The sequence below is a fragment of the Sinohyriopsis cumingii genome, chromosome 7 (genome assembly GCF_028554795.1).
Source record: "Sinohyriopsis cumingii isolate HCF-2022 chromosome 7, ASM2855479v2, whole genome shotgun sequence".
NCBI lineage: Eukaryota > Metazoa > Mollusca > Bivalvia > Unionida > Unionidae > Sinohyriopsis > Sinohyriopsis cumingii.
The window spans coordinates 21,419,679-21,491,767 of NC_142967.1; the positions used below are offsets into that span (position 1 = coordinate 21,419,679).

The 72,089-nt window shown below is 36.8% G+C and overlaps 1 protein-coding gene across 1 annotated transcript; it reads left to right on the plus strand.

Moving 5' to 3' along the window:
• The first annotated feature begins 13,972 nt into the window (after nucleotides 1–13,972).
• On the plus strand, nucleotides 13,973–43,187 carry LOC149794851 (uncharacterized). Its single transcript, XM_089964509.1, has 9 exons — nucleotides 13,973–14,131; nucleotides 16,247–16,443; nucleotides 19,404–19,595; nucleotides 25,355–25,427; nucleotides 30,431–30,592; nucleotides 34,253–34,326; nucleotides 34,610–34,658; nucleotides 40,908–41,003; nucleotides 41,636–43,187. The coding sequence occupies exons 1-9, from the start codon at nucleotides 14,077–14,079 to the stop codon at nucleotides 41,881–41,883; spliced, it is 1,146 nt and encodes a 381-aa protein (XP_089820635.1). The 5' UTR covers nucleotides 13,973–14,076; the 3' UTR covers nucleotides 41,884–43,187.
• The last annotated feature ends 28,902 nt before the right edge of the window (nucleotides 43,188–72,089 follow it).

A 72,089-nucleotide genomic window follows, 5' to 3' on the forward strand; every position in this document is an offset into this window, starting at 1 on the left:
AGTAATATTTCTGCATATTAAAGTTGCTTTATTGGAATGATAGTGTTACTATAATACCAAGGATACACTGCACTGTATTGGTCCAGAACTCTTAAAGCTACTAGAATACGAAGGTTACACTGCACTGTATTGGTCCAGAACTCTTAAAGCTACTAGAATACGAAGGTTACACTGCACTGTATTGGTCCAGAACTCTTAAAGCTACTAGAATACGAAGGTTACACTGCACTGTATTGGTCCAGAACTCTTAAAGCTACTAGAATACGAAGGTTACATTGAACCGTATTGGTCCAGAACACTTAAAGCTACTGTAATATCAAGGTTACACTGCACTGTATTGGTCCAGAACACTTAAAGCTACTGTAATATCAAGGTTACACTGCACTGTATTGGTCCAGAACTCTTAAAGCTACTAGAATACGAAGGTTACACTGCACTGTATTGGTCCAGAACTCTTAAAGCTACTAGAATACGAAGGTTACACTGCACTGTATTGGTCCAGAACTCTTAAAGCTACTAGAATACGAAGGTTACACTGCACTGTATTGGTCCAGAACTCTTAAAGCTACTAGAATACGAAGGTTACATTGAACCGTATTGGTCCAGAACACTTAAAGCTACTGTAATATCAAGGTTACACTGCACTGTATTGGTCCAGAACACTTAAAGCTACTGTAATATCAAGGTTACACTGCACTGTATTGGTCCAGAACACTTAAAGCTACTGTAATATCAAGGTTACACTGCACTGTATTGGTCCAGAACACTTAAAGCTACTGTAATATCAAGGTTACACTGCACTGTATTGGTCCAGAACACTTAAAGCTACTATAATACCAAGGTTACACTGCACTGTATTGGTCCAGAACACTTAAAGCTACTGTAATATCAAGGTTACACTGCACTGTATTGGTCCAGAACACTTAAAGCTACTATAATACCAAGGTTACACTGCACTGTATTGGTCCAGAACACTTAAAGCTACTGTAATATCAAGGTTACACTGCATTGTATTGGTCCAGAACACTTAAAGCTACTATAATACCAAGGTTACACTGCACTGTATTGGTCCAGAACACTTAAAGCTACTGTAATACCAAGGTTACACTGCACTGTATTGGTCCAGAACACTTAAAGCTACTGTAATACCAAGGTTACACTGCACTGTATTGGTCCAGAACACTTAAAGCTACTATAATACCAAGGTTACACTGCACTGTATTGGTCCAGAACACTTAAAGCTACTGTAATACCAAGGTTACACTGCATTGTATTGGTCCAGAACACTTAAAGCTACTGTAATATCAAGGTTACACTGCACTGTATTGGTCCAGAACACTTAAAGCTACTGTAATATCAAGGTTACACTGCACTGTATTGGTCCAGAACACTTAAAGCTACTGTAATACCAAGGTTACACTGCACTGTATTGGTCCAGAACACTTAAAGCTACTGTAATACCAAGGTTACACTGCACTGTATTGGTCCAGAACTCTTAAAGCTACTAGAATACGAAGGTTACACTGCACCGTATTGGTCCAGAACACTTAAAGCTACTGTAATACCAAGGTTACACTGCACTGTATTGGTCCAGAACACTTAAAGCTACTGTAATGCCAAGGTTACACTGCACCGTATTGGTCCAGAACACTTAAAGCTACTAGAATACGAAGGTTACACTGCACCGTATTGGTCCAGAAGACATAAAGCTACTATAATACCAAGGTTACACTGCACTGTATTGGTCCAGAAGACTTAAAGCTACTGCACTACCAAGGTTACACTGCACTGTATTGGTCCAGAAGACATAAAGCTACTGCAATACCAAGGTTACACTGCACCGTATTAGTCCAGAACACTTAAAGCTACTGTAATGCCAAGGTTACAGTGCACCGTATTGGTCCAGAACTCTTAAAGCTACTAGAATACGAAGGTTACACTGCACCGTATTAGTCCAGAAGACTTAAAGCTACTGCAATACCAAGGTTACACTGCACTGTATTGGTCCAGAAGACATAAAGCTACTGCAATACCAAGGTTACACTGCACTGTATTGGTCCAGAAGACTTAAAGCTACTGCAATACCAAGGTTACACTGCACTGTATTGGTCCAGAAGACATAAAGCTACTGCAATACCAAGGTTACACTGCACCGTATTAGTCCAGAACACTTAAAGCTACTATAATACGAAGGTTACACTGCACTGTATTGGTCCAGAACACTTAAAGCTACTGTAATACCAAAATACTCAAACGCCACAATTTCGTTACATTGTACGAGTCCGAACATATACGGCTCTAATTATGTGTATCTTAGGTAAACACGTCGGTAAATATCGGTTGCGACGCATCCGCCTCTTTGTAATAAGCATATACATGTTTCTTATGTCAACAGAATGCAAGGCTAGAACAGGAAAACTGTTGAATTAGACGATTACATAGTACGTACCTTTTATACATCTCCTCTCACCCACATTTTCATGCTGTTCGTCACTCTGCTGTCAGGTACCCATGCATTTCAATATTCTGTAGCTGCAAAATAATTAACACTCAAACACGTAATCACAGAATCCTTAATGTTAGAACACCTTCAAGCTCAACTTTTTAATGATAAACTTGCAAAAAGGTGAAAACTAAAAAAATATGCTTGTTTGGCAGATGGATGTATAGTTGAATGGAAGTTCAAGATGCATGATAGTTACAAGAGAAAAACATTATTTTCATCTGAAAACAAGCTTTCTCTAAGACACGATGTGGGGTAGGGAGTGTGGGATATTTGTAAATGCTGGTATATGTTCACCTTTCACCTATGGACTACATTTCATGAAACCTAGTGGTACATGATGAACTGTTTCAATACATCCAGGTACACACTTCGATCCTAATGCAACGGATAAGTATATTACGATAGGATTGGTTATTCTGAGCTAATTATCTGACTAAATTTAATCAGCGAAGGGGTGAGAGAGAATATTATTTACAGGAGTTAGATATATCGGTCTATATTATTCTGACTAGGAGAGAGAGAGAGAGAGAGAGAGAGAGAGAGAGAGAGAGAGAATAAGTTGGCAAATTCTGAAGATTATGTTTGGTAATTTAGCGTCTGTTCATGTGACGACCATTATATCCCACAACTGTCCATTCCCTCTTGAATATTCTCATGTATCGGCATGAAGTTGGTTATCTGTTTTTTGTTATAGTCGACTAATTGCAGATGTATTCTGAATCCTTATGTCGGGCCCTGTTTACAATGTTGAAAAATTAGTGTTTTCCAGATTATGCTGTGTTTAAAAGGGGGATGTCCTATCCAGGTCAAAAGATAACTCAATTAATAATTCCTTCATTTCATCATGCACCGAAGCTGTTACATAGGTGGCTATTTAAAATAAACTTAACAATTGACTCAAAACCCCACATGTCGAATGTGTGGGGTCTATGGCTGCAATGTTTACTCGTGTAAACGGCTTAGTTTAGTATAAACATTTACAAGATCGGTAGTCATGTAGTAAACGAACTTTCAAGTGACTGTCGGTAACGCTACCGTTGTTTCTTAAAGTATCGATGTTTTTTCTCATATCATCAATACTTATATTTACTGTTTACTATTTATTAGTTTGCACAAAACTCGCACAAAGTTCACTGTAATTAAGTTCGATGTTTGTAATTTTGGTATGGTGTTAGTAGAGATTCTGCAAAAAGCAAGAACCATGTTTAAGATAATCGCAAACATTTCTTTGTGCCACTTTCGTTTGTCTGATCGAAAAGGCTTTCTACAAAACAGAAGTTACTTGAAAAATATGACTTTTTAGTTTTGTCTGAAAAATGGACAAACATTAAATATAAATTACTTGACTTACTATAGTTTTCTCGAGAATCTGTTTGCAAAAATAAAATCTGAAATCGGGAGAAAAACAAAAGGCAGATACAATATATTAGAAAAAATTAATCACTATGTAAAATCATGATACTAAACTGAGATTTATGTAATTTTTTTGCAATTTCATTAGACTTTCTTGTTTATTGAAAATGATGTTCCTTTTCGTTTTCCAAATATAACCCAGTGGGATCAACTATTTTTTAAAAACAAAGATATTGGCTAATTACATAGAAAGATGTGGATATTGATATGTTTCAAAATTCAAGAATGTCACAAGATACGATGATGCTGCAATAGGGTAACTTTTTATGACATCCTGTCACGAGTAGACATGACCGATTGAGAAAAAACAACTTTTCACATGACACACATTTCGTATTCCCGAGGTAGCGCACGACGCGTTATTTTTTTTTGATGACCGAGATATATGTAATGTGCTTAGCTCGTGCCATCGTTGCGGCTCGAATGTTATACCGAGGAAAACGATACACGTGAGTGGACACGAAGATTGTGCGAAGATCCGACAATAGGGCAGAGCCAAACACTTGAAAGAAACCAATTATTTTTAAGCAAGCAGACAATTCTAAAGAGACCATGTGTGTAATTATTGAGGTACAAAATCTTCAGGACCGGTTGGCACTTAGCAATACGTTGACAGCATACCCTGAAGTCGTTCAAATATTTCTCGTGTTTCGACGACCTGATATCTCAAACGGTAAACATATCACCAAATCTTGGACTTCATTTATCAACTTTTTTAATAAAAATATGACAATGAACTCTTAAAAAAGAACGATCATACAAAAAATCCAAAGAAAGTCATGAATTTTTGCCATTTGTACTTCAAATGATCAACAACAACCATGAACGACGCCAAAGTCTAGAAAATGGAAAATGTTTAATTTAAAGATTCAATAAGTTATTTCACCATGCCAATGAACATATGCCTACAACGTTTGGAATGATAAAAGGTTTGGAATGATAAAAATGGCTAAAAGCTATTATCCAGACTTTGTCAATACCAAAGCTATTCAACGTTGTGCTCCCGAACTTGGTTTGCGTTTGAATCTACGACCCCGACGATATGCATACAGAATAAGGAAAACATCATATACTCGCTACCAGTTACACTCTATAGACCGGTTTGACTTTCAAGTGGAAATGTTGACATATTGCCGATATGATGTGAACATTTACACCCGTGTTGTGGACACTTTCGATAATTATATCTGGATCATAGAGGTAATGGTCCATTGAAGGAAACTTCTATCATCGCTACAGCGTGTGGGTTAGTCTGTCGAAAGGTTCATGCCCGAAGACAAACTATATATCATTGCTATTCCGCCAAAGGTTTGCTTGGACTCCGTTCCTTGCGTGGAACTGACGACAAGTGGATACAATATTAGAAGCTGTGCAGAAAAGAAAATTGGAAACATTTCTGGGGAAGGTTGGGATTTAGAAAACCCACAGATGGTCTATGTATTTCAAGGCTGTTTATTTTTTGGATGCATATATTCTTTTTTTCCTCAACAAGACCTGAAAAGTCCTTTCTCACAGTTTACTATGGAAGATTCTTGCGAACAAATATACCAGAACGATTGACTTTAGAAAATCCAAAAATTACTACGTGATACATATAATATTTTTAACTGCACGCTACAGTTTGTTTAGAGGACGAATCAATGAGACGCTTGCTGAACGAAGTGCGCACGAATCTTAAGGAGAGCAATCAAATACATTGCTGTGACGTGCTTGTACATGGACATGTAACGAAGGTTCAATCAAATGCAAAGTGGTACCGCCGTCGAATTTGTACCATTATGTTAACCAGATCTTTGCCAAGGAAAAGTAATGTTTCCTTTATACCGTAAAGTCTAAACAACACCAGCTTTGTAGCCACAATAACCGAGAAAGAATCGTGTTAGGTCTTACTGGATAGTTTCGAATTTTGACCCCTCCTTAATTTTTAAGGTAGAAGGAATGAACCTAATTATGATAAGGCTAGCATTTTTAAATTCACACAGAAGCTAAATCTGCAATGTGGTTATAATTTACTTTGAGTTAGGCTTGAAAATGGTTTGGCTTGTTTGGTGACTGCCTGTCACAGTTAGACTAGCACTGGAGATCAAATGCGTAACTTGTGCTGCAAATGAACAGCCGACTTGGCCTACGTATTTACGTATGTCTGCTACAGAGGTAAATATCTAAAAATCGAGATGGTTGAGGGGTGATAAAATGTATGCATATTTGTTATAGTACAAATGAACTTTATTCATGCATAATGCACATACTGATTCTTTTAGCTGCCTTTCACAGGAAAATATTCAACAAAGCTCTTTGCTGTTAAAAATGAATGTAAAAAAGAGGGGTTGGTGGCAGTGTTTGTTCAGTATAAAAGCCACCAGTTGTATAAGGAATAACCCTAGTTGCTGCACTTAAAATCTCACATACGTGCGTTCTACAAAAATCATTAGTTTGTTTTTATTTGTATCTTCAGCGTAAAATTATTCTCATTTTTGTGCAATAGGTCATTGTCGGATGAAAATTCACCAGATAAACTGTCTAGTGAGACCTTAGGAAGGTTGTTCAGTGTCAAATTGTTTTATGCGCTTGATTGTTGATATCAGCTATTAAATATAGACGAAGTTTGGCACTTTCCTACCACAAGATAATAATGACAGGAGAAGGTAGACGACTCCAATTTCCACAGGCTATGTTGACGAATTCCTAAAACTGAAGCAAGAATCTAGTGGCTGTCCTTCATGGTCCTGCACAACAGAAGACAAAGAGATATTTAAAGCAAGGCACCTATCCTTAGAAGGCATCACTACTGAGCACGTGGAAACGAACGAAGGATGAAGATCCTTTGAAATCGTAATGCTGAACTGATTTTGGGGAAGTAGCGCATAGTCTGATACTGCCAAAAATGTAATACTTGACTGATTCAAGTCGATACTTTCAACTCGTGGACGATAAAGATACGTTTATAGAACAAATAGACGTTCTAGGTGCAGATTTGATCTTGGTGAGTTACGAAAAAGTCGCCGAGTTTTGCACACACACACACACACACCGACGAAAATGTTATCATTTCGGCTAACATGACAGCCAATGCTCGTTTAAAGTTAGTTATATTCTGTCTCAAAACATTTAGGAGATCGATTCCTTGCCTTTGACACCAATATTTTTATGGATATCGATCGCACTAGAAGATATTGCTAGGGCGTTGAAGCCAAACGTTTATGAGCATGGACAGAAAAGACATTGCGTCACGACATGTGATGTGTGGTACGTTAGTGACATTTCAATTTCTTCAATATTTTCGCGGCAAATTCATTTTGTCTAGAGTATAACTATTTCCTCAAAGAAAAAGAAAGGCATTACTGTGAATGACTACTATGGAAGCTACAATCCACGTCATTTTAGTGCTGCATCGAATTCCATGGGAGTCAATAGTAGAGTTCAAACATTGTGGACTATCAGATGCTGTTCAAAGAACTGATTCCCGAAGATGACAAGATTTCATTGATAGCATGATTTAGGAAATATGTTAAAATCATGCATCTAAAAACCGACGGTGATGCGATGGTTGCATGCTTTAAAACAGACCAATAGTGCGAAGTCAGAACTCGATATACTTGCCATCCCTACGACGATGATGACGATACTAGAACCCTAATGAGTAGAATTTCATCCCGTGTCGTCACTGGCTACCTCAGTAGTTATTGAATTTGGAATCAAAGGAGAAACCAAACATTACTGCGATCTGAATAATATTTAATTGTAAGCCAACGTTCTCAAAGTGGACAACATCAATTCAAGCTCACAAGCCAGAGTAGTTCACGTCAATGATTTCTTGTTTTCATTGTTCAGTAAAGTGGACTTGTTTTTAATTAACAAACTAGTCAGCAGCATCATATATATTAACTTCTACTAAGCTTACCTGAAAAATCTCTTGACGCATGGAAAAGAAAGCGAAAAATACATCTGGATGCCTTCGTGGTAATGGAAACCTGACACCCTGACTGCGAATAACAATCCTCACGATGTTTGATTTAACGATCGCGGAAAGAAAATCAAGGAAGTACATAGGTTAGAAATGATGGCTAGTATACATTTTTAAATGTAGTTGCATTTGTTGTATGGGGTGGAGACTGAATCGAAGTAGAACCGTGTTCTTTTTGATGACTAATGTTAATGAGTACAAAACGAACATCGAGAAAGCTAGTTGATAGGTATAAAATTGGAAATGACATCAGTCAACCTTTGAGCAGAACGACAACCAAGTATCCGATATGATGAGAGGAAGTAGAAACCTTCACTATATCCCTTGAACTCCGATGCAGAATCGTAGATCATATTTTCTAAGGCCAGTAACCAAAATGTTTACTCACTTGCATCGTGAGCGATGCGCTCTAAGCAGGGTTCGAGTTCCAACATTTCATCGTGTCCAAGTCAGAAGTCACCGGAGATGGCCAAACGGTTTGTACCAAACCCTTTCGATTTAACATTGCCCAGAACAATTATCTGGAATCTTACCGTACGGTTTATGTAGCGACAATACAGTTAAATACCAACAGCAGCCACCGTAACTTGTACGACGATTATGCAGAAACTTCAGTTTTCAGCAGCTCTGACGAACACTGTCAGCGTGATATTGTATACAGAATTTGACAATATTCTTAATCAGCAGTTTGAGATATATGACCCTAAATATATATATATATATATATATATATATATATATATATATATATATATATATATATATATATATATATATATATATATATATATATATATATATATATATATAAATCTATGGAGAAAAAGAAAAGGACGTTTCCTATGCAGAAGAACAGCAACAATAGTCACAGGCTACAACCGAAGAAGTAAACAAGAATAAATTCATGATATCAAGATGGCGAGAATAGGAAGAACATTTAGTCTCCTGCTTTGCTTATGACTTTCTTGAAATAAATCCTATGTATAGCCATATAACGTTATTGTCAGCTCAATCGTCCTTGTAAGAAACAACACGACATATGTTTGATGACGGGAACAGAAAACAATTTTGAAGAGTATGTCAAAGAAGCATGCCCACACATCTGAAAACAAGATTTTTAAACGGTGGTATAAACCCATGCGTGGCTAATTCTTACCTCCACCGACTTCTCTAAAGACGAAACGTATCGATGCCCTCTTGCAAGAGAATGGTGATTACTCCTTCGTCGACTTAGCTGAGATACATTTTGAAGGAAAAAGCCATATGTGAAATTATGAACCACCCGCCTCACAGTTCATACACAGTTTCTTGGAATCCAGTGGTAAGAGCGAGAAACGAACTTTAGCATGCCCACTCCCAGCTGCAAACTTATATCATCAAAATAGACAGCAGTTATTACCCACGGACCCACTGGGTGGCCCTTTACATTCCCACCCACCACATTGTTGAATAATGGGATTATATTGGATCACTGGAATACGACATCATTGGCTTTATGACAGGAAATGTTGTATTCACTGAATACAATAATGAGGTGTGTGTCTGTGTCTAGAATATGACATCATTGGCATTATGACAGGAAATGCTGTATTCACTGAGTACAATAATGGTGTGTGTGTGTGTGTGTGTCAAGGAACATATTCCAATGTAAGTGGGTAATACTGTGTGCGCTTTCATCATCAACGCAGCTTTGAATATACTTTTGAACATTTAGTTAAATTGTTTTAATCAAACCCGGGTTGTTTTCCTTCACGTCAATGCTTTTACTATATATTGTATTGAGTTAACCAGTCGTACCACCCATCAACAAGAAAACATGAATATACATTGTACATAACGACATATTAAGGCAACAGTTTATCGAGAGGAAAATGGAAAAGGCAACAAACAAAAAAATAAAAATCAAAGAAGTACTTAGGTTAGAAATGATGGATCGTTAACAGTTCAAAATGTTGTTGCATTAGTTTCATTATGACACAATACCTAGTGGAAAGAGTTCAGCAAGAGGAAATGAGAAAATTAAAGATCAAATGAGAACAGAAACAGAGACCGAAAGAGGAGCTTGAAGAGTTTTTGATGTAGACAGACGAATTCTCCGTCTTCTACGGAAAAAGAAAACATGTGCTGGAGTCAAACCCATAGAGAGACAAAGTCGACCTGGATATCATCTTGGATATCGTCGTCCTTAAAATCTTAGCCGTGCAGGACGACAACCGAACCTTCCTTTCCAATGCCATCAATATCCTTAAGAAAACAGATTCTGTTCAATCATTGGCACTTTTTCATTTTTTGCATATTTGTGAGTGGCATTGTCTTTGACGAAAGCAAAAAAAATAAATTAAAAAAAAATAAATACAATAAAAAGCAATAACACAAAACAAAACGAAAAAGCGTAAACTTTAAACTTCTTTCTACCCTAGTGTAACACTGTATCTGTGAGTTTAATGTGTATGTATATAACCTTTGTCTAATGCTAAGCATGTGTGCAATCATAAGATTAATGGAAATTCCTCTTTACGTGCGTTATGTACTACATCTAAGGATGTTTATCTTCATGCCCGCGCCTCTACTTTGGGACCGCTCCGTTGGCCTAGTGGTTAGAGCGTCCGCCTCGGATGCGGGAGGTCGTGGGTTCCATCCCCGGCTGAGTCATACCAAAAACTTACAAAAATGGTACTAACAGCTTCCTCGCTTGGCACTCAGCATTACGAGGTTAGTGTTAGGACTGGTCGGCCTGGTGTCAGGATAATGTGACGGGGTGGAACATCACGCTACATGTCTGCGACATGATGCCCCAGTGCTAGACATCACTAAAAACTGCCACATTGCAGACATCGTAGCGATATGACTGAAAATTGTTAAAGCTACGTTAAAAATAAAAATCACACACACACACACACACACTTATTTTCCTTCCCCTCCATGCTGAAAGCATGTAATGTGGTGATTTCGTCAGTCCTGCCATAATAATGTATTAGATACGGTCAAGACAGCAACATTTATATTCGGCAAATAAAACCACAAATTCAATCCTGAACCACTTAGAGTCCCCAGATACGTCGAGGCGCACTCTTCCTGCACCTTTTCCTTCTTTGCCTATTCCGGACATGGATAATTAGGAAGTGTGCTGTGTACGCATTACACCTTCGAATGGAAGAGAAATTAAATAGCACACCGTGTGTACATGAAGCTAACGTAAATAGCCAGATGGCCGCACATGTAAAAATTCAAGTGAAGTCAATCATGCGATTCATCGCCGATCGTGTGCGTAATAAAGAAGAAAAAAAGTAAGAAGAATTGCGAACATTGTCAAGTAGGAAAATTATTGAAAGTCATCAATATGATGGAGAGAGTTAAGCACCTCCTGCGTCGCATCAGGAAATGGTGTGTTCATCTCACCGCTATCACCTAAAGAAGGAGACGACTTCTTTGAGAATATTGAAGGAGTTCGTAAGAGAAGTACTGGAACAGCCCCTGGCTCTTGAAAAGGGTGATTGAAGATGAAGGCAAAATAATCAGATTTTAAAATGAACCATTCCGCCAACGAACAATAAAATTCTTAAATAAGCTAAATAAATAATTTATTTCGCTAAGTTACAAAGTAAACATTTAATAAGAATTTCAATATTATAACTCCTAAATAATAGTAAAAGTTATATCACAAGTTAAAAAAATAGAATGTTCCGAATATATTACAATACTGAATATGTCATTTTGCCAATAGTTTATGATGAGCTGATGTGTCAACAGTCTTCATGTATCACACAAATATAATTCAGAATGTCTGTGAATGAATTCACAATAATCCCAACATAGTAATTTAGTCCAAAATGCCAATGAGTACATTGTAATTCCAGTGAATAATTTTTAAATAAAGAATTCCCCTTACACTATATCTAAACACAACAGTAAATAAATTCAGAAACTGAACTTAGAGGAGGATGAATTATTTACGTTTTATAAGAATTTTACATCAACGTCTAAGACACACGTTGTAGGTAACAATGCACCAGGACCAGATCCAGAATCATGGACAAAAGTCAAGCTCTTATTGTCATAGCTCTAGTACCTGCACAAAGAGGAAATAAGCGTGGCATTTCATTCTCAACAGGATCAACTTTTTGATTAAAACAAAACTTTCAGTTAGAAGTTTATTAGTCACGACCTTATCTTCAGCTAGGTCATTACCTAGTAATAAATACGTTTGCTACATTATTGGAGTCAGTACACTTTTCATAAAGAGTATATCTGAAAAAAATCAAACAATTCTGGACTTACTCATTAAAAATAAGTCGTGCATCAGAGTTTCTAAAATATTTGATAAGCATAGGAATCCTGATTCGTTAAATCTGAAACAACTTTATATCTAGCTCTGGTATTTTCGAAAGCCATAAATAATATCCATTCTAATTTTGATTTGAGCTGTCACATCTACAACACATAAAACACGTGTCCAACTGATACTATGCCTGTGTAGTATTATTACAAATCAATGTGAAATTCAGTTTGCCTATACTGAGTTTCCTTCAAAATCATGGCACTATCATTCGTCAGAAAACAAACGTTTACATTATTATCTTTTCTAATATTATCTTTTCTAATACCCATGATTATATCTAAAGTACAAAACTTTGTCACTAAAACCAATACTAATAACACCCTGTTTTATATTTTTTTGAGGATTGGAAAAATAACTGAGATCCAAGTCCATTGCTGGTCCTACGAAATACCTCAGTGACACGCAAATCACGGCTAAGACGCACAAAGACACGCAAAGACGGACAAAACAGTGCAAACACGTTTCAAACTAACAATACTGGAACATATTTACTGTTGATGCAAAATTTATTAAAATAAATATAGAAGAATTAGACATGTTTACTTTTTCTATGTGTTGATTGTTCCTTTTTCAGATCTTTATTTTTTGCACTCTACCTATGAATGAATCATGTTAAAAATTCGACAATGCATTTTGTCAAAACAATGGAATCTTCTCATCATTCTTTGTATTATATTTTTTTTTTTAAATCTCATTTAATCCTGATATAGAATGTTTATTGAGAGTCTATATTTTTATGTACATATAGTAAGTACTGGAAAAAGAGAGGCTTACAAAAACAAGCGAAGACTTGTTAGAACTTTTCCTAACTGGAAATTTCGTTCAATGGATGCACGTTCTATCTTTTTCCTTTCTGGTATAAATTTTAAATAAAGATTAAATAAATAATAAAAAATATTAAAAAAATATTAAAAAAAGACTTTTTAAAACCCAAGAAAAAATGTAATATTGATTGTGTACAAATATATAAATTCTATATTTCAGCTTTCAATAAACATTTACAGGGAATAAAACGAATTAAACAATTAACTTACTGTCGCCATTCACTTATATATGTGTACACGCATTTTGGCATATGAACTGTCATTGTGTCTCTTTTAAATGGCTATGTTTAGATTTGCATTGAAATATTTATTATGTGGTTTTTTTTTCTCACTTCACTTTAATGATCGTTTTGAGATTTGCATTCGTATAATAATTATGCCGCATTCATCCTCTCGTAATACTTACACATATTAATATGCGAATACTTTTATTAATCTTTAAAATAGTATGTATTGTGTCATATATTGTCTCTTTTTAGAATACTTACCATATGAAAATAAGAAATATATTCCAAGTGAATTTTATGCTTTATTAAAATAGATAAAATATTTTATATATAATGATTAGAAGATTCCTTTTTTTGATACAAAAAAAATACATTTTGAAATATATCCCATAATTCACTACGACTCTGGGTGTAAATAGACAGTCGGCAGCAGTAGCACTAACAACAGCAACAACCCCAACCCATGACCAACCTATAGACAATACAAAAATTTCTAATTCTTTTATATATTTTGTAAATGAAATTGGAATCAACATTTAGTATTTTTCAGTATTGCCATTATTAAACGTGTCTGTACTATCTTTGCCCTGTCTTTTCGTGTTTTTGCCTGTCTTTATTTGTCCGAGTCGGTCTATGTTATATTTAGTAGGAGACTTCATGTGATCACGTACCAATGTATTCTCGGCACAACCTTGAACCTTGAACTCGAACCAGGGAAGCAACTGTGCGGTGTATATACACGTTAGGTATTTGTCGGCAGGTACGAGAAAGTTTAGTTTGCTAATCTGTGCATAAAACTCAGGATGGCTGCAAGAAATGGGTTTAAAGTCTTCCAGAACCTTCGCTCTCGCATTGTTGGTAAGAAAAATTGAATGTCAATCCATAATTTGTACAGATAATGATGTTGCGTATGTCGGCTAAATTCTGTTCCGTTTTATGGCCTTTTGTCTGAGGAAAATATTTTATAGGTCATGCATACAATTGTCATATATTGTCTGTCCCGTTTTATAGCCTTTTACTCGAGCTGGATAGAGTGTGTAGGTTCCAGAGAGATCGGGTGCCGTAGGACAGAGCGCGTGAGCTACTAAAGTGACGTCCAAAATAGAAGAAATTATCTTTTCATACATGCCTTTATAACATTACTGGAAATTCAAATATAATTCAGTAATTTTTTATTTATTTATTTAAAGCATTTAATTTACATATAAACCAAAATTAGTAGTTCAACTTAGCATTGTACAATGTCACAACACACGTGTACATTCTTATAACACAACCACTCATTGACTCAAACATTAAATAATATTCCAACACTAATACCAAATTTCTGTCTTGAAAATCCTTTGGGCATGTAAATATTTTCTTAATTAGATGCAGTCTTTGCAGCTGGGGGTGGGGGTAATTGAAGGTTTTATAAAAGTCATTTGTGTTCATTTTGGCACTTGTTTACAAAAACCTTCTTGAATTTTTCTCAGCATAGAGAAAGATCTTTCTGCGTATAGATTGCTGTGAGCAGGTGGATGGTTTGGCTTTGTCAGCGGATCTTGTCCACTCCAGAATGACATGTCAAAAATGGTGCATGCATTGCAGGTGAAAAATTTACTGCTTCTACTTGCTGCTGCGCTTCAGTCAGACTCCTGATTGATGCATTCAGAAATTTGGTTTTGTTGGACTGCTCTTTTTTCAGATAGTTCATCATTTCCTGAATCAAAGTTGCATTTTGATATTTTGCCTTAACTAACTTGTACACTATTATGACCACCAAAGTAATTGTGTTTTGCTTATTATATATGGAATAAAATATGACTTTAAAAAATGTTGCGCTGTTTACAGATGTACCTATAATCTTTACTAAGGATGGCTTAAACACTGTTATTCAGAGCATTGATGCATAAGAGCTTGCTTTTCTTCACAAATGTCTATCGTTGTTGGTTTCACATAGGTAGTGCACTTTACCTACACAAATTAGCCCCATGGTTGTCGCATAACGGGCCTTATGACATAAAATACTTTTTTTTTGCATTTTCTGAAAGGGTAATGTTTTTTTAATCCATATAAATATAAATTTTAGAACCATATTTTGTCAGTGTTTTTATCCCAGGGCTTTGAGGGACTGTATATCTTTGTCAGAGTCCATCGTCATGACCTTAAGGCATCATTGCACAAACTGTAACGTAATAGTTGAATTGGTTACATAAATAGAGCCTTCTTCAGTTTCTCATTAATACTTCTTTCATGATGTCAAATGATGTTTAGTTAATAAATAATACAATTTTAGTTTAACTGGGTTCAGTCTTTATGATGCAGCCATTATTATCGATATGTTTATATTTTAACTGTTAATGTGTTATGGATAGAATATTTGTCTGCAGCATGATGCCCCTGTGCTAGGCATTACTATAAACTGCAGACATCGTAATGATGATTTAATTTTGTTGTCCTACATTCCTTTTTTACTCACTTTACACTATTTCAAAGAACTTTTCATATGGTGTTTTTTTCCTTTTTCTTTCAAAGGTCATAGAAAGTATGAGTGATAAGAAATGTTTCTTAATTTTATTATTTTTAAATTACACATAGGCCATTATATATATATATATATTTATATAAGTATTTAGACTCATTTGTCAATCATCAAAGATCAATCACAGTTGATCAGTTGTGGTAAATATATGGATAATTATATACAATTTTTCATTTTGTTTTAAAATATTTATTTCATTATAGAGATTGACATACTCTAAATGCATTTTCTCCAGAAGCCATGAATAATTTCTCTTTATTCCAGTATCTGGCACTCTTAAAATTTGAAAAACCACCTCATATAATGATGGTGTAAATATTTTTGTAATGCATTGAGTTTTTTTTTCTTTCTCTCTCTCTCTCTATATATATATATATAATATACACACACACAAACACAATTGCAGTGAGCAGTTATATTTACCTTCATCAAATCTGATTGTATTTCAGGCCAATCCAGAGGCTTAGGTACCAAACCTGTTTCAGGGCCATATCGTTCAGTCCGACCTGCCATTTTGGGGACAGTTGCTGTGGGAGTGGTTAGCTTTGGGGCTTACAAATACTTAAACAAGGAGACCCTGAAGGAATTGAATCTGGTCAAGGTGCAATCTGTCTCAGCAGCTGGCATCCCCCAGGCCCAGCCCTCGGTAATATATTTCTGTATTTCAGGAGCATATATAAAGGGTGCCAAGCATGCTAATAGGCCATAATGAACTCTGTGATGCAAAAATGGTGTAATTTTAAATTTAAATAACTGTTTATGACAAAGTGAACATTATTGGTGACCAGATTATTAGGGCATGGTGACCTAATATTTGAAATGGCCACTAAGAACGTTATCTTGACCACCCTATAGCAGCTGAAGTTTGTTAGGTACTTGAAGTTTTGGAGAAAACAAATTTCAGACACTTTACCCATCCATAGTATGTTAAGGCTATGTCCATTACCTTGCAAATCCATCCCTCTAATTAGGACTATGTCTGCTTCCTTGCAATTCCAGCCCTTCAGTTAGGCTATGTTCATTACGTTGCAATTCCTTTCCTTCTAATTAGGGCTGTGTCTACTGCCTTGCAAATACATCACTCTAATTAGGGCTATGTGCACTGCCTTGCAGTTCCAGCCCTCAGTTAGGGCTAAGTCAGTTACCTTGTAATTCCTTTTTCCCTGTTTGGCTGTGTCCATTACCTTGCAATTCCAGAATTACAGCCCTCCAGTTAGGGTTGTATCCACTGTCTTGCAAATCAAGCCCTCCCATTCGGGCTGTATCCACTGCCATGAAGCGGAAGGTCATGGGTTCGAACCCTGGCCAAGTCATACCAAAGACTTACAAAAATGGTACTAACAGCTGCCTCGCTAGGCTTTCAGCATTAAGAGGTTAGTGTTAGGACTGGTCGGCTTGGTGTTTGGATAATGTGATTAGGTGGGATATCATGCTACATGTCTGTGGCATGATGCCCCAGTGCTAGACATCACTACAAACTGCCACATATCATATATTTTTGACTGAAAAATTGTTAAAGCTATGTTAAAAATCCTAATCACACACACACACTTTGTTTTCACCCCACCCCCATAATCAGCTGTACATCTCAAGCCACATAGCTGATGCATGTCCAGTTTGAAATACAGATTTGTTGATGCACGTCCAGTGTGCAGTGCAGTTTTCATTCTCAATAAAAAGATGATTGATGATGCAAGGTCTTTAATTTCATATGATCACTAATGGGAATTTGTTGGCAGCTCTTGTTTTGTTTGGCAAACTAAAATGAGCTATCTCCCATGAGGGGGTGAGAGAGTGTTTTGAGATAACAGAGAGGTGGAAACTGTTGTAATATGTGTTCAGTCATGAGCAGTTTTAAAGGCAACATTGCATTATTTCCATCCACTCCCAGTCACTTTACCCATTTTGCGTTATTCCCACTCATCATACCCATATTGCATTATATCCACCCACTGCCACTCATCATACCAACATTGCATTATTTCCACCCACTCCCACTAATCATACCCATATTGCAGTATTTCCACCCACTCCCACTCTTCACACCCACAATGCATTATTTCCACCCACTCCCACTCACCATACCCATATTGCATTATTTCCACCCACTCCCACTCACCATACCCACAATGCATTACTTCCACCCACTCCCACTTATCATATTCATATTGCATTATTCCCACACTCATGTCTGCTTCAGATGTGGGTGGTTGCAGGTTCAAGCCCCAGTCAAGTCGTAACAAAGACTTGTAAGAATATAATTAACAGCTGCCTCGCTTGGCGCTCAGCATTAAGAGGTTTGTGTTAGGACTGGTTGGCCTGGTGTCAGAATAATATGACCTACCTGTTATCCCAATGCTGGACATCACTATGAGCTACCACACTGCAGACATAGTGATATGACTGGAAAATTGTTAAAGTTTTGTTAAAAATCAAAACACACACACATGCACACTGCTTTGTTCTCACCCACTCCCATTCATTGTACTCAATGCATTATTCTCACACAGTCCCATGCCCACATAGCATTATTCCCACCCACTCCCGCTCATCATACCCATATTGCATTATTCACACCCACTCCCAGTCACCATGCCTACATTGCATTATTCCCACCTACTCCCAATTGTCATAATATGAAAAATTAACTTCAGTATGCTTCAACAATTGGTCATTTATTTAAGGTCAGAAGTCTTTCTATGGATTTATTATTACCAATTTAAAATCACACAATCCTTGTATTTAGTTTCTTAAACCGTATTGAGTAATGCTGGTGTCATCTTTGTGTGACTTAAATGTATAAGGGCCACTTGCTTTTGTCTTTTGAAGTAGGCTATGTTATTGTAGTTGGACAAAACAATGTAAGTTTTAAGATTGAGGATTTTGTTTATATCAGAATTGCTACTCTCAGTACATTTGATCAAAGTCCCTGGGATTGTTCATTTTGAAAAAAAGCTGTTTGTTGGGTAAAGAACCAAGGAAATTAAAACCTCTACCTGGTCAAAGCAGGGAACTACAGGACAGGAATGTTCCCTGATAGAGGTCACATTAGACTGTTTACAGCCCCCCCCAACTTGCTTATAAGATTAGGTCAGATACTGATGTTAAAGTTAAAACAATTTGATCAAGTCTGTACAATTTTCTTAGCAGAAACATCCAATGTCCAGTTTTGGCAGTTTAATGTTGGTCAAAACATCAGTTGTGTATGAGACTTCTCCAGTGTGTAGGACAAATTCCTGATGGCCTGAGAGATGGGCTTGTAGGACAAATTCCCGATGGCCTGAGAGATGGGTGTGTAGGACAAATTCCCGATGGCCTGAGAGATGGGTGTGTAGGACAAATTCCTGATGGCCTGAGAGATGGGCTTCATCTGTGATGGGATAAGCTGCATTGATATAATTGATATAATTACTGAGAAAAAAAAGTCTTATGGCATCTAGGCCTTAAAATGTCTCTTATTTTGTTGCCAGTCCTGACTTGCATTGTAAAACATTAAAGAAAGAAAAATTGAAAATACACAAATCACGGCATTCTCCTTATAAAAATGTTTCCCTTCCAAAATTGTACAAGGTCAGATATTGAATGACATGACTTTATATTTGTTAGGTGTGGTCTCAGGGCAAGGATCATGCTCTCTACCTTTGGATTGAGATTTCCCATGATGCAAATGCAAAGGAAGTGGCCAAAGTTGCTGCCCGTCTTCAGAAATTGGTGGACATGGTAACTGACCCAAGTATGCGAGATGAAAGTGATGAGATTTGGGCTGGAGTAGGATTTGGCCCCAACTTCTACAAGCAGGTATAATGAAACATGATTTGAGTACCCTCTGCTATGAGTGATCACCAGACATGTAAACACTTCTGACCTTTATTCCTTTTTAATCACAGTCGCTGTGGAAGGTCTGCAGGGTGGCTAAAAAAAAGGAATTAAGTCTGGCTTCTTGTTTTCTTTAAACCTGCAGGCTGCATTTTATGCTACTGACTGTAAGTTAGATAAAAGTATATGTCTTGTAAATTCCAAGTAGGATTATCCATTCCTTCTTGAAAAAAGCCATCACAGTCATAAAAGACATTCATAGATTTGAATTGTTGGTCTGTCTCTTGGGAAAACCCATCGCAAGGCTGATAATTTTATATTGGAGTTTATATATAATGCCTGCAGTCCGAAGTATGTTATAGCATTTGCCAGATGAGTTAATTTGGTAGTCATTGTAAAGGATTATAAGTGATGCCTCACAAGAATTTTCCCAAACAATTTAATTTGGTAGCCATTGTAAAGGTTTGCATGTAAAGTTGCCTTCTCAAGGATTTACTAGCAATTGCCAGACAAGTTAATTCAGTAGCCATTGTAAAGGTTTATATATGATGCCCCAAGTGGATGAGGTCATATCTTTAAATGATATACAGGCATTTTCCAGGCAAGTTAATTTGGTAGTCATTGTAAACGTTTATATATGATGCCCCGAGTGAATGAGGTCATATTTCTAAATGATATACAGGCATTTGCCAGACAAGTTAATTTGGTAGTCATTGTAAAGGTTTATATATAATGCCCCGAGTGAATGAGGTCATATTTCTAAATGATATACAGGCATTTGCCAGACAAGTTAATTTGGTAGTCATTGTAAAGGTTTATATATAATGCCCCGAGTGAATGAGGTCATATTTCTAAATGATATACAGGCATTTTCCAGGCAAGTTAATTTGGTAGTCATTGTAAAGGTTTATATATGATGCCCCAAGTGAATGAGGTCATATCAATGATATACAGGCATTTTCCAGAGGATTTATTTTGGTAATGGTTCTTTATATTTCCAGCTTTATTGATGTTACAATTCTGAAAAGAAATACCAAGCAAAATGTGCACCGTGAAATATCTCATCATTGCTAAAATGATATCACATGGGTAAAGTCAAATGTTTATTGAGTTAATCCGTTTGCGTAATTGTTGAATTAAACAGTTCTGTTTTGTCTCTTGATAGATGTATTCATTTCTGAATGAGTTAATTTTGTCATTTGATTTAGTTGGTGCATGGATAGTCTGTATGTTCTCAAGACCTAATCAGTCTGGCCATTATTGTTACTGACCATGGATATGTTAATAACCTGCTGTTGTTATTTGGGGTGTAAGACCATTTTCCAGTGCATGATAGGCTATTTATTGCGAGTTCACGTCTTCATAAACATAAATTTGTATGTTGTATGATAGGTACATATCCTAATGCTATATAAAATTATTTTGAGGTGAATGTATATGATACATTAACAAGAACTATGAATAAGAATAAAGTATATTTATAGTTATTCTGGGTATTTTTTCCTTTTAAACTGACTGATTTTCAACCTTTTAATGGAGCTTTATAATTGATACATTGAAATTTACGTGTACTTACTTAGTAGGTATTAATGTATCCGATGTAGAAGTTAATTTGGGCAAGTACATGTGTTTGATTATTTCTAGTGTTATTCACTTGTCTTAAGGATAAAAGAAAAGAAAATGTTGTGACAGCATATGTTATAAACAAGCATGATATATAAATCTATTTAATAATACACACAGACCCCAAAGATGGCATATTCTACCCTAATACAGGCACATATTCTACATATATATTATAAACAAGTGATCAAAAGCTGGCAAATTCTACCTTAGTACACATGAAACCCAAAGGTGATCTGTTCTTAGTATACGCATACAGCTCAAATGTGGCAACTTCTACCTTAGTACACACATGAAACCCAAAGATGATATGTTATTAGTATACGCATACAGCTCAAAGGTGGCAAATTCTACCTTAGTACACATGAAACCCAAAGGTGATCTGTTCTTAGTATACGCATACAGCTCAAATGTGGCAACTTCTACCTTAGTACACACATGAAACCCAAAGATGATATGTTATTAGTATACGCATACAGCTCAAAGGTGGCAAATTCTACCTTAGTACACATGAAACCCAAAGGTGATCTGTTCTTAGTATACGCATACAGCTCAAAGGTGGCAAATGCTACCTTAGTACACACATGAAACCCAAAGATGATATGTTATTAGTATACGCATACAGCTCAAATGTGGCAAATGCTACCTTAGTACACACATGAAACCCAAAGATGATATGTTATTAGTATACGCATACAGCTCAAAGGTGGCAAATTCTACCTTAGTACACATGAAACCCAAAGATGATATGTTCTTAGTATACACATACAGCCCAAAGGTGGCAAATTCTACCTTAGTACTCACATGAAACCCAAAGATGATATGTTCTTAGTATACACATACAGCCCAAAGGTGGCAAATTCTACCTTAGTACTCACATGAAACCCAAAGATGATATGTTCTTAGTATACACATACAGCTCAAATGTGGCAAATTCTACCTTAGTACACATGAAACCCAAAGATGATATGTTCTTAGTATACACATACAGCTCAAATGTGGCAAATTCTACCTTAGTACACACATGAAACCCAAAGATGATATGTTATTAGTATACGCATACAGCTCAAAGGTGGCAAATTCTACCTTAGTACTCACATGAAACCCAAAGATGATATGTTCTTAGTATACACATACAGCCCAAAGGTGGCAAATTCTACCTTAGTACTCACATGAAACCCAAAGATGATATGTTCTTAGTATACACATACAGCTCAAATGTGGCAAATTCTACCTTAGTACACACATGAAACCCAAAGATGATCTGTTCTTAGTATACGCATACAGCTCAAAGGTGGCAAATTCTACCTTAGTACTCACATGAAACCCAAAGATGATCTGTTCTTAGTATACACATACAGCTCAAAGGTGGCAAATTCTACCTTAGTACACATGAAACCCAAAGATGATCTGTTCTTAGTATACACATACAGCTCAAATGTGGCAAATTCTACCTTAGTACACACATGAAACCCAAAGATGATATGTTATTAGTATACGCATACAGCTCAAAGGTGGCAAATTCTACCTTAGTACTCACATGAAACCCAAAGATGATATGTTCTTAGTATACACATACAGCTCAAATGTGGCAAATTCTACCTTAGTACACATGAAACCCAAAGATGATATGTTCTTAGTATACACATACAGCTCAAATGTGGCAAATTCTACCTTAGTACACACATGAAACCCAAAGATGATATGTTATTAGTATACGCATACAGCTCAAAGGTGGCAAATTCTACCTTAGTACACATGAAACCCAAAGGTGATCTGTTCTTAGTATACACATACAGCTCAAAGGTGGCAAATTCTACCTTAGTACACATGAAACCCAAAGATGATCTGTTCTTAGTATACACATACAGCTCAAAGGTGGCAAATTCTACCTTAGTACACATGAAACCCAAAGATGATCTGTTCTTAGTATACACATACAGCTCAAATGTGGCAAATTCTACCTTAGTACACACATGAAACCCAAAGATGATCTGTTCTTAGTATACACATACAGCTCAAATGTGGCAAATTCTACCTTAGTACACACATGAAACCCAAAGATGATATGTTATTAGTATACGCATACAGCTCAAAGGTGGCAAATTCTACCTTAGTACTCACATGAAACCCAAAGATGATCTGTTCTTAGTATACACATACAGCCCAAAGGTGGCAAATTCGTTCTTAGTATACACATGAAACCCAAAGATGATATGTTCTTAGTATACACATACAGCTCAAATGTGGCAAATTCTACCTTAGTACACATGAAACCCAAAGATGATATGTTCTTAGTATACACATACAGCTCAAATGTGGCAAATTCTACCTTAGTACACATGAAACCCAAAGATGATATGTTATTAGTATACGCATACAGCTCAAATGTGGCAAATTCTACCTTAGTACACACATGAAACCCAAAGATGATATGTTCTTAGTATACACATACAGCTCAAATGTGGCAAATTCTACCTTAGTACACACATGAAACCCAAAGATGATATGTTATTAGTATACGCATACAGCTCAAAGGTGGCATTGTCTTAGTGCAGACATGCAACCAGAAGATGGCATATTCTACTTTGTATTCTCAATATTTCCATGACTTCTTCATCTCTGATGTACCATTATATATACAATTGATGAGAAGAATCAAATGTTTTCTAAGAACTTTTTGAAAAGGTGCAAACAAGCTGACTAACTGCTACATAGCAAAACCAATAAAGGAGGTCTTCTTTCTTTTTTTTCTTCTTTTCCATGTAATGATGGGGCAGTGATTATATTACTGCAAGTATTTCAGCATTGTCAGTTATCATTTTAGGGGGGCCCAAAGTGGCTGAGTGGTCTAAAGTACTCACTGTTATGGATCATTGCTATCTCACCTCTGTCTGCATGGGTGCGAGTCTCATGTTTGGCCAATTTGTGTATGTAAGAAAGCTTCCCAGTAGATTCTTGTGGGTCAGTGGTTCTTGCCAAGGTTTTCCTGGGTTCTTCCTCCACCATTTATACTGGCTGCCATGTATAAGCCTATCTTGTGCTGAAAAATGGCATTAAACCCCACAACAACAACAACATTTTAATTACTCTTCTACATCGACCTTTCTAATGTGTCAAACAACATTGTCAAGTAACATTTTAGGACTGTTCTACATAGACCTTTCTAACGCATCAAACAGCACTGTCAATTAACATTTTAATTACTGTTCTACATAGACCTTTCTAATGCATCAAACAGCATTGTCAAGTAACATTTTAGGACTGTTCTACATATATATTTCTAACAAGTTGAACTGCATTGTCAGTTAACATTTTAATTACTGTTCTGCATAGACCTTTCTTACATGTCAAACAGCATTGTCAGTTGACATTTTAGGACTGTTCTGCATAGACCTTTCTAACATGTCAAACAGCATTGTCAGTTGACATTTTAGGACTGTTCTAAATAGACCTTTCTAACATGTCAAACAGCATTGTCAGTTAACATTTTAGGACTGTTCTAAATAGACCTTTCTAACATGTCAAACAGCATTGTCAGTTAACATTTTAGGACTGTTCTAAATAGACCTTTCTAACATGTTAAACAGCATATTCAGTTAACATTTTAGGACTGTTCTAAATAGACCTTTCTAACATGTCAAAGAGCATTGTCAGTTGACATTTTAGGACTATTTCTAACATGTCAAAGAGCATTTGCTCAACACCTGTTTATCTAATTACCTGTAGTAATTTGAAGGGTCACAAGCACGGGCCTGTTGGTCGTTGATATGTGACATGTCATCAACAGCCTGGACTAAATTACACATGTAGGAAGTACATAATATATTTTAAAGAATTGGACACTGTTGTTTCTCTCACATGAAAATTCAACAATGTTGCTGATTGTTCTCATCTTCCAAATATTTGTCTATCTCATAAGCTTAGCATTGACTTATTCCATCCTTCTTTTTTAAAGTGTAGACAGGAAGCAATATGAAATATTATGTTCTAGATAAAATGCAGGAGCTTGCAAAATTCTTAATATTTCTTTTTTTTAGTTTATCATGTGAAATTCTGATAATAAAAATGACTTATTTTGCAGAGATTTTTCAAACATGTTCAAAAATAATTTTCAGATTGGGGGAAAAGTTAAGGAGAATTACACCTATTCTCACAGGAAGGGTGTTCTCGGAGAAATGCCAAGTTCAGGTTCGTCGCTGATGTTTCTAATTTTGTTGCTCGCCTGGTCATAAGGCCAAGTGAGTTTATGGTATGGTCCAGCCTTCACTGTACATCCTACATTATCCAGTATCCAGCAACAATCTTGTTACCATTATTGAGCCTATAGTTCTGATTCAGTTTTAAAAAAAACCAAAGTAGAATATGGGCTTATATGATATACCAAATTAGTGTATGGGCTTGTATGGTAGACCAAACTAATATATGGGCTTGTATTGTAAACCAAACTAGTTAGTGGATGGGTTTGTATGGTAAACCAAACTAGTATATGGGTTTGTATGGTAAAGCAAATTAGTATATGGTCTTTTATGGTTAAACAAACTAGTATTTGGGCTATTTGGACTTGTATGGCAGGAAGGAACATAATTACGTTTATTGGACTTCACATGTCCATTTGAGCATGTCACTAGGCAGGAGATATAATTGCCATCATCATGTGAAATGGAAAAAAATTCCAAGAATTTTGTCAAGTTGAGAGACAGCACAAGCCATTGAGCTGCATAGGGTTTGGAACTGAAGTTTGTGCAACCGTACTTAAGGTCTATGTATATTTACAAACCTTTTAGATGAACGTGATGTTTAATGTCTGTGCATCAGTTTGGAGTCTTTGAACCATTCAAATACACATTTTCCAACTTGACATATTTAGTTACACTTTACTGAAAACTTGTCAAACTTACGGAAAGCAAATCAACTGTCTTCCTGAGACAATCTTTTTCTGGCTGGCAGTTCTGTAAATATTGTACACATTGTATATCAGTTTTTTTTTTGTATGCCAATAGATTTATATCATCAAGTAAACTGGTGCAACAGAAAAATGAGATGAACCTGAAGCATATCTATATCATTGACTGTTTTTAGTTAAGTCTCTCACTCATAAAGTACAGAATCCATTTCACTACTGCATATTACAAACATATTTTTTCATAAATACTTCAGTAACAGTTGAAGTATTCCCTGATCGCATTAGCAATGTCATCCATCAGACCACACTGAAAAGATGATCCTGCCATTAAAGTTTTTTAGAGGTTCTGCTTATGTTTTTAAGAATTTTCAGAAATAATGCTAAAATGCTTGTTAACATTAATCACAGTTTACTTTTTTGATGCTGGTCATGTCAGCAAATTTGCACAGTCTTCAGAATTAAAATATTAAAAATTGACAGATCATAAAATCGGTACATACATGAACTGAAATCTGGAATTGACAGATCATAAAATCGGTACATACATTAACTGAAATCTGGAATTGACAGATCATAAAATCGGTACATACATGAACTGAAATCTGGAATTGACAGATCATAAAATCGGTACATACATTAACTGAAATCTGGAATTGACAGATCATAAAATCTGTACATGAACTGAAATCTGGAATTGACAGATCATAAAATCTGTACATACATGAACTGAAATCTGGAATTGGCATCATAAAATCTATACATACATGAACTGAAATCTGGAATTGACAGATCATAAAATCTATACATACATGAACTGAAATCTGGAATTGACAGATCATAAAATCTGTACATACATGAACTGAAATCTGGAATTGACAGATCATAAAATCTGTACATACATGAACTGAAATCTGATATTGACATCATAAAATCTATACATACATGAACTGAAATCTGGAATTGACAGATCATAAAATCTGTACATACATGAACTGAAATCTGGAATTGACAGATCATAAAATCTGTACATACATGAACTGAAATCTGGAATTGGCATCATAAAATCTATACATACATGAACTGAAATCTGGAATTGACAGATCATAAAATCTTTACATACATGAACTGAAATTTGGAATTGACATAATAAAAACTATGCATGCATGAACTGAAATCTGGAATTTCTTAAGTGATAAGAAAGTAAAATGGTAGTGCACATTATATGAAGGAAAGTGAAATAAAGAAATTTTCACACCAGTAGACATGAACTCATGACCTTCTGCTCCAAAGTCAAATGTGTGTGTGTGTGACATACTTTATCCACTTGGGCACAGTACGTGTAGATGTAACATAATTTATACTAGTTTTTTGGGATTCTCAATAACCAAACACTCCAACATTTCACACACAGAGGAAACAGCATACTTTAATATCTGTATCAAAATAATCATACAAAAGAGACCAATATTACAATTAGGTTATTGAGACATCATTTCCATGATTTACAGTTTAATATATACATGCATCACCTTAAATATTTTGGAAATTAAAATCCCTGATCATGCGAGATTTGACAATTTTCCACATTACTATTCATTTCAGCAATAAGATCAGTTCAGATTAATCACGAGCAGTTATCAAATTGTCATTATTAATGGCAGGATCATAATTTTGGCATTACAAAATACATTGTGCTAAGTCAGAGGGTTTCATTTGTTGGAAAAACAATTTTCCCATAGCTAAAATTGACATCATCTTTAATGCTAACCTTTGTCAGTATTTTATAACGGTCCTGATAATGGTTACTGCCTTGATATTTGTACAACATCTATTTAAGTCAAGTGTTTATTAAGGAGAGGTCATTTAATTTTGTAAGGAGGGTGAATGCTCGAAAACCAATTACCTCACTCTGATTTGTACTATGAAAGATGTTACATATGCAGTCAGAACTGGACTAGTTGAAGGTTCTCTATATTCGGCCTCGTCTCTGTGCCATTACTACTTAAGGAGTATGCACATGGTTTGCATTTCAGTGTAAATTCAGTTTTTTCTGTTTGGTTTCATTTTTAAGCAGAAGCACTTGTCATTAAATTTATACATTTAAATTTCTTTGAATAAAGTAAAAGTTAAATTATTGCAAAAGAAGTAGATCAGCCTTTTTCTAAATATACATTTACTGAATAAACAAGAGTTATTTCTTTATTGTCCAAAATATATGAGCAAAATAAAGATGACTAATTCTTAAGATACAATCTGCTTGTATATTTCTTTTGATGTCTTTCATCTTTCCATGGGTGGTTTTCACTGGCTGTTGAGATGTCAATCAGTAATGTCAACCGGCTCTTCGACATTGGAGTTGAGATAGGCATGCCTGCCTAGGCACAGTGGTGATCTATAGTTATTATCGTGGAAAAAAGGGAAGGGTATTAAGTCTCATTGTGCAGCATGGGGAATAAAAAAATCATGTGAGTTGTACTGCATATCCAATTGAATGACCTTGTTAATACTCAGGAAGTAATATTTTATCCAGTTTCTATACACTTGAAATTTTGATGGGTTTGTATGATCAAGGCTTCTGTTAGGCATAAAGTAGCCATTGTTGCTACAAATAGCAAAACATTTAAATGACTGCTTGAAAACTTATGACTAGAATTTGATAAAGCTTTATTGAAAGCATCTTGGCACAAAGACCGTTCAAGGTTGTACATATATGGCTGCTATTACTAAAAATAGATAAACCTTTAAAGGACTTTTTGAACCTGCTCCTCAGAAACTGACCATACTAGATACAGCATCTGGACATAAAAGGGCTTCAGATGTATACAACATGTTCTGATCTGTCATCGCATAAGGAATACTCTTATTAAAAAATGAAATATACTTTAGACTCACTCTTTTCATAACTGCTGAACAGAATAGAAATAATGCTGACCTTCCTTAAAATAAGGACATCGTGATAAAAAAAACATAGAAAAACATGATGTCAAAAGAAAAACTCTTCAGAATTCGATCCAACTTGAAAGAAAGCTTCCTGGCACAGAGGATTTTAAAGTTTGTACAGTTGATGCAACAGTTATGGCCGTAGCCTTAGTAGTGAAACACAAATAATTTATGGGAAATCCTCAACATATTGAGTGCAGCTGTAGTAAGCTTGAAAGTTGTACTTCAGTGCATTCTATTTAAATGGGTACATACATAACTAAATGGGTACTCTTGTATTCTAAGGTCTCACTGGACAGTTTATCTGGTGAATTTTTGTCTGACAGTGACCTATTGCAGAAATATGAGAATAATTTGACATGGAAGATACAAATAAAAACTAACTAATGATTTTTGTAGAAAGCATACATGTGAGATTTTGACTGAGGCACTCTGGTTAATTCCTTGTACAATTGGTGGCTTTTATTCTGAATAAACACTGCCACGAACCCCTCTTTTTTACATTCATTTTTGACAGCAAAGACCTATTTTGAATATTTTCCTGTGACAATGCAGCTAATAGAATCAGTATGTGCCTTATGCAAGAATAAAGTTCACTAGTACTATAACAAATTAGTATACTTTTCATCACCCCTCAACCATCTCAATTTTTAGATATTTATCTCTGTAGCAGGCATATGTAAATATGTAAGCCAAGTCATCTGTTCATTTGCAGCCCAAGTTACATATTTAATCTCCAATACTAGTCTAACTGTGACGGGCAGTCACCAACAAGCCAACCCATTTCCAGGCCTATATCAAAGTAAATCTAAACCACATTACAGATTTAGCTTATGTGTGAATTTTTAAATGCTAGGCTTATGATAATAAGGTTCATGTCTTCTACCTAAAAAAATATGGGAGGGGTCAAAATATATGAAACTATCCAGTGAGACTTATTGGTTCCTATCTCATCTAATTATATGTGAACTTGGGGGTCCTATCTGAATTTCTTAAGTGCTGACTTGGGGTGCTATTTCACTAGTTTAAGTTGAAATCTTTCATATAAACTGCTTACAATCAGGACACTGCAATCCACAGAACTCTTGTTTTAAAATCAGCGTAGACTTATGGACAATATGATGTTTGAGGTCAAATGTTTTCAGACTTTAATTATTGTTTCTGAATTCTGTTGTTGTTGATTTTGTCTGTTTTACTGCTGTGGTAAAGACCTTACTGTTTGTATTATGCAGCAGAAAGTGCAAGAAAAATTAACCATTAGCTTTTAGGTTTGTTTATCTTGCCACTTTGGGTTCACATAACAAAATGAAGATTTTACCATGTATAATAAGTGACATTTTCATTGCAGCTGGTGATGTCTTCATCCATGCCAAGTGCAACACAGTCAGCAAGCTGTTTGAGCTGGCCCATCTGTTTATAAAGAGTCTACCCCCAGGCAGTATTAAAAATGCAGAGGACATTTATAGTTTTGTCTATAAGAATGGCAGAGACTTGTCTGGCTTTATTGATGGTATGAAATTATATCCCACCTTTTATTGCATAGCAGCTCATTATTCCTTAAGTAATTAAAAATATATAGTGAAATCAACTTTAAGATGATTGTGTATAAATAATGCATTGAAATCAACTTAAAGACACTTGTGTCTAAATAATACAGTGAAATCAACTTGAAGACACTTGTGTGTAAATAATGCAGTGAAATCAACTTAAAGACACTTGTGGTTAAATAATACCGTGAAATCACCTTAAAGACACTTGTGCATAAATAATACAGTGAAACCAACAGGACACTTGTATATAAATAATACATTGAAATCAGCTTAAAGACACTTGCTGTTAAATAAAACAATGAAATCACCTTAAAGACACTTGTGCATAAATAATACAGTAATAATCAACTTGAAGACATTTGTTTATAAATAATACAATGAAATCAGTGTGACTCATTAACCCTTGAGCTAAACAGCTAGGCCTTTCCAAACAACCCCTGAGCCAAACAGCTAGGCATTCCCCCACAACATACTTGCAGAGATCACCTAGAGCAGTGTTAGCCTTACCAGTACCTGTATCCCTGAGCCAAACAGCGAGGCATTCCCCCACAGCATACTCGCAGAGAGATCACCTAGAGCAGTGTTAGCCTTACTAATGTACTAAATCCAAGTTAACTGTTGCACTAAATTCAAGTAACTAATGCACTAAATCCATGTTAACTAATGCACTAAATTCAAGTAACTAATGTACAAAATCCATGTTAACTAATGTACAAAATCCATGTTAACTAATGTACAAAATCCAAGTTAACTATTGCACTAAATTCAAGTAACTATTGCACTAAATTCAAGTAACTAATGCCCATCTGTTTATAAAGAGTCTACCCCCAGGCAGTATTAAAAATGCAGAGGACATTTATAGTTTTGTCTATAAGAATGGCAGAGACTTGTCTGGCTTTATTGATGGTATGAAATTATATCCCACCTTTTATTGCATAGCAGCTCATTATTCCTTAAGTAATTAAAAATATATAGTGAAATCAACTTTAAGATGATTGTGTATAAATAATGCATTGAAATCAACTTAAAGACACTTGTGTCTAAATAATACAGTGAAATCAACTTGAAGACACTTGTGTGTAAATAATGCAGTGAAATCAACTTAAAGACACTTGTGGTTAAATAATACCGTGAAATCACCTTAAAGACACTTGTGCATAAATAATACAGTGAAACCAACAGGACACTTGTATATAAATAATACATTGAAATCAGCTTAAAGACACTTGCTGTTAAATAAAACAATGAAATCACCTTAAAGACACTTGTGCATAAATAATACAGTAATAATCAACTTGAAGACATTTGTTTATAAATAATACAATGAAATCAGCATGACTCATTAACCCTTGAGCTAAACAGCTAGGCCTTTCCAAACAACCCCTGAGCCAAACAGCTAGGCATTCCCCCACAACATACTTGCAGAGATCACCTAGAGCAGTGTTAGCCTTACCAGTACCTGTATCCCTGAGCCAAACAGCGAGGCATTCCCCCACAGCATACTCGCAGAGAGATCACCTAGAGCAGTGTTAGCCTTACTAATGTACTAAATCCAAGTTAACTGTTGCACTAAATTCAAGTAACTAATGCACTAAATCCATGTTAACTAATGCACTAAATTCAAGTAACTAATGTACAAAATCCATGTTAACTAATGTACAAAATCCATGTTAACTAATGTACAAAATCCATGTTAACTAATGTACAAAATCCAAGTTAACTATTGCACTAAATTCAAGTAACTATTGCACTAAATTCAAGTAACTAATGCACTAAATTCAAGTAACTAATGCATTAAATCTGTGTTAACTAATGTACAAAATCCATGTTAACTATTGCACTAAATTCAAGTAACTATTGCACTAAATTCAAGTAACTAATGCACTAAATTCAAGTAACTAATGCATTAAATCTGTGTTAACTAATGTACAAAATCCATGTTAACTAATGTACTAAATCCAAGTTAACTATTGCACTAAATTCAAGTAACTATTGCACTAAATTCAAGTAACTAATGCATTAAATCTGTGTTAACTAATGTACAAAATCCATGTTAACTAATGCACTAAATTCAAGTAACTAATGCACTGAATTCAAGTAGATGTTGTTGTTGTAGGGTTTTAGCGCCATTTTTCAGCACACGATAGGCTATACATTGCGACCAGTATTAATGGTGGAGGAAGAACCCGGGAAATCCCCGGAAAGAACCACCAACCCTCAAGAAGCTACATGCAGACTTTCTCACATACCCACATTGGCCGAATCCGAGACTTGAACCTACGCAGACAGAGGTGAGATGGCAGTGATCCATAACGGAGAGTGCTTTAGACCACTCGGCCACTCGGGGCCCCTCTAAATTCAAGTAACTAATGCACTAAATTCAAGTAACTAATGCACTAAATTCAAGTAACTAATGCACCAAATTCAAGTAACTAGTGTACAAAATCCAAGTTAACTATTGCACTAAATTCAAGTAACTAATGCACTAAATTCATGTTAACTAATGTACAAAATCCATGTTAACTATTGTACAAAATCCATGTTAACTAATGCACTAAATTCAAGTAACTAATGCACTAAATTCAAGTAACTAATGCACCTAATTCAAGTAACTAATGTACAAAATCCATGTTAACTAATGCACCAAATTCAAGTAACTAATGTACAAAATCAAAGTTAACTATTGCACTAAATTCAAGTAACTAACGCACTAAATTCAAGTAACTAATGCACTAAATTCAAGTAACTAATGCACTAAATCCATGTTAACTAATGTGCAAAATCCATGTTAACTAATGCACTAAATTCAAGTAATTAATGCACTAAATTCAAGTAACTAATGCACTAAATCCATGTTAACTAATGTACAAAATCCATGTTAACTAATGCACTAAATTCAAGTAATTAATGCACTAAATTCAAGTAACTAATGCACTAAATTCAAGTAACTAATGCACTAAATTCAAGTAACTAATGCACTAAATCCATGTTAACTAATGTGCAAAATCCATGTTAACTGATGCACTAAATTCAAGTAATTAATGCACTAAATTCAAGTAACTAATGCACTAAATCCATGTTAACTAATGTGCAAAATCCATGTTAACTAATGCACTAAATTCAAGTAATTAATGCACTAAATTCAAGTAACTAATGCACTAAATCCATGTTAACTAATGTACAAAATCCATGTTAACTAATGCACTAAATTCAAGTAATTAATGCACTAAATTCAAGTAACTAATGTACAGAATCCATTTTAACTAATGTACATAATTCAAATTAACTAATGTACAAAATCCATGTTAACTAATGCACCAAATTCAAGTAACTAATGTACAAAATCCATGTTAACTAATATACAAAATCCTTGTTTACTAATGTACTAAATTCAAGTAACTAATGCGCTGAAATTAATAGTGGTCCTTGTCTCACGAAACAGTATTTAAAACTGATAAATTTTGAATTTTGTCTGTTTACTCCCCAGAAATATTCTATTAAATATTTAGGTCTGTGTTTTCAGTACTCCATAATTGATAGGTTATGGCATTGTTCCTGATCACGCTTGTAAAACCTTGTGGATATTATATAGAATAAAAAGATTTCTTTCTTGTTCATAGGGACAGAGAACCCTGCTGATGATGACAGTCGCCAGAAAGTGGCAGTGAATAAAGACACAGGTGGTAGTTATGTGGTAAGCTGTTTGTGTTTGTAATTTTATCTTAATTGGTGCTGTGTGGATGTAAAATCCATATGCATACAAGTAGAAAACATGCTTGGCTTTCAAACACTTCTATGAGGTATTAAAGACAACCTGTGAATTTATAAAATGTTTTGTAATAAATGAAATTTGGATGCACTTTAACATAAATATACATATGCTAAATCAGTGCTTTTCTTTCACTTGATTGTGCAGTTTTATATTTTATTCATGTTCTCAGGTTTGAAAAGTTTATCTTTTCTTGTTTCTGTTTTAGATCACACAGAAATGGATACACGACTTGAAAGTTATTAACGGTCAGCAAGGTAACTATCATCATCAATAATCCACGTGTGATTGTTTCCATTCAGCATTCCATTCATAAGTTGAGATGTAATGGGATTGATTGCATGAATATGACCAACTTCATTTTGTCTTAATTTTTCACATTTGCAATAGAGGGTCACACAGTTTGTGTTAGTCAAGGCATTGACAAGAAAGCCTCACTGTATCAGTGGTCTTTATTATCCTGTACCTTTAGAAAATATGACTGCTGATAATCATGAAATGATATAATTCTTTGGATACTAAACCCATGGATGTTAGAGTTTGAACTTAGTTTTATTTAGAAGACTGCACATTTCCAAGGAAAGGTATAGTAGCTTATTTCATAATTTTTGGTAAATTTTTAAAGATATGTTTTGTTTCATTTATTTCATATTGCTTTACATATTAGTAGCTGTATTTACTAAACAGTAGATGCTCCACTTTCTGAAAGGTGATGACTTAATCCGAGGCAAACCTAGATATAACAGATAGCCATGTCAACCTGGGGTTGTCAGTAAAAGATTTTATATTATGTCCAAATGGTCCTAAATAAAGATGGTTCCTATTAGACATCCTCTATGGCCAGCATTGCTATTATTATTAGATGTTCATATCTACATTGAGTTTTCACTAAAAGAATCCTAATGGTGTCTAGTTCGTTCTAAATGTAAATGGTGCCACTGTGACATCCAGTATGGCCACTATGGCATACATCTTGAAACACTTGCGGTTGCTACTAACCCAACCTGGTTGTATCAACAGGAACTTTTCACTAAAAGACTTTATTATGACTAGTTTGGTAAAAGGTTTGAAATCCAATATAGCGATTATGATGGTAGCCTTCTTAATAACTTTGTATGCATCAGAAAGGATATTAGTGATGTGAGCTTTTACTTCTTATATTAGGCTGGTCCTAAATAAAAGTAATTCTGATCAATCGTCCAATAAAGTGGCTATTGTGATAATCTTAAAAAGCCTGTTCTTACTAATAATCGTTAAGGGGCTGTCATATTAGCGTGAGGTTTTAGTCATTGCTCTAACACTGATTTTAAGGTCAACATTCTTGACTTGAGCATTAGGTGTACTAACTTCTAAGTTGATGGATACAAACATGTAGATTGATGAATAGATTTTATCATTTTACCCAATCTCCCTTTTTTTTTGTTAATGCCTTGATTAATGTTACTTCAGTAACCTATGTTCTTTTTCCAAAAAATATTGCCTATAGATAAAAAAAATACTTAGCATGTTTTAATTTCTCCATCAGGTAAATTACCTGATCATTCTAACTTTGGAAGTGACTCTTCTGCTACCTTTTGAAGTCATCCCTCCTATTGATTTAAAGAAAATTCTATCTCCGTCTCATATATATAGACAAAGGGAGGCAACTCCTACAGATTAGGTCCCTTGATCCCACTAGGTGGTAACCCAAAGTTTAAACTTTTGCTTATGTCTGTCAACATGCTTTTGTGAACATCCACTGAAATGTACACACTGTCAACCAGCCATGATTATTTTTTGGTGGTAAAGTAAGTCTAATTGTAATTATTTACTACATTATTTTGTGTGTGCTGAATTTACTTGTTTTATATGTACAACTTCTTGTTGCCTTTCCTAATTATCCTTATGATTTGTTCCAGGTCCTATATAGAGGAAAATGCATTATCTGTTTCAACAGCTTTATACAGTGTATATATGTTGGTCCTATATAGAGCCAGTCCATCTGCACCTGTAACATCGAAGCCAGAATTGTGCATAGAGCTGATCATACAGCCATCCATGCTGAACCAGCTAACCATGCAAGACCAGCATTGTACAAACTGTACTACATTCAGTTAAGGATGCTTTAAGACTGTCTGTGTTAGCATTCCTGACTAGGAGAGCCCTACCATCATTGCCCTATGACCTACTAAACCTTTCAGATCTCATCTTCAGGGGACAAATTGAGGAAGTAAGACAACAGGCAGTTCAATAGTTACTCTTTCAGCTTTCCATTCCAAACATTTAGAGCCCAGGCAATCAATAGGCAGTTATCCATACTTTTGTATTGTAGGCAGGCCATGAGGGTGTTGAGAAAACAAATTTTTAAACCATCCTAAAGCCTCACACAAATCAGCACTGACTTGCACATGCTGCTACTAGCTGACATTTTTCCAGTGTATGCCAGACTCCATTTGTTTTGTGACATTTTGATGAAGATATTTAAAAAAAATGATTTATTGACCCAAGTAGTTTTGGATCTCTTTCACTCAGTACCTACCACTTTAGACCTTCCTAATTCATTACAAAGACTTGAGGGGCCCAGAGTGGTCTAAAGTACTCACCATTATGGATCATTGCCACCTCACCTCTGTCTGTGTGTGTTTGAGTCTTGTGTTCTGCCAATGTTGGTATGTGGGAAGGGTTGCCAGTAGTTTCTTGTGGGTCAGTGGTTCATTCCGGTGTTTTCCCGGGTTCTTCCTCCACCATTTATACTGGCTGCCATGTATAGCCTTTCTTGTGCTGAAAAATGGCGCTAAACCCTACAACAACAACAACAACAAAGACCACTAGAAGCACCACAACCAGAGATCAATTGCCTGTTTTTCAGGTTTTGTGGTCGACTTGCTACCCAAGTTTGTGATGGTCAGCAGCAAGTGGACACAACAAAAAAGGGATCTTCATTTGAACCTTTCGGAGATGAAGGCTGTTGATGCCTTCCATGTCTGCTGGATCACATTCAAACAAGCTGTTTTGATAATGCTATAAAACTTGTTTGTGATATCTTACCTACTAAATCAATGAAGAAATGAAGTTACTGGACATTTGTGTTATGGGAATAGCTTCATTGGCATTTCTTATATCAGATTAAAGCCTGACACATTCTGGACAGGCTTAATGTCTTCCACCTCCCCATCTGTCTTCCAGAGTTTGCAGGCTAAGGGGTCTACCAGTGGTAGATTTATTCTCAACAAGATGGAATAACAAATTGCCCAACTTTGTCTCCCCGTTCCCAAACCCATTTCCCATGAAATCAGCTAGGAGGGAAACTGGGCATGCACCAGATCATTCTGACTACCTCATTATGATAGGCCACATCCTGGATCAGCTCAATCAGGTGACAGACATGCCCTGGAAAATCAATGCAAACCTGATGCTGCTTTAGCAGCAGAGAACACTGGTATGTCATCCATATTAGGAACTTGTTCACAAATGATTCTTGTCTGGGATGCCTTGAGCAGAAGAAGTTTATTGCTTCTTTTGTGGAGAGGATCACAATATCCTGAGACCTCCAGTCTAAAAGCATACGAGGGGAAATGGCAAATTTTCAGTAACTGGTGATGTTTCATCAAAATGATGTCACACCATTTTCAGCTTCCATTCCCTAAAGGCTAACTTCTTAAGAAGCTAACATTCAAGGGATACAGTTTAATGATTTCTGATATCTTTTGATGGAAGAAACAACATTGGTCACATCAATGACCTTTCCAACATGTTGATTAGTTTCGACATATCCAGACCATGATTGCTTATCTTGTTCTCAAAGTGGAACTTTGCCAGGAGTTCTAAGTTCAGACCCCTGTCTGCCACCCCACAGAGGCAGTTATACAAGACCTGCTTCCAGATAGCCTAAAAATCTTCAAATAGCAGCTAGCTGCATGCCTTGTCCTTGAGTCTGAAGTATCAAATGTTCCATTTCACCAGTTATTCTAGTGATGCATGCTGGTTTGGTTGCAAAGAACGGACTGGCATCCATGAGCAAGCAGAAAATAACAATACAGCCTTTCTCTTTGATTCATTTCTTGAGAAAGGTGCTGTTGCAGGACTCAGTACATGATTGCAGATTTTTCCTGCCATGCGTAGAGAACAACCAAGCCATATGCCAGAGGCTTCTACCACACAAGGCAGGAAAATTAGATATAACCACACAACTACAGACAGCTTGGTTAATGGGAGTTATCAAGTACTCTGATCTCTCACAGTACCATATTTTCCCTTGGAAGATTTCAGCTATTGAAGTAGGAACAATTGATACCAGTCTGACTTTTGAAATCAGTGACTCAGTTACAGACATAGTGGAGTCATTTGACAGGCATGTCCAGTCTGCTTTCTCCCATTTCTACTTGTGTGAGATAGCCTCACAAAGAACAGAGCTGAATCTTGTTGGACCTCTGCTTGCAGCCCAGACAGCCACTAGTCCCTGCAGACTTTTGCTGGATGTGCCCAAGAAACTTTTAATTATAAAATAATTGCGATGTGTGGGAACCCTCAGATCCTTCTTTGTACATGCATAATCACATGATTTCGGTTATGTTAACAACATTGAGATAATTGTCACCCTTCTTGTAGACCATTCATTATGATCCTACAGGATGGTCGGAGTTTGAATGCTAAGCGTTTCTTTCTCCTCTTACCCATGTTATTGCATAATGGATTTGACAGAAAAAAGGCAATTTTGGTAGTAAATGAAGTTTCTATGAAAATACTCATATTACTGTTAATCCCTTATGCACTTCCCATAATGTGAGCATCCTGCCTCATGGATCACTCAGGTTTAAACTGGCTACATCTGGTATCTGGATCACCACATTGTGGAATAAGTGGAGCTGAACTGTAAGAGTTATTCCCCTTTGTCTATATTAGCTACAGATAGAAAAATATTTTTGTCTATAGGAGGGCAGGCTTATAGAGGTAGAAGAAAGTCCTTCTCAGTATTATTGTAATTGGGAAATTATATTAGGAGAAAGCATAATATAATGCAAAATTGCCTGTCTTGTCATGGTATAAGACAAGTATATTGGTCTTATGTCCATAATATCAGGTTCAAGGACAAACGTGATGATAACAAATTTTGAACGAGATATACTTGCACATCATCATGTAAAGGGATGTCAAGGTCAACACTAAAGATTCTGTCTTTAAGGTCATGGCTTAATTAAATTTTTCCATCACTCTTTCCTATTACCTTTACAGCCATATGAAATATATATTAAGTTGAAACTTTTGGTGAGCTCTACATAAATAGGATTTTCCTGAAATACCATTAAATCACTACATACACACACACACACACACACACATGCACACACATTAGAACTTGGAGCTGTTTGATATTAAGAAATCAGGTGTGTTGCAATACATTGTCCTTTTAAGGCGTGTTGCATTACATTGTCCCTTGAAGGCATGTTGAAGTGCATTGTCCCTTGAAGGCGTGTTGAAGTACATTGTCCCTTGAAGGCGTGTTGAAGTGCATTGTCCCTTGAAGGCGTGTTGAAGTACATTGTCCCTTGAAGCCATGGTGCATTACATTGTCCCTTGAAGGTGTATTGCATTACATTGTCCCTTGAAGGCGTGTTGAAGTGCATTGTCCCTTGAAGGCGTGTTGAAGTGCATTGTCCCTTGAAGGCGTGTTGAAGTACATTGTCCCTTGAAGCCATGGTGCATTACATTGTCCCTTGAAGGTGTATTGCATTACATTGTCCCTTGAAGGCGTGTTGAAGTGCATTGTCCCTTGAAGGCGTGTTTAAGTACATTGTCCCTTGAAGGCGTGTTGAAGTACATTGTCCCTTGAAGCCATGGTGCATTACATTGTCCCTTGAAGGCATGGTGCATTACACTGTCCCTTGAAGGTGTATTGCATTACATTGTCCCTTGAAGGCATGTTGAAGTGCATTGTCCCTTGAAGGCATGTTGAAGTACATTGTCCCTTGAAGGCGTGTTGAAGTGCATTGTCCCTTGAAGGCGTGTTGAAGTGCATTGTCCCTTGAAGCCATGGTGCATTACATTGTCCCTTGAAGGTGTGTTGCATTTCATTGTCCCTTGAAGGCGTGTTGCATTACATTTATCTTTGAAGGCATGTTACATTTCACTGTCCCTTGAAGGTGTGTTGCATTACATTGTCCCTTGAAGTTAAGTTGGAATGTGCCCTCTGTAATATTTACGAATAATTTAAATAAATAATTCCTTTAGAATGATAGCTCTACCACATTCATAACCTCTGATCACAGATTCCCAAAGACTGTTATTAAAATGGTAATAAATAGTCCTTTATATACAGACTGTCACATGACCTATGACAACAAAATGCTGTGGATGTGGGTAATTTCTGATGGTAATATTCACTGATTCATAAACTAGGTCAGGCTTTGAAATTGTATTTTGTAAACATCTTCTTTATGTATACTCAACAAATAATGATTAGGATTCATATGTGAACATAATAAAATGTGTGCAGCAACATTGATTTAATTATGCAATACATTTTGTAGACAAAACCCTGGAGTCCTGGGTTGGCAGGTTGAAGTCCGACAGCACAGAAATTGCCAAGAAAAGCACCACTTCCCATGTTGCCAGGATGACAGGAGGTATGGATTTTTTGTAGTACATCTTGACCAGACAATTCCAGTTACGGTAAAACTTAACTCTTTTGATCCTTTGTGGAATTTCAGAAATTACTTCACCTCATCAAGTGCTGGTATTTATTAGATTCCAATCAGAAAGTGGATGTTAAACTTTTTGATGAATGCATATTCTCATTCTAATGATCATGACTTATACATCCTATAGTCGTACACTTCAACAGTGGGCACAGCTTGCAAGCAAAATGTAAACAAAAAGTCTCGCTCAGTCCTGAAAAATATTGCTTTAATCTGGGAAGTGTTTCTAAGTTAAGCTGACCTTCATGTTTCTGGGTCAGTCTATGTTTTATTTGCATAAATAATAATGTAAATAATAATGTGTGCCAGATCTGTATGTTTAATCAAATTGGTTCTGGTATGTAACTGTTTTACTGCGTTAAAAGTTTTGCTAAATTTTGTTTTACATATTTTGTACAGTATATTAAAAATTAATTAAGATTTACTAAAACTATTTCAAGCTGTAAGGTTAAAATCATAATTTTCTTTACTCATTTTTGTGATTTGAGAGTCAGATATCAAAGATTAAATTTTAAGCAAAAGCATTGTGAAAAGTTTCCATTTGTAATTTTTTTAAATAGGCACTAATGTCCAGAAGAAGCCAGTTGAAATTGTGCGCCAGTCCATGCCATTTGGGACAGTAACAGGTGAAGCAGGTTTGTTCTTTATTGGCTATGCTGCATCCCCAGAGAATTTCAACTACATGTTGGACCGGATGGTTGGTGCTGGTGATGATCCTCACAGTGATGACATCATGCGTCTCTCTCGCAATGTCAAGGGGACATATTGGTACTTCCCTGGAGTTGCAGAGCTAAAGCGGTTTGAGTAGTTGGCCTGAGTTGACACCATTGAGGGCAAGATGTATAGTCCTTGTTGCACATATTTACACTCTTTGTACTGATAATAGATTTGAATATTTCATTATTTGAATATTAGATGAAATGAGGCACCTTGTGTTTAGTCCATAGTTTTTTTATAATATTTCTTTAAGATTTTTATAAATGTTGATGTGAAGTAATATGATCAAAAGGTGGTTGCTTTAGGTTTACTGTTATTTTGTAGATCATCCTGTGGAATACAAGATATTTTTTTGAAACTTTTATGTTTACAATCTTTCTCACTGTTATCTTGTATTCAAAATGTATATTTACAACTGCCAATATTAATGAGTTCTTAGATGTGTTAGGGACTTGACACAAATTGGTGAACTTGAAAATCTTGCTCAAGAAATTAAAAACTCAGATGAATATGAAATAAATTAGTTGATGTATCACACAATTTGAAAAGCAGCTGAAGAAAAAGAGTTGATTTTTAAGAAGATTTGTGTTAAGTTTACCTGTTTTGCTCCACATGAAATGTACACCAGAAGATATCATTTTAATATATGACTAAATAAAACAGCTTCGTCTTTACCAAAGGTTTTTTGATCGCTTGTTTGAATGTATTACTTTGATTGTTTCAAAATCTTGTTGTACATGCATTTATGTTTCAAAATCTTGTTATACATGCATTTATGTTTCAAAATCTTGTTATATATACATTTATTATTTTTAACCAGCATCTTGATCTTTAGTCATCTACTAAAACTTGTGTATCGAGACATTTTTAATATATGGTAAGAACTGAACAGTTATAATGTAAAATATATATTAAGAACAATAATCATAAATCAGTTTCTTTGGTTTTTGGAGATAAAGTTCTAAAGCTGCAAATGGGCCTAAACAATGCCTGCAGTTACCTAGATGATAAGAGCCTTTGTACACTAAACAATGCCTGCAGTTACTTGGACTATAAGGGCCTTTGTACACTAAACAATGCCTGCAGTTACCTAGGCTATAAGGGCCTTTGTACACTAAACAATGTCTGCAGTTACCTAGACAATAAGGGACTTTGTACAGTAAACAATGCCTGCAGTTACATAGACTATAAGGGCCTTTGTCCACTAAACAATGCCTGCAGTTACCTAGACTATTAAGGGCCTTTGTACACTAAACAATGTCTGCAGTTACTTAGACAATAAGGGACTTTGTACACTAAACATGCCTGCACTTACTTAGACTATAAGGTACTTTGTACACTAAACAATACTTGCAGTTACTTAGACAATAAGGGCCTAATAAAGATTTTGCCAAATTTGGATCTTTGACTTTTGTTTCATTTGCGATATGCACTTGAACATTTCATATCTGAGACATCCAGTTTGGTGGAACTGGAAATGTTTCCAGTCAGTAACAGCATGAGAGAATGGTCTCTCTGGTTTTACAGGGCAAGTTTATTAAATAATTTGTCAAAGTAAAAACCATTATTTGAGCTTGAAATTTTCTACAAAGTTACCAGTATTTTTGGTTAAAATTTTCAGATTTAAAAAATTCAGGACAAAGTAGAATTAAGCAAAATATGCTTTACAGTTTGTTTTTAAACTTAGAATGTAATTTTTATATGAGAAATTTCATTTTACCTCTTAGTCCATAGAAAGTGGAATCTTAGTCCATTTAGGATTGCCCTTTTTTAAAAACATTAATCAAGAATGTCAAAGGTTTTTGCAATTCTTTTACATTTACAAGCACGAGAATTGGAAAGCAGGTAGAACAGATCCATATTGGAAAGTTAACAAAGTTGTTTATATTGTTTCAGTATTTTCATTCTGTGATAAGCCACACTATAAAACTAGCAGCATTTTGGCGGGATTGTTTTGTAGTCCATTTCCAGAAGTGAAATAAAATTTCATAATATTCTTCACACATGTATATTTTTAAAAGAAATATCATTGTTGGGTAAAATATGCATTCAGAGGATGTGTTCTTCCTGTGCTCCTGTTTTGCAGGACGGTTTGATTTTGTAACTAAATATTGTCCACATTCGTGATCCCATATGAGAAGAAAATAACGGCAAAGTAATCTTTCTTCCGGGTGCTCCTCCAGCCTCTCTCTATACAGGAAAATGTTATGATAGTGACATTCTTGAATGACCAGCTTCCTTGAAAACCATCACTGTCGATATCTGATAAACCGAACAAAATGTATATCATCATTAGTTCTTTATGATGTAGTCAAGATTGTTATCCTCACCGCCTAAAATATAAATGTCCCCATGAAATTGTCTATATTTTCGTCGAAATCAGCATCTACATCACTGCCATTACTTGCAGTGTTAGTAGTTCCCTTTACTTAATATATACATCCCCCACCCCCCAGTTGTATTTTCGTCAAAGTCATCATTCTGTGTCTACCATTATATGCCTCTTCATTGCTCTATGCAGTGTTGATGTGTTGATCTCCATATATTAACTCTTGGTTTTTAAATGTGATTTTTACGAATTTTTTCATCTCCTTTTTTCTTGTGTTCTGTGGCTAAATAGAGTCTACCCTTCAGCTATGACTGCTGCATGTAAGCATCTCCTGTAAATAGCTCCTGAACACCCCTGATGCATATATGCACTGCCGATAAGCCTAGTTTACTACCCCAGTGTCGCTTATATGCGTTAAGTTCAACAGTACTCAAAATCCCAGTGTCGCATATATGCGGACGTGACTGCTATGTTAACTAAACGTTGATTGGTTGAAAGTACAGAAGTATACATAATTTTGATTATCATAACCAATGAGAGGACTGTTTACTCAGCATTTTGATACAACTTTGAAAGCCAAGAGGTTAAATTTAGGCACACTCTAAGAGCTTTTCTGCACTTGAAAAACACGTGTAGTTGAGATAAAGATGGATTCCGATTCAGATATGAGCAGCTTTGAAGGGTTCATTGCAAGTGATATTGAAGGGTTTAATGGATCATTCATAGAAAATTGATCAAATATTGATATTAGTCCTGTTTCAACACCAGATGTAAGTGATTTTTAATTGGATGATGAGGAGGACATAGTCCCACTTGCATAATGGAGTGATGACCTCACCGTGTTTGTGATCAATGATTTCGATTCTCGTGTTGGTTCAACATTCGAACTTGGACCACTAAGCAACGAGAAAGATTTTTTTCTCAAGTTTTTTTCTGAATGTCTGGTGGAAAAGCTTGTGGAAGAAACAAATGATTATGCCATGAAAATGTTGGGCCAAAAACAAGACCAGAAATGTATGAAACCAGCATCATGGAGATGTGGGCATATCTTGGAATATCCATCTTCTTGAGTATTATGCAGATATCCAGTATTCCATTGCCTGGTTGACATCTGTATGTTTTGGGATACAAAGGAATACCCAAAATGATGACAATAGAAAGACTTGAAAAAAAGGAAATATTTCCATGCCAATGACACAAGCATCAACCCACCCAGAGGACAAACAGGACATGAGATTTTCCGTATAAGACCTTTCTATGACAGTTTTGCATAAATGCATGGAAAATTATGACCCTTCCAAAAACCAGTTAATTGATGAAGGCATGATTGCTTATAAAGGAAGACTCATTTAAGCAATATCTGCCAGCCAAACCCACAAAATTTGGCATTAAAGTTAGGGCAAGAACTCATCCCCACCGGCTTCGACCATGAATTTCAAGTGTATGTTGGAAAGCTCGTTGGACAGAGAAAGAGATCGACAGAAGAAAGATTAGGATCTAGACTGGTGAAAGACCTTAACAGAAAAATAATATACAAAAACCACCACATCTATATAGACAATTTCTTTTTAAATACCCGATTATTTGAAGATTTACTTCAAGATGGCGTCTTCTGTTGTGGTACAGTCCGAGGAAATAGGAAAGGAATGCCAGAACCTTTAAAAAACCCAAATGGTTTAGAAAGCCAGAGGGATATGAAAATGATGCAAAAAGATACTCTGGTCTGTGTTGCCTGGAAAGACAAGAAAATTATCCATATTTTATTTAACAACATGGATCCCACACACATATCCAGTGTAACTCAAAGAGAAAAAAATGGCAGACGAAAAGAAGTAACTTGCCCAAAAGTTGCAGATAAGTATTGGAAAAACAAAGGGGGGGGGGTGGAAGTGGATATTGCAGACTAAAACAGAGTGCAATACAGTTCTTGCCATAAAGCTAAGAAATGGTGGAAATATCTTTTTTGGTTTCTCATTGATAGAGTGATATGTAATGCTCTGATCTGTATGAAAGAGTCACCAAACCACCAGATCAAAACCAAGTCCGGAAAGAGAAAAAAAACAACAACACAGCTTGAATTCAGAATGAACTTGGCCAAATATATGGTTGCTGGCTTTCAAGGAAGTAGAAAAGCTTTGTCCAATGTTGATACTTAAGGTTTAAGGCACTGACCTGAATGGTTCCCGAAACGTGGGAGATGCAAGATGTGTGTTAGGGAAGGGAGGAGACATGAAGTTTTCATAATATGCAAACAATGTCAAGTACATTTATGTGTGGATAATGACTATTTTTGATAGGTATCACTCTAAACTTTTTAAATAAATTCATTCATGTTTGTATATGTACATATGTATATGTAATTTAATTCATTCATGTTTATATATGAAGAATGATCACGCAAGTCTTTATACATCTATTCAACACGGCTTCTTCCGAGATGAGACCATAAGAGTCCTCCAGATACTCGTCCAATTTTTCATCTTTACTCATCATCAGACATTTGTCGTGTTGAAGTTAACTAAGATGATCATTTTGACATCCATAGCAATTTTTTTTTTATCAATTCCGTAATTTATTCTGCCAAAAAAGGAGACTAAATGTTATTCTTGTTCTGGCCATCTGGACCTCATCTCTATGTCCTCCACAGCTCCTTTGTCTTCCACGACTTTCTTGATATTCTCCCATTCCATTTTAGAAGAGTCTCCATCATTCAAAGAGGGATACGTGTCTTCCATGGCTTCTAATAGCCTAGAACATCTTCTTTTAAACTGTTGATTTATATCGTATTGTCGAATTCGGCATACAAGATGCCGTTCACCGCGTGGGGTAGAGCTTCTGCAAACTAAAGTTCCACACACAGTTGACCAGATGTTATAGGACGAAAATGTCACTTGTCGCTGCCTTGGTCTGGACTGAAATCAAAGCCCCACAAAGTGTAACCTCCTGTATAATGTTCGTACGAAATGTCGTTGGTCCCTAACTATCCTGTGGCTTCGTACAGGAACAATTACGATCTCGAGAAATTCATCTGGGCAAAGTTAGGTTCGAAAAGGTCTGGTACACAAGGTCTTGCCATCACGACTGACTTCGATTTTGGGCACTCTATAGAGCTTAAACTGAAAAGGATTTTGATCGTGGGCTCCCATGAGGGTTGCATTGCTAATGATGCCAACGATTAAATGTTTGGGTAACTTTCCTTGGTACAAGCTACCTTCGATCTTGGATCGGAGTCCAGGGGAAATGGTGAAAGTTTTCACTACCACGCGTCGTATAGGATACTTTGGATTCGTTCTGCTCAAAGTGTGATGTCGTTTCCCGCTTTAGGTAATACTTTTACACGACGCACGTAAAGTCTGGCTTCTTGGATAATGGGTTAGTACTCTTTGGCATGAGCCATCAAATGGAAAATGGTACTGCTACGATTTAGTTTCAGGCGGATACCCCCTCTGTTCATCAAAAACTTGTCTTGTAACCACAAGTCTATATGCAAACGAACCATTAGTTCAAAACTACGCCCTTGCATGATTTTCTTTCGACGGTCGTTAAAGCCGACATTGTGAGGATCGTCATCTGCTGTCAGGAAAGCAGGAATGCCTGACTCGGTAGCTTCGAGGGCATCTATAGGAATTTCTCGTCGGCCCAAAATGTCTTTGCCAGTTTGAAGCAAGGCATTTTTGCCTGATCTCAAGAAGGCTTCTTTGGGGTTTTGTTTGTCGATGATGACATTTTGGATAAATTCTTTGCCTTGCGTAAACGCGGCATCTTTCAAGGCGTGCAATCCCCGTGTCAACATCGGTTTCAACACGGGGGCCACCGAACGAAATGACGATTTCAACATATCTTCTAAACCATGTCATCGCTGTCTAGCGACTCCTTGGTGCACAGGATACGTGACTTACGAGTCGTTAGAGAATCGTCTTCTAAAATGGGGTTTCACTGTGATTTTGAAATATTTTATCCCAGAGCTCCCTTTATAGGGGGTTTCACGGTTGCAACGAAGTTATTGATCGTAGCGCCTAAAATTACATCCCTTAGCTCCAATGCGCATGCCCACAAAAAATTCTAGTTCCGGATAGTTCACCGTTCTACACTTGGTTAGTGAAACATAAAGTCAACAAAGGAAGGAAGGAATCTTAGCTGTGCTACAGATCATTATGGTTAAACCAATGAATCAGTTATATGTGTCTAACATTTGTTCATACTAGGAGAATAATTATAGACATTGTATCAGATAATTAGATTCAGTGTCCATACCTACATTATATCAGAGAATTAAATAGTATTTACTTTCCATACTTAAATGATATCAAATAATTAAATTAAATACACAGTCCATACCTGATAATACAGATTCATTATCCATAATTTCAGATACATTTGTAGGAACATTTTACTCTGCTCTCCGATTTTAAACATTTTATGCACATTTTTGGTTTTATAACTTTAATGAAAACAATCTCAACAATTTGCATTCTTCATATGTTGATATATCCTTCTTTCTCAGTTACTTTCGCAAGGCTAATAGTTCGTTTATAACAGTAGTTAATAAAGTTAAAACACTAGTTCGATAAGAAAATTATAACACGAATTCGATACGTCAGCTGATTTGTAATGCTGAATATTTTAAACCAGAAATTTTTTATTTTTTTTTTAAAAATGAACACGGTATTTTAATGTATTCAGAGGAACTTAACAAAGCAATAATTACATTAGCTATCATAACGATAAAAGAGTGTAATTAATGCAGACGGAATATTTATTCATATTTGGGTGTAAATATCGTACAATATTCAGATTAAATATCATGCCCAATAACGTTTTTTGTTTTTGTTTCATTTTCTTTTTGACTTTTGAAACATCAAGTATCGGGCGGTACATGCAATAACTTTCAGCATGATTTTTCTTTGCTTATGCTGACACCTAATAACTCTCAAATTTGCTGGGGTCTTTAGACAACATTTCTGATTGCTACCAGCAAATTCATCTAGAACAGCCTTCTTAAAATTAGTTTAATTATGTTTAACTTTCCTTGCATCAAATATGTAAGTTTTAAAGATCCAATTATTTCACAGATTCCATCCTATTACTTTGGTTCGCCTTTTGAATAAATATTGATCCACGTGACCGGATGTAAAATTGCAAACAGTATGATTTAAAAAAGAGACTGCTTGTATGAACATGCTGTACAAGTCAGTGGATGGATACTCACAAATAATCATATTTGTTGTTTTTATCTATCAGTCACTCTTTCTATCTTAGCATCATTTTTTACTCGTTTTTAACCAGAAGTATGTTTATGTAATATACGTATGCGAACACATATTCATTCCAGGATATACATACCCATGCACCAGATGAAAGGAGACAGACATACATACAGACAGACAGGCAGATAGGTGAGAGCCACAAATGTTCTATACATGGATTGTGTGTCTAACATCGATATTTCTCCAAATTGTATACTCTGTAATTTCCAACCGTTCAAGGAAAATAAAATTAAAATAATCATCAAGGAGACTCGTACGTGCGCATGTCTGTTCAAGCGTGGTTGACATTTGTGCATTTTGAAAAAAACTCAAGTTATTTCATGAAAAATATAATGCACATTAATAGAAAAGCATCAGTCTAAATCAATATTTAAAATACCTTAAGAAGTTAGAATTTTTTTTCTCGTTGTCGTTCAACCTCCATTAACCGCTATGACTGAAGCTGTAAAAATTACACATATTTTCATTATTCTTCAAGCGAGATAAATTGCAAGAACTTTTTACGCAGCGATACACTTTCGCACAATCAGATAATACAAATAATACAAGCTAGAGCATAAGGTAGTAATGGACAGATAATGAAGTTCTGAAATGGGCAAAGACTATTTATTTGAAAACTGGGAGCAGCGCAAGTTAGTGAGAAAAAATAAAAGATGTAAAATCAGTTTATCAAATATTGATATAATTTCTTTTTAAGATAGTGAGATATCGATCCTGCTGGCATAATGTGAGCGGTCTGTTACATTTTCTTGATCTACATCTGCCATCTTAATTGATTGAACTATCCGGAAGTGAGAGGCACCGAGACGCCCTCTGGTGTTTTCAAGGGGAGATACTAATCGTGAAAGCCCCCTATTGCAATGCTGACAGTGTCAAAATAATGACGGGTAAATAATGAGGATGTTCAAATTCGCAGTGAACGTAATATGTGTTTCCACCTTCCTGGTCAGTGGTCGTGCCAGAATCCACTTTGAAAGAAGTGAAACGCAGTAACGGTATAGAGGTGTGTCCTTCCACGTTGTACTTCACCACATCAGAGTACACAAAAACAAATCCATTGTATTTATTTCAGTTCTACAGGGGATCTAAATTACTTCCCAAAATCCAAGTTGTTTGTGATAAATGTTACGGGCTCACCAAGCCTAATCATCTTGACATTCCTACCCAAAATGTCAAACAATTCGGGACTAAATTGAATAGCCAAAGTTTTGTTATCCGGAAGTTTCAGTAGGTGACGAGCTACTTTATGGTACTCAAGGGTGACACTCTTTTGCTTTCTCTCCAAGAGTTTACCGAACACTGTACTGAATCTGTCACCAATCGTATCCACCAAATGTTGACCGCTAAAATAATAGCCTGCCGAAATTTGCGCAGTATAGATGTACCGCGGAGTAGTGGAGGGTACTTGTCGTTTCTTAGAGTCGTCTACAGTTGGGATTTTTTCCAAGTACTCTTGCACTTTGCGTCCAGAACTTCGACCTCAAAAGTGTTTTGCTTTCTATGATGTTTCTGATTTGTGTAGGGTGAATCATTTCCACCAAAGCCACTTTCCAATGGGCTTAGTGATTTAATTGGATGGCCTGGCGCAATTTGGCCGTGAAACAGCACAAGGTATTGTGGGGAAACACCTCCATGGAACTGACACTGGCTAACGTTAAGTAAAATTGGTTATTGTTGTTCATAATTCCATAGGTCTGCTGTATGAGGGGTCACTCGAAGTTAGAGGAGTGTCTAAAAGAGGATTGTGGTTGTTGGAGTGGTGACTGCTGGGAGGGTGACTGACGTTGGACGCAAGGCTCCCGTTGTTCCCGTTCGAGGAGTATTTCAGGGGAGGATTGGGAAGAAGGTAACTGATGAAACTTCTCAGTTAAATGGTCCACAATTGTTTGTCTTCTTAGAGGAAAGAAAAAATTTCAAATCTACCTGTACCATTGTGCTACCGCCCAGCAGATACGCGACCACAAAATATCGATGTTGAAATTCCTGGAATTAAAGAGAAACAGAATCCTAAATTATATTGTTTAGTTCCGGTGAGTGCTGTTGAGAGCGCGTTAACGATGGAGAAAACTCCATGGACTCTATATGTTATAACGATTCATTCGTCACAAGGATTAACTATTTCTGATACAAATATCTGGATTGTGAATGATCGGATCGAATGGTCGAATTTAATTTATCTGGTAGTGTCGAGAGTTAGAGGAATGTCTCAGCTACGGAGGGTTATCATGGACTACGCAATGACTCTGTCAGCTATAGTGTTTTTATTTTTATTAAGACATGAACGTAGAAACAGTTTGGTCAAGTATTTGGTGGAAAATGAAATTTGTGATGCATGTACTTTAAGATTCATTCGCAAGCCTCTATCCAACTCTGAAATTAAATTCAAAAATTAAAAAGTACACCAGTCGAAAATACAATTAAGAAAACTTCAGCTTAAAAAAAGTAGAAAATTAATGGAATAACAGTGCAAATGTAGAAAGAAAAATGATAGAGGCACACGCAGAAAGAAGAAAAAGAGAGATGAATTTAAAACGTGTAAAGAAAAATTCAAATGTAAATTCAGCAAAACGAAAAAGAAAGTGAATTTCGAATTAGGAAGTAGATAAGAGAAAGGGAAGATTGGCAAATACAATTGAAAAAGAAGCAAGAGATGCAAATGAAATTGCAAAAAAAAGCAGAAAGTGAGATAGAAACGAAATTAAAATTACAAGAATTTGAACTGGCAAGCAAAACGTGCACCCAAACAAATTCAGGTTTTATCAGAAATATCAAGTTAGTAACCCATCTTCAGGAAAATGAGTTAGATCAATATTTGTCTCATTGGGACAAAATTGCTGCAAATTTAAAATGGCCAAGTGTTTACTTGACTTGACTTAGGGACTACAGATTGTACATATTGGTAGATCTCGTTATATTCACATTTCACTGTCAGTACAACATAGTGCCGATTATAATGTGGTTTAGGAATATATCTTGAAGGGTTGTGTTTTGGTATTCGAGTCATATCGACGGAGATTTAAGAATTGTAGAAAAACAGCTGACCAAACCTATGTCGAATTTGCACGGGAAAAACACGCCAGTGTGATAGGTGGTAGATTCCTTAAAAGGATGATATTGATTAGGCAACTCATATTAGTTCATGACATTTAGAATTCCGTCCATGGTGCAATCGCGACTTACCTTGATGAATACAAGGTAGACACTATGGAAATGGCTGCTGGTACAGCTGAATGGCTCTTCCTTGACTCACAGTATTCATTTGTTTCCTCCCTGCAGGTCCTTAGTAAGAAATCAATTCAGTCTCATATGAGTATTTAAAACTTTCAATCTAGCACCAACTTATAAGAATCAAATTTCTGATAAGACTTGTTAGAAATCATTATCTCGTCCTATGTGCACCTATTGCAAGAAAATAAGGCACGTTAGCTTTTATTGCTTCAAGTTAAAAAATAAGCAACAAACTAAAATCATAGATGTTCAGAATGCTTTTGTTTATTAGAAGTCAATGTCATGGTCGTCTATTGGAAACAATACACGTGTTGGGTAAAACAAACCCCAGTTTTCTTTTATTAGGGATAATTACGAAATTACGTTTTACAAAACTTGGTTCTGCTTATTTCTTTTACTTAGTTTATGACCATACAGTCGTAACACAACTAAAACGAGAAAAAGATCTCGAATGTTATTCATTGGTGAAGCTCTAGTCCTTGTAAGAAGCAGCAATTATTCAGTGGCGTAATTGGTTTCTTTTTATATGCTAGATCCGCAGGAACGTACAATCGCAAGGGACTTATATATTTCTCAAACAGATTTTTTGATAACTGTATGACAGTTGTACCAGCAAAACAGAGATTGTTGGTTGAAAGAGCTTGTGCGTATTGCACCTTATCTGGTTGGCCTGCTGCTCAGTTGCACTGGGCGATGACATTATTAATATAAAAACATCCCCAGACCCTTATTCACCCCCCCCCCCCCACGATAGAACCACAATGCTACAGACGTGAAAATCATTGAAGCGCAGCATCAGCTGCAAGAGAAAATCACCAAGAGAATCGTGCTACTCGTAAAACATAAATTGTCATGTCGCCAATACAGTGCGCTGATTCGTCGCGGCAAGAACAATGGTTCGTGCGTGGTGGGAATAGCAACCACAGCAACCATTATAGGCACGCCAAGCGGTATTATTGTTGCGGCTATATTGACAGTAAATGGTAAGGTAATTTTGATATGATTACATTCGCGAATACATGTTTATTCGAAACTTCTCATGTCAGCACAAAGTAGTCTCAGTACGATTAAACTCTACTCGGTGGCTCCTGTTGGCGGAAATGGAAATCCATCGGCTGCTCTGATAACAGATATGGAACCGGGACGGAATGGATTTACAGATAGGCAAAGTCGAGAATTTTTTTTTTGTTTTTGAAAACAAAATGGTATATCACCAAAAACAAGCAGTGTGCATTGTATTTGTCAGGTCACAACATGAAAGACGTGTATATAAATCGTGCTATTATAAAGGCTTTACTGTCTAATGAAATAGGTCAATAGCTATTGTTCCCCACACGAGTATCGTCTTACATAGATTTTTCATCCACCAATTCGTTTCGATTATCCTATGGGGGGCCCCGAGTGGCCGAGTAGTCTAAAGCGCTCTCCGTTACGGATCACTGCCATCTCACCTCTGTCTTCGCCGGTTCGAGTCTCGAATTCAGCCAGTGTGGGTATGTGAGAAAGCTTTCCGGTAGCTTCTCGTGGACCGGTGGTTCTTTCCAGGGTTTTCCCGGGTTCTTCCTCCACCATTAATACTGGCCGCCATGTATAGCCAATCGTGTGCTGAAAAATGGCGTTAAAACCCAACAACAACAACAGCATGATCCTATGATATTGTCTGGATGAGGCTAAATTTATGAATCATTGAAGGCGTTCACCTACATAAGTAGTTACAGTCCAAATCCAGCATTGTCATTTTACTTCAGTAGTGAAAGTTTGTTACTTTTTCATTTTTATACATTGTAAAAGTAAACCCAAGTGTTAAAAGAACTTAAGAACGTGTGAAATAAAGGCTGACAATTGCTGTAATGTTTTGAATTTCTCAACACAACATATAGAGACGAATACATGGATACATCTGCCCTATGTGGTTTGCGGCAACTTATGTTAAAGTCTTAACTTGAACGGGTTTATTTCTTTGTTGCTTTTTAAAATAGCCTTAATATCTAAACAATTCATCTACATATGAACATATGCACAAAAATGTGTAGCTTCGGGTTAAGATTTCGTGTCATCGCGCTAAAATAGATAGCAGGCAAATTGACATAAAAGCAGAGATAAATTTTTGACATTTGAGTACAAGTGAACGTTTTGTAAGAAAATATTCAATACACACAGCAATATGAAATCTTTTATCTCTAAATCTGAGTCTGCGTAACATGGTTGCGCTAGCATAGTCTTTTGCGAGGCAGGCCAGTCATTGATCATATGGTCTTATGAATGTTATATGGAATGTTCTTAAAACAAAGGCTCTAAGGAAAACTGCTCATTTTTTGTTGCTGATGCTAAAGCAAGAGTTATGTCCCATAGTCCATCTGTCCGAGATACGCAAAAACGGCAATAATTAAATTGTCACCAATAAATAATGTGAACAACTTAAATTGTATTGAATTCTCTTTATGAAGTAATATATAACCGTACGTGAAACAACAATATCTATATTAGCAATATTTTATACAATTTTTGTTTTCAGGTTCGCTATCAGTCGCATTTTTATTTTGCCACCACGGCACGATTAGACTCGCTCGATTCATGATGTCGCGTCCGCATATTACGGTTAATTGTGTTTAAACAAACTTTTCAAAATCTAAATACACTTAAAAACACAAAAAGCACCGATAGATAATATTACAGCGTCTTGGCAGCCATGCATGTACAATTACGCACTCTTACATTCATAATCTGATTTGTTACCAGCATTTGTATCATCCTCATAAGATAATATGAGGTAATTTTTCAACTGCTCTTCAGCGAAGAATTTCCGATGTTCGTAAATGTCACAAGCAAAGCATGAGCAACATTAAAATATCTCAAAACATCATCTTGATGCTCTGTATGGAACGTTGCTAATTTTGACACGATCCCTGAATCTGATTAATATCAATTTAAATATTGTAAAATAGGTCACAATTTGCCATTATTTAAAATGTATTATATATACATGGGTGGAGACATAAGAGTTACCGATGAAATAAGATAATCTTAGCAACGTTTAATCACTTGAACCAGCAATCACCAAATCTGAGATGAATGAAGTACACTCTAGTGCCATAGACAGAATACATTAAAAGGACTGGCTAAAGACTAACCAGTTTTACACACACACACACACACACACACACACACACACACTTAGAATCTTGTGAATTTGGATGGTAGTGTAATCGTCTTGGGAATAGAGGACTTTTGGCCGAAGTCATTCGCAGGAGTAAAGGAATAGTTATATTGTAGAAGGTAGTGGCATGACTGGGTGGAAATACGCAGAAATCAGCCTTGAATGTTAAATATATGCTCCTGGTTCCTTTCTACTATCAAAAAACAGATTTAGGCAGATACAATGTCAGGGGCAAAAATTATTGCATTTAGTGTGATAAAGAACGAAAAGTGCGTTTCCACACCTGAAGATCATGTAATCTTTAATTGAGATTGCCTGTAGTTCATCCAGCTGGTCAGTGGTTGATACAACGTGCCATAGTTGTTGCAGCTTAAAAGTAGTTGATACAACTTGACATAGTTGATGCAGCTTGACACAGATGAAACAGCCTTACGTAGTTGGTACAGCTTGATGCAGTTGATATAACTTGACAGTAGTTGATACAGCGTGACAGTAGTTGATACAGCTTGACAGTAGTTGATGCAGCGTGACAGTAGTTGATACAGATTGACAGTAGTTGATACAGCGTGACAGTAGTTGATATAGCTTGACAGTAGTTGATACAGCGTGACAGTAGTTGATACAGCTTGACAGTAGTTGATACAGCGTGACAATAGTTGATACAGCGTGACAGTAGTTGATACAGCGTGACAGTAGTTGATACAGCTTGACAGTAGTTGATACAGCGTGACAGTAGTTGATACAGCTTGACAGTAGTTGATGTAGCCTGATATAATTGATAAAGCTTGACGTAAATGATACAGCTTGTCATTAGTTGACACAGCTCAATAGTAGTTAATACAGAAGAACAGATGTATTAACTTGCATTATTATAAATTTAAGAGACATTATTACATAATATTTACCGGGACATATTTTCGGCAACGATAAGTACATAAAGAATGTATATTGTTTTTCATTTCCTCCCCGACTGCTTTCTAATATTGTTAATATAAACAATTATATTGCAAGACTTTTCCTTACAAGAAACGAAATATTTGTGACATTTTTGAGGTCTTAGAACAAGCGATACTATTTTATTTCTGATAATGACATGATGATTCTTTCACCTTTAACATGCGTATTAACTGCATTTGGCCATCCAATCAGACCAGCACTGCGTCTAATAAAGCTGTACTTATCTTGTTATAATTTTCACTGTTTTACTGTAGACTATTAGCACGATGGATTCGCATCAATTTTGTTCCGGAGTCTGAGACGTAATATCCAGTGATTACATTTGAACTATAAAGCTATTAGTTTGGGTCTGAAACAAGTTACCTTGTGGGCCTGCAATACAATAGAGTTGAATGAGAAACAAGCTGCCTTGGGGGCCAGCAATACAATAGAGTTGAATGAGAAACATGTTACCTTGGGGGCCAGCAATACAATAGAGTTGAATGAGAAACATGTTACATTGGGGGCCAGCAATACAATAGAGTTGAATGAGAAACAAGTTACCTTGGGGGCCAGCAATACAATAGAGTTGAATGAGAAACAAGTTACCTTGGGGGCCAGCAATACAATAGAGTTGAATGAGAAACAAGCTGCCTTGGGGGCCAGCAATACAATAGAGTTGAATGAGAAACATGCTACCTTGGGGGCCAGCAATACAATAGAGTTGAATGAGAAACAAGTTACCTTGGGGGCCAGCAATACAATAGAGTTGAATGAGAAACATGTTACCTTGGAGGCCAGCAATACAATATAGCTGAATGAGAAACATGTTACCTTGGGAGCCAGCAATAAAATAGAGTTGAATGAGAAACAAGTTACCTTGGGGGCCAGCAATACACCAGAGTTGAATGAGAAACATGTTACCTTTGGGACCAGCAATGCAACAGAGTTGAGTGAGAATCATATTACCTTGGTGGCCAGCAATGCAATAGAGTTGAGTGAGAAACATGTTACCTTGGGGGCCAGCAATACAACAGAGTTGAATGAGAAACATGTTACCTTGGGGGCCATCAATACGATATAGTTGAATGAGAAACATGTTACCTTGGAGGCCATCAATACAATAGAGTTGAATGAGAAACAAGTTACCTTGGGGGCCAGCAATACAATAGAGTTGAATTAGAAACAATTTACCTTGGGGGCCAGCAATGCAATAGAGTTGAATGAGAAACGTGTTACCTTGGGGGCCAGCAATACAATAGAGTTGAATGAGAAACATGTTACCTTGGGGGCCAGCAATACACCAGAGTTGAATGAGAAACAAGTTACCTTTGGGACCAGCAATGCAACAGAGTTGAATGAGAATCATATTACCTTGGGGGCCAGGAATACAACAGAGTTGAGTGAGAAACATGTTACCTTGAGGGCCAGCAGTACAACAGAGTTGAATGAGAAACATGTTACCTTGGGGGACTGCAATACAATAGAGTTGAATGAGAAACATGTTACCTTGGGGGCCAGCAATACAATAGAGTTGAATGAGAAACAAGTTACCTTGGTGGCCAGCAATACAACAGAGTTGAATGAGAAACAAGTTACCTTGGTGGCCAGCAATACAACAGAGTTGAATGAGAAACATGCTACCTTGGGGGCCAGCAATACAACAGAGTTGAATGAGAAACAAGTTACCTTGGGGGCTAGGAATACTACAGAGTTGAGTGAGAAACATATTACCTTCGGGGCCAGCAATACAACATAGTTGAATGAGAAACATGTTACCTTGGGGGCCAGCAATACAATATAGTTGAATGAGAAACATGTTACCTTGGGGGCCAGCAATACAATAGAGTTGAATGAGAAACAAGTTACCTTGGTGGCCAGCAATACAACAGAGTTGAATGAGAAACATGTTACCTTGGGGGCCAGCAATACAACAGAGTTGAGTGAGAAACATGTTACCTTGGGGGCCAGGAATACAATATAGTTGAATGAGAAACATGTTACCTTTCTGGGCCATCAATACAATAGAGTTGAATGAGAAACAAGTTACCTTGGTGGCCAGCAATACAACAGAGTTGAATGAGAAACAATTTACCTTGGGGGCCAGCAATACAATATAGTTGAATGAGAAACATGTTACCTTTGGGGCCAGCAATGCAATAGAGTTGAATGAGAAACAAGTTACCTTGGTGGCCAGCAATACAACAGAGTTGAATGAGAAACATGTTACCTTGGGGGCCAGCAATACAATAGAGTTGAATGAGAAACATGTTACCTTGGGGGCCAGCAATGCAATAGAGTTGAATGAGAAACAAGTTACTTTGGGGGCCAGCAAGACAATAGAGTTGAATGAGAAACAAGTTACCTTGGGGGCCAGCAATACAATAGAGTTGAATGAGAAACATGTTACCTTGGGGTCCAGCAATACAATAGAGTTGAATTAGAAACAAGTTACCTTGGGGGTCAGCAATACAACAGAGTTGAATTAGAAACATGTTACCATGGGGGCCAGCAATACAATAGAGTTGAATGAGAAACATGTTACCTTGGGGGCCAGCAATACAACAGAGTTGAATTAGAAACATGTTACCTTGGGGGCCAGCAATACAATAGAGTTGAATGAGAAACATGTTACCTTGGGGGCCAGCAATACAACAGAGTTGAATGAGAAACATGTTACCTTGGGGGCCAGCAATACAATAGAGTTGAATGAGAAACATGTTACCTTGGGGTCCAGCAATACAATAGAGTTGAATGAATCAATGAAGTCATGAATCGTCCGTATCGATATCTCTGCGTTGACACTACTGCTGTTGTCCCCAATTAATCAACGCGATTCAGAAGCAACACCAGTTTCTTACAATGCACTTTTCAAGTGTTTATACACCAAACTATTATGTCCAGAAAGTGCACCTCGAGGGACTGCATGTGCTCCCTCATGAATGGTCCCATATTACTCTGCGTCACATGTCTCTTCACATCCTATATTTTATTTTATCTTTCATACAGATTTAAGGCGTTTTAGTTTACTTGTGCGTCGATGTACCAAGATAAACGGAATGGGTTTCGGATTTATTGCAGAAAACTTTTGATGGTGATACAAATACAATGTTTAATGATGAACGATTTGAATAAGAAAAGAATTCTAATTTATACTTGCGTGTATACGATCCAAACATTGGAATAATTATCATAATATGCATGAACCTAATAATGTAACATAAATAAATACAAGTAAATGATCTTATACAGTATAAAGACAAAGGTTACTGATTCACAGTAAATTCACACGACAAAAAGAATGTGTTTTACTCAAGATTAAAACATGTATTGCACTCATGAAGCAAAAATGATGTATTCAATCAAATTGTGAAAAAAGACGTACTTTCCTCAAATGGTAAATGATAAAACGATGAGACAGATATCTTACATAATATCACTACACTCCCAAAACACTGGGTATAACAAACCCCAAAATTAGTCCACAGCTAAAAGATTACATGTATGGAGTTATACAAAATACTCCGTCATTAGCATACCTGGCTACCGGTCACACTGGTCAGTCAAGTAGTCAGCATTACAGGTAGTCACCGACCACCACATAATTCCTTGGTCCATCAAGCAATCAGCGCCCACCAATCGGTCAGCATCACCCGATCACCTACTATTCAACCAGCAACAAACTGTTCATTCTACTCTACGGCGTCTACGGTCAGCATTACAGCTGCTATGGTCAACTTCTCTGGTCAGCTCTATAGCTGGTACCTCGTCGAGAGTGATCAGCTGAAATTAAATCTAACACCGTCTACTATGAATGACACGGGTATATACGATAACACGTGATGTCTTCTATACGGTAAGCTATACAAATTATATTGTCGGCACACCATTACCAAGCAACAGAAAGGTTCAGAAGTGAACCTACATGTGTCCGATAAGAATTATATGGTACTAAACGTTTATTAATAACATGCAACTTTATTGCTAATATAAATCTCCTGTTAAGTCACATGCAAGAATATAAAATATCCGCATTATACTACGCAAGCCGAAGTTACAAATGATACATGCAAAAATATAAACGCGGTAGTAGAAGAGTTATAACCTATAATATACATAAGAAATTAATGATTAACTTGGATACCTCTATAGCTAAAGATTTGCAAGTCCTTGATTAGACTGCTCACTGTCAATACGTTCCGTAAAGTAATGCATTCGACCTACGGTGAGGTATTTTTGCACAGACAATGTAGCCCTACATCGTCTATACGCTAGATGAATCGGTCTTCCCCATCGAAAGCAATTTTCGAAATATTTGTACAATATACATAAATTACCTTCTGGTATCGTTGTACACAAATAACGAAACCCAAGTACATGTATTTGATAAATCAAAATATTTATACAATTCCGTGACAGTCGCACGTGATTATCAGTGTACTGTATTTGCTTACACTTTGCTTACACACTCTCGCGATTGATTGATATGGAGCTGGACAGAAGGCTTGGAAAGGCAAACACCATCATGGCTCGATTAACAAAGAGGGTTTGGGAAAACAACGCGCTGACAGAGCACACCAAGGTCCGAGTCTACCAGGCCTGCGTTCTCAGCACCCTTCTATATGGAAGTGAGACGTGGAGTACCTACATGAGGCAAGAACGCCGGCTCAACTCCTTCCATATACGGTGCCTAAAACGCATCCTGAAAATCAGCTGGCAAGACCGTGTTCCACACAGCGAGATCCTGCAGCGTGCAAGAACCCCCAGCATGTACTCCCTGCTAATTAAACGCCGCCTTCGATGGCTGGGTCACATCCGACGCATGGAGGATGGAAGGCTGCCAAAGGACATCTTATATGGACAGCTGGCCACTGGCATGAGAAGAGTCGGACGCCCCTTACTCCGTTTCAAAGATGTGTGCAAGAGGGACATGAAGGCATGCAACATTTCACCCGATGGCTGGGAAGAGCTGGCTGAGGACCGAGGCACCTGGAGACTGATGGTAAACAATGGCATATCAGTCGCTGATGCGAGGAGAGGCCAGTTGGTGGCAGAGAAACGTAGGAGAAAGAAGAACGCAACAGCAACCACAGTAATGCAGACTTCCCAGTATGTCTGCACCAACTGCAGTAGGGACTGTCACTCACGTATAGGCCTGCACAGCCACAGCAGACGTTGCCAACAGAGACAGGCAACATCCCAAGGGCGCTATTCGCATGGTCTTTCGAGACCGAGTCGCCAATGATGATGATGATGTATTTGCTTACATACATATTATTCCTTAGTCCAAACGTGATTATCATTAGTCCAAACGTGATCATGATTGTAATCACGTTTGGAGTAAAGAATATTATACTTTTAAGCAAAATCTGTGCAGTGATAATCACATCTAGACAGAAGAATATAACGCATTTAAGTAAAAACAACATTTTACAACTTTGTTAATTTCAGCAGCAGTACAACTGGATATGTACTTGCGTTTATTGCTTGCCAAAAGTGCCACAGCAACTAAGTGCAGAGGATGAATCCAAACGTGTGTTCTTAGCATAGTAGTGTTAGAGACCAGCTTCGCACTGCTAAAAGAGAGGATTCGGCTTTCCACCAGCCTCAGTATTCATAAGCAGATCTATGAAGCTGCTACGAAGAACGTTACAAACATAATTCATTCAGCAACATCAGCTTACTACAGTTCTAAGATCACTGAGTTTCCAGACGCAAAGAACTCTTCGAGATTATGATCAAGCTAATGTTATGGAATAACTGTACATCATTTTCAACGAACTTCTCTCCTGTCTACCTTCTGGACCCGTTTGCAAATATCTTCTGTGATAAAATGCAATCCATTGTAGACAAGCTTGACATCACAATTTCATTTGGTTCATCGTCACCATACAGAATATCAATGGCAATCTATAACAGCATTTGAACCAGTCTCTATACACTTGTTACATACGATTGTGACGCAGAGCGTCCCAAAGTCATGTGAACGCGATCAAATTCCGACATCAGTGTTTCTTGAGGGCTTAGATTCAATACTGTCTTCACTAACCGATGTTATCAATACTTCACTTTTATCAGAGGTATTTCAATGATTTTTAAATTTGCCATTGTTAAGTCTTTGTTAAAGAAAACGACGCTTAACCATAACGATTTAAAGAATTACCACCCTGTTTCTAACGTCCGAATCATACAAAAAATCTTTGAAAAATTAATCACTTTAGCAATGTACAGTCCGTATATCGCCCTAGTCATATTGTTGAAACTGCTTCTTCGCGAGTAGTTAAGGTTGCATATCTGGAGCTGTGACACATCAGCTCCATTCGCAATTTTTCTCTCGGCTGATGCGTATACTCATACTGACCAATACTCATTCCTGAGTACTTTCAAGAAGGGACAATTTTAATTCACTTATCTCTTTTCCTCTCAAACTCTACAACAGAAGCTTCAAAGTGTTGAAAATATAGCTGCTCAGATCATCCTTAGAATGCGAAGAACCGAGCACAGCCCCTCTGCTTTTTTACCTTCACTGGCAATCCGGAATCAAACACAAAGTGTGTTCATTATGCTACACCATGTTGACTGGTTCTAGTCCAATATATAGATCTGACTTCACCTACGTGTATACCTCCTCATCAAGAAACTTAGGCTCCACTTTCCACACTGTTCTTATTGTGCCTATAAATGAGTCATACGGACAATGTTCGTTTGTGCACAGGCCCCAGCTACGTGGAACGAATTGCCACTTGATTTTAGACACAAAGGCACCGCGATCTCATTCAATAGTACTCTTAAATATCAACTATTTTGACTATTTTAGCGTCTTAAAGAACTTATAAATGGTAACTTCTTTAACTATTGGCAGAATGTTTTTTATGTTTATCTAAGACTGTAAAGTGCTTAGAGATTTAAAGATTAGGCGCTGTACTAAGTTTACATTATTATTATTATTATTATTATTGTAGTTGTTGTTGTTGTTGTTATGTTTGCTCAAATACATACTATTCTTTAGCCCAAAGTGGTTATCACTGTACTGGTTTTACTTAAATGTAATGACCATGCATCATTCATTTATATTGGTTGGGAAACTGCAATCGCGACATCTCTGATCTTGTGGCAAGAATAAAAATCTGTTGGCGGTATAAGGTTGTATATGGATGATTCGACAAAGAGCGATATGGAAGGTTTTCAGGGTCTGTGCAGTTTCAGCAGGGTACAATTCAAACAGAAAAAAATATATATTTCTTCAACAAAAGTATCCAGACGATAAAATCCTATTAAAGGTGTAGTTTTGAGACCAATCTTGTAATGGTCTAATCTATTTTGCCCCTTATTCTTTGTTGATGGCTATAATCGATAAATGAGATATAATTTCTTTTGACATGATATTCACCTATATTATAAGTATATAACACACATTTAAATTGTATGATTTTGAATGTTTTTTTTTTCTCTGGTGTCTAAAATGACGACTAAGTTTTGGTTTGCTGTGTACATATAAATGTTCCTTTAAGGTAACTTTTAGCGAGGCATATAGTTTCGACCTCATTTTCTTACAGAGCTGGCTAATTCGACCGATTTGACTCAATTTGGCCCCGCTCTCTCAGGTGCATTAGTAATTTTTAAAAAAATTATACTTAAAGAGAAAGTAATTTTAAAGCGTTGAATGAAAATCTTAAGTTCAATATCATATAAAACTTGTTTAAAAGTCTATTTCCAAATGCTGCCGTGCTCACAGAGGGCCCCACGTAAAACCAGGGGCTCCAGTCAAAATGATCCAAATCGGGCACCGCGTTAGCTAAGGCCGTTACTGTTTCTTTTGGTTGAAGACACCGATTTAGAAATAATGAAAGAAATATAATTAGGCCTTCGATAATGCCTTGACCGTAAATTCGACAATAACGGAATCTTTTCCGAATAGTATTGGATTTTCCTACACCTTTCCAGTATGTTTCTTTCGTTTGGGCAAGCAAAAGACTAAATAGTTTTTATATACGCGTAGAACCAGTGTGCAATCATTTACAATAAAACACTTACGCAGAGAGATTTTTGCATTGATTTCAAAGAGTTTTATTCCAATCCGTTAGTTGGTCATCCACTCTTTCGATTGCCCTTTTTTATACTAGAAAATTCAATTTTATATTAAGTAAGACAACTGAACGAAATGAATCAATCTTAGCATTAGGAATTTTGCAGTAGAATCGATACCAACTTTAAATAGATTAGTCTAGGTCTTGGCAACAAAGAATTACTCGTCTGATGTTTAATGTCAAGCGTGGAACAGAATTCCGATTTCAGTGCAAGTAATAGCTAAACTTGTCTATTGGAGGCACTGTAGCTTACAACGCTCCAGGGATAGTACGAGTGTTTTGCTTTTGCTTTGTTCGGTTCTCATTCAGATAGGATTAAACATTCTGATTATATTGCAGCTACGTTACCAATATTTTTTTTTTTTTTTTTCTTTGAAATACTGCTTCATATATACTAAAGCTGGCAGTAGTGAAGGGGGAAACTGTAGGGCGATATGATTTATAGAAGGAGATAAGTGGCCAGGCAATATAGGGCAAAATAAATAGGGCGATAGGATTTATATAAGGAAAAAGTGTCTGGTACTATAGGGAATACGGGAATTTAACATAGAGAATGTAGAGTGAAAATTGATTGGGCCTGTCTAGGGACAAGAGGAATTGAAGAGCGGTGATGTCAGGGTACTGGACACTGGCAACAATGTTGCAAGTGGCTGACCTCAATCGAGTGGAGCAGTGTGGCAAGGGGCTGACCTGAACACGCACTATTCTGCGGACAAATAGAGACATATACATAGAGATGTGGTTTGAGACAGGGTTATAGAAAGAGACATACATAGAGTTTGGACATAAATCTATCGCACAAACAACTATACAACCGACTAAATAGATTGCAGTCAAGAGAGAATATATATCTTTTCGAGCAATGAAAAGAAAAAGGAATTTAGTTTTATGTTGACACCATTCAGTTAAAATAGAGGGCATCACACAAGTTATCTTCTCTTCCTCAAACTTAGTCAGATCTCTGGACCGTAAATTAAGACTCTCTTCAGGCAGTCAACAAAGAAGTTAGTGTTTATAGTCGCTCTACTCCACATTCACAAAAACAAACACTCACGAGTGTAGGGACAAGGGGTTTGTTAAGGAAAAAAGACGCACACACGCACACACACTTTTTTTTCTCTCTCTCTCTGTGACACACAGCCACGTAAGCACACGAACATAAACAAAAATACACACATACATGTACGCGCAAGCATACAAATATATACACACACACACGTACGCGCACGGATACAAATATAAATACATACACACAACGCGCACGCACACAAACAAATATATACACACACACAAACAAAAATACACACACACGTCTGCGCACGCACACAAACAGAAATATACACACTCTTTTACAAGCCAGGAAAACGAAGTGTTTATAAGCACAGTTCTATTTTCTACCTATAGACAAATACAAATGCACAAATTTCTGGCAATTTGACTACTATCTCCTTTCTAGATACTTGTGGTAGCCCTGAATAGGGCTGTTTTGTTTGGGGTTGTGGCAATCTTTTATCATCTAAGATTACGTTCCCCTCTGGCTGTAGGTTTTCCCAAATTTTAGGGGCCTTCTTGTTCAGAAGGGGGTGAATTCCTTGGTGTCCAAGAGCAGTACGCAAAGCCTCTCTCTCGCGTCTGCTGTTGGTGTTGCTGATGCTCTCTTTGCTTCTAAAGTATGTACTTATCGGTATATTTGTTGTTTATTTTTTATTTCTTCTTTGAAGAACTATTCTATCAGGTCTTGTGCCACTTTCAGCATCCTGACATTTTCAGTCTCTTCGGGCTTTGGTATCAGGTTTTGCCTGACACGAAGCAAATGGAAGCGTGCTTCGTTCAGCTTTACTAGACTTGAAGACATCTTTACAGGCTGGCGCATTAACGATAGATGGTCAGACTGCCTGCCTGACTCTTTCAATTATAGTAGTTTTCGTCCTTGCGGACAAGTACGACTGGTTAATGCATACACAGTATGCTAATTGATTGCTCCTGGGGGACGGAAAGAGAGCCACATCCCCCAGGCTTTTTGTGTTCAGAAAACACTTGTTAATTTTAGCCATCAGGTTGTAGGACTATTAGAGTCCCTAACAACCTGAATGTAAGACTATTACATGAGGGGGAATAGTACCAAGCACACTCATGTTTCCAAAGTTGGATTCAGCTGCGATTGAACGCACCAGGTGTCAACCCAAGCAGTATGCAACGTCCGCTACGATTGGTCGGCAGCGATGACGCCACGTTAGGCCACCTGGTTTTTTTGACGGGTGGAAAAGGTCCAACATTCCGTCGATGGTACGATGTCCGAGCTAGTTCAGGAGGAAAGGTGCTCGGAAAGCCAGCCATGGATGTTGTATACTCCCAAAAACGCCAGCCCGTACTTATTTCAAATCTAGTCCAGCTTTACTACTGGACAATAAAAATACCAATAATGTGTTAGGCACAAGTGCAATTAATTTAAATCAAACAAGTCTGATAATTGTCCTACTTCCTAATTAACAGATCTAGTTCTAGGACATAGTGTACGTTAAAATGCCCTAATTATACGATTTAACTAATATGTCTAAGCGACATATAGAAGCTTGATCAATTTTAGGTCATAAGGTTTAAATTTTCATGTGGTAATCCAATGGATCGAGTTTGTTTCAGAGATAGTTTTATCGAGGAGGGAAACCAAGCCAAACATGGTTCCCTTTAAATAACAAGCAATTTTGATAGCCCTAAAAAGGACTGTTATGTCAGCAGGCCGAAGGTGTTCCGTCTGTTTTTATAGTCCCAGGCTTTAGATGCTGTATGCTGCTCCTCATACATCTCTGGGGGTATTTCCTCGAACCCATGTCTTTCAATCATAGCTTAGGCGTGTTCCACCAGGACAGTGAGCGAGATTTCTTCATAAGCCACTGGGTAGTATTGTGACAGTATTCGTTGAGCAAACAGCCATTGCTGGGGGGAGAGTCTTCTTCTTTCTGAGTGACCGCCATGCCATATACTTCACAGAGCTTATAAAGTTATTGGCTTTTTTGGGGCCACTTAGAGTTGGCTACAATCCTAGTCTTTCTGCTTGCTCCTCAACTGTAATTTGCATGCACTCATCAGTCGTTTCTTCTACCGTTGTAGTAGTAGTACTTGTCCTTATGGGCGTCTGTATCGGGTGTAGGTGGCCATGTTTTTCGCCTGGTATAGTAGCCGGTGTGGCAGAGTGGCTAATCTCCTTGTTAAGGTCGAGTATCCTGTTTCTTCTTATTTTCCTTTTGGCTAAATATAAATCGTCCTCTCCTCCAATTTCATCATCTCCCTCAATGCTAGTATCATAGAGAAGTAACAGAGTGGTACGTTTAGTCCCTGCTCTCAGTCTCCAATTGGAGGCTTGTTTTTCTTTTTACCAAGAGCCTTAATGGCTCTTAGTGCTGGAGCGGGAATTACTGCTATAGCTGGCAGGAATCTTTGTGTCCCGCCTTGCACGCCTAGTGCGCTTTGTTTAGCAGCGTTGAGTTCCATCACTGTTGTGTGGTTGCTTGTTCAACGTGACTGAATGGAATGGAAATGAATGGTCAGTCTCGAGATCGCCCTGCTTTATATATATATCTAACGCGGACGCGATAGAAAACATCCCTACGGTTTTTGGGTCGGAACACTATAGCTCATCTCATGGTGAGGGATAGAAGACAAAGAGCACAGACAGTGATACAAAAACACAAATACTCATTTTTGATAACATTGTTATTCAACCCACAAACCATAAAAAATAACATCAACACATTAAATAGATGGCAAGAATGATCACGCAAGTCTTTATACCACTGATGTAACACTGTTTCTTCCGAGATGATACCTCAAGAGTCATCCATATACTCGTCCAGTTTTTCTTCTTCATTTATTGTATTGAATTTGACTGGGATGATCATTTTGACATCAACATCAATCTTTCTTGCTCAACCCTGTAATTGTTTCTGCCAGGTGTTTGGCAAAACAGGAGACTAAACGTTGTTTTTGTTCTGGCCATCTGGACACTACCATCATCTCTTCGTCTTTGTTTTTTGTTTGGTTGGTGGTTCTGCTTCCACGATATCCTCTCATTCCATTTCAAGAATGTCTCCACCATTCAAAGAGGAATAAGAGTCTTCCATAGCTTCTAATAGTCTAGAATGACTTCTCTCAAACTGTTGATTTCTAGTGTTTTCGAATTCGGCATACAATATGACGTTCACCGTCTTGGTTAGAGCGTCTGCAAACTGAAGTTCCACATGCGGTTGACCAGACTTTATAAGGTGGAAATGTCCCTCGTCGCTGCATTGGTCTGGAGTGAAATCAAAGGCCCACAAAGCGTAGCCTCCTTCATAAACATCGTACGAAATTCCGTGACTGTAGTTGGTCCCTACCTGCCCCGTGACATCGTACAGGAACAGGTACGATCTCAAGTAATTATTCTGGGTAAAGTTAGGTTCGAAGAGTCTGGTACACAAGGGTTTTCCATCGCGACTGACTTCGATCTTCGGCTCTCTGTAGTGCTTAAACTCGAAACGATTTCCAGTGACGGCTATTTTGAGGGCTTTGTTACTGACGATACCAGTGATTAAGAGTTTGGGTAACTGTTCCTGGAATAGATGATCTTCGATTTTGGATCGGAGTCCAGCGGAGATGGTGAAGGATTTCACTTCCACGGGTAGTATCGGATACTTGGCGGGTGTTCTGCTCAAAGTGTCGCTGATGTCGTTACCCACTTTAGGTAACACTTCCACACTTCGCACGTAGAGTCTGGCTTCTTGGAAGTTGATTTTGTACTCATCGGCATTAGCCATCAAATGGAAAACGGTACTGCTACGATTCAGTCTTAGGCGGATATCCACACCGTGCAGCAATTACTTTTCTTGTAACCACATGTCAAAATGCAGACGATCCATCAGTTCTAAACTACGTCCTTTTAGGAGTTTCTTTCCACGGTCGTTAAAGCCCACATTATGAGGATCTTGAGCTGCTGTTAGGACTGTGTCGTTAAACTTGTCCTTGCCTGCTATGTCAGGTTTCCATACGACGCAAGCATCCAGATGTTCATGTCATCTTTTCCGTACGTCAAGAGAATTGCAAGGTACGCTCGGTAAGGTAAGTATCCATGCAGTTGCTGACTAGTTTATTATTCAAGTTCAAATCCACTTCTCTGAACAAGGAATGCATACAATATTGTTGACGGGTGCTACTATAGCATTGGCTCCCGGAGCGGTGTTGTCCGTTTTGATCACTTTGACTTTCAGGTACAATTAATTGTTATTCAGATCGATGTAATGTTCGGGCTGCGCTTTGACTTCAAATTTGATGGGGGTTGAAATCGTCAAAGATGAGATGGAATGAAATTATACCCATTATGATTCTTGCATCGGCGTCATAGTGGGTAGCATGGCAAACATATTTAGTTCCGACTTAAAACATTCGCAAGATTCTCCGTGCATCATGTTTTTTTTCTCTGTTATTTAATAATCAAAGTCGTTTCATTATCGGACGGTTCTTCTTTTCTTGGTCCCTTTATCTCCGTGTGTGCGAAATTCTCTGGAGAGGTGTCCTCGTCGTCCCTTTCTGCCTTGTCCTTGCTGTGGTGACAGGGAAGCAGGAGAGACTGACTCGGCAGCGTCCAGAGCATTTATAGGTGTTTCTCGTCGGCCCAAGATGCCTTTGCCAGTTTGAAGCAAGACAGTTTTGCGTGCTCTCAGGAAGGCTTCTCTGGGGATTTGTTTGTCGATGATGACATTTTGGAGAAATTCTTTGCCTTTAAAGCGGCAACTTTCAAGGCGTGCAATCCTCGTGTCACCATCGATTTCAAAAAGAGGGCCGCCGAATGAAAAGCAGATTTTAGTATATCTCTTAAACCATGTCCTCGCGGTCGAGCGACTCATCGATACACAGGATACATGACTTAGGAGTCGCTAGAGAATTGATTTCGAAAATGGAGTTTCACCGTACTTTCCCTTTAGAGAATGGAATATATCATCCCCTATATCCTTATATAACAATGTTGGCACTCTTGACACTGTCTAAATTCGACTTCCTGACTGGCAAATAGTGACGATGTACAAATTTGCGATGAATGCGATAGTTGTTTGCACCTTCCTCGTCATTGGTTGTAGAAGAATGCCCTATTTTGTTTTGCCCTATAGTGACGGACCACGTTTTTCCTTATATTAACCATATTGCCCTATGGTGTTCCCCTTCACTACTGCTATCTTTCTTCTGTCGTGTGAGTGGTTTTGAACATCATTGTGCACACAAAATCTAAAAAGGTGAATGCCCTTCTTTTTGTAGTTTAGTATACAGGGGCAGAAAATGAGTTTTTACATTTTAGCTGCGCTTCAAAACTACGATTTTTATTTTTTATTTGGTCAAGTTTAGTGTACATCAAAAACAAATATTGTTAATTTTCAAGCATAATTTGTTTATACATAAGCAAGAGATAAGCATAACACGTATAAATACATACATACACACGTATTTGTTTGTTACGTAACTTTTTACTGACTAGCTATCAGTGTTGATGTGATCTTTACCCATCGTCGTCTTATTTTTTAGGCCCTTGTCGTGGAGTAGATGTATGTAGACCATAATTTCAGTTGTTTATAGTGTTTTATATTTTCTATGCAAGCCTCCAAACATGGAATGCAATTTATGTACAAGTATATATATACTTTTTATGTCAGAATTAAGCATACATTAATGGTCTACAGTTCTGGGCATTTCTCATTCGAAATAATATCTTCTGTTAAATCTAACTCAATATGGCATTTGTCTTTAACAAAATTACTCAGTATGGCATTTATTTCTAACAGCTAACTCAATATGGCATTTGTCTCTAACAACTAACTCAATATGGCATTTATTTCTAACAACTAACTCAATATGGCATTTGTCTTTAACATCTGATCTAAACGTTATCAATACTAACCTCACAAAATGACGTCCAACAATAAATAAAGCAAAGGCTCTTCAGTTTCTTTGCCAAAAAAGTACACGATGATGATTTAGTGATTGTCAGTTTAAACAATCTAAATTCTGTGGAGAACTTTGTATTAAAAATTCTGAATTCCTCTATCCTCAATAGCAGAGATAAAGATATAAAAAGTAACCAATAAAAGAAAAAAAGAAAGAAAATAAATAGATAAATATTCAGATGGAGATAAAAAGAAAAGAATCCAGAGAAAAAATCAAAAAATAAAAACAAACGACTTAAACCAAAAAAAAAAGCAATACTTGAAAGGTGAAAACCGACCTCTGGACTGGTTGCCAATCATTTCGGTTTCTAATCTTTCTTGTACTGCC

Bases quoted from the DNA above. Each gene is read 5' to 3' on its own strand.
- LOC149794851 (XM_089964509.1), top strand. From the start codon at position 14,077: ATGGCTGCAAGAAATGGGTTTAAAGTCTTCCAGAACCTTCGCTCTCGC. The intron at 16,444-19,403 runs GTAATATATTTC...TATATTTGTTAG, and splicing joins TCCCCCAGGCCCAGCCCTCG to GTGTGGTCTCAGGGCAAGGA. The intron at 34,659-40,907 runs GTAACTATCATC...TACATTTTGTAG, and splicing joins AGTTATTAACGGTCAGCAAG to ACAAAACCCTGGAGTCCTGG.